At 40.5% G+C, this 53,667-nt stretch overlaps 4 protein-coding genes and 2 pseudogenes across 4 annotated transcripts; 3 read left to right on the forward strand and 3 right to left on the reverse strand.

Moving 5' to 3' along the window:
- Positions 1 to 6,582: 6,582 nt before the first annotated feature.
- On the reverse strand, positions 6,583 to 8,154 carry LOC122646387 (probable inorganic phosphate transporter 1-8). Its single transcript, XM_043839935.1, has one exon. The coding sequence runs from the start codon at positions 8,152 to 8,154 to the stop codon at positions 6,583 to 6,585; it is 1,572 nt and encodes a 523-aa protein (XP_043695870.1).
- A 6,276-nt stretch (positions 8,155 to 14,430) lies between these two features.
- On the reverse strand, positions 14,431 to 15,997 carry LOC122645374 (annotated as a pseudogene).
- Positions 15,998 to 17,631: 1,634 nt separating this feature from the next.
- Positions 17,632 to 18,419, forward strand: LOC122645375. The gene is made up of 2 exons (XM_043838683.1): positions 17,632 to 18,027; positions 18,117 to 18,419. The coding sequence occupies exons 1-2, from the start codon at positions 17,632 to 17,634 to the stop codon at positions 18,417 to 18,419; spliced, it is 699 nt and encodes a 232-aa protein (XP_043694618.1).
- A 9,482-nt stretch (positions 18,420 to 27,901) lies between these two features.
- LOC122645376 (inorganic phosphate transporter 1-4-like) lies at positions 27,902 to 29,473 on the reverse strand. The gene has a single exon (XM_043838685.1). The coding sequence runs from the start codon at positions 29,468 to 29,470 to the stop codon at positions 27,902 to 27,904; it is 1,569 nt and encodes a 522-aa protein (XP_043694620.1). The 5' UTR covers positions 29,471 to 29,473.
- Positions 29,474 to 37,551: 8,078 nt separating this feature from the next.
- LOC122646409 lies at positions 37,552 to 39,122 on the forward strand (annotated as a pseudogene).
- A 6,266-nt stretch (positions 39,123 to 45,388) lies between these two features.
- LOC122645663 (low affinity inorganic phosphate transporter 3-like) lies at positions 45,389 to 46,957 on the forward strand. Its single transcript, XM_043838982.1, has one exon. It carries the CDS (start codon positions 45,392 to 45,394, stop codon positions 46,955 to 46,957), a length of 1,566 nt encoding a protein of 521 aa, XP_043694917.1. The 5' UTR covers positions 45,389 to 45,391.
- Positions 46,958 to 53,667: the final 6,710 nt, after the last annotated feature.

Raw genomic sequence — 53,667 nt, forward strand, 5'->3', positions numbered from 1 at the left:
TTTTTCAATATTATATCTTATTTCTTATTTCTTCTAGTTATTATTTTCCAAATGAACATATCTATACTATAAGTTGTAAGATTATGATTTCTATATGTATATTCCCCTTCATTTTTTATTAACCTAGATTGCGGGTTTGACTTATTTCAAATTAAGGTTTCTATCATGGGTAGAACTTTCCGGCTCTTATATAATGTAATAATCAGAGGCAATTTATTGGGCTGGGCTGGGCCAGGCTTAGCGTGGGTTGTAAGGACCATGTATTGGTATGGGCTTAGGACCTGACCCATGGATCATGAACAGAGATTGCCATATTAGTTGGCGTTTCTTCAAATGGGGTGTGCCGGGGAAGAGGGCGCGGTGGGAAGAGCTGTGCCGTGGGCGCACAAAACTTGGCATATGAGTAGTTTTTATTCCAAGAGGGGAGAGAGAGGGGTTTCTAATATATAACCCGTCATTTATACAGAACAAATGATACAATTTGGGCTTAAGCAATTTGTGTGCTTGATCGTTGCAAATTTAAATCTTAATGTAAACCAAATTTAAGAACGTATAAACCCGATCAAAGAACTAATCTTAATTGAATTATTTAATCCAAAAGCTTAAGCTATTAGGCAGAGGCTCAATTGGTATATGAAGTTGTTGTGTCAAGAAATCGTCAGATGGATCCCCCAGGATGAAACCTACAAAGAACAAATAAGCAAGGGAGAGTTAGTCTTCTCTGGTGGGGTACTTTTTGATGCTTAAGTCAGGTCTTTTTAGCAACAGACAATGCAAGGGAATTCAAGGGAATAGGTTAGATGATTTTACCTGACCCTTAGGCCTCCTATTTATATGCCAGACTAGATAAAAGTTGAGCCTCCCTAGGAGACGATGAGTCTTGCGCTCCATGCTGAGCTTGTTATGATAAGTTGATCAATCTTATTAGAAGCGTATTGATTGGAGAGTCCACCTCTAATGGGAGCTTTTATTTTTTAGATGGGTGGGAGATCTTGTTTCTTTTTAGGATACGTTTGTTGCTTTCTCTGTGGGGATTGTATCCTCACAAGTTTCTTGATCCAGGCCAGTCGGGTGCCGTGCGGTCATAACCCAACGTGATAACTTGGACATGTCCAATTTTTCTAAAACCCCAGATTACCGTTAATCTAATTTAATTCTATTTTTACCCTCGTCAATCCCAAAACACCTTTTTCATCTTTTTTTCCCCAAAAACCCCTTTTTGGTTTCTGTATCTGCTTCTTCTTCCTCGCATGCCTCACACCTGCAACATCAAAAAGATCTCATTGAACTCTTTCGCATAAACGACGAACACCACCGCAAGATTTTCTTGCCTCTTATTCCTCTTCGCGTGTCTTTTTATTCCTCTTCTTCCTATCCGTGTTTCTCCTTCTTCGTCTCCTTCCGCCAGCACCACCGTCATGGTCAAGCCTTTCTTTTTAAATTGAAGTCAAAGCAGAGAACTTATTCTGTCGGTGCCTACCAAGAAACTTAAACAGATGATGTAATCATATGAAACAATGAATGACGATGATCATCTCTAATGGAATGATACAATTTCAGATTTCTTTTTTTTCAATTTTACTCCTACTGAAAAATCTATTCTTGATTCTAATTGAAAAGAACAAAATTATTGTAAGGGTATTTATGTAATATCCCTTCATATGTTCTAATATAATCCTACTTGTATTAATGCCCAGGCTGTGAGGGACAATCTAGTAATTAGCCCATCTAACCTAAACCCTAGTTTCCCTATATATACTAGCTGGAGGCAGCAGTCTGGGTATTTCAAACTAGATATTCAGGGTGTAATGCTTTAAGCAATCCATTCAAATTATAAGCACATCCAAAATAAAAGGAGTTAACAGACAATGTAGGTTAGGACATGTGAACTATAGGAAAATGCTCAAACTAGCTAAAACTCATAATTTACCATTAGACACTTCAATTAGATTTAACAGATGTGAAGTGTGTGCTCAAACCAAAATAACTAAAAAATCGTTCAGACCAGTTTCTAGGAGCACTCAACTTCTTGAACTTATACATTCTGACATTTGTGACTTTACACAACTAAAGGAGGTCGGAAGTATTTGATAACATTTATAGACGATTTTTCTAGATATTATCATTTATACCTGTTAAAATCTAAAGATGAAGTATTTAAAATTTTTAAAATTTTCAAGAATAGGGTAGAAAATCAGTTAAACTTGAAAATTAAAAGATTGAGAAGTGATAGGGGAGGAGAATACAAATTGACAGAGTTCAAGGAATTCTGTGCCTCTGCAGGCATAATCCTTGAAACTACTGCTCCTTACTCACCTCAATCAAATGGCATAGCTGAAAGAAAGAACAGGACGTTAACAGAGATGTTAAACTCCATGTTATTGACAGCCGGCATGCCCTCTTGCTATTGGGGAGAAGCAGTGTTGACTGCAAATCACATTCTAAATAGACTACCACATTCAAAACTGACTTCTACACCTTATGAACTATGGCATAATCATCACTGTAGATATGACACTCTTAAGGTTTGGGGCTGTATAGCTTATGTTAGGATACAAGACCCTAGGAGACCTAAGGTGGGAACTAGAACAAACACTTGTGTATATCTAGGTTGTGCAGAAGACAGTGTTGCAGACCGGTTTTTGGATCTATCAATCAATGTGGTGATAGAATCTAGGGATGTTATATTCTTTGAGGATAAACTCCTTAGAGATAAAGGCCTGACCATGCCTGGTCTGACTGAAGTGGTTACAGAATCACCTTTGGAATCTGAATCAATTATTTCTGACACTACTCCCACAATGCTCCTTGAATCAGAATCTAGAAGAGTATCTACTAGAGATCGAGTACCCAAGAATTTTGGTGAGGATTTTGTGACCTCTCATTTAAAGGCTGATCCATCCACCTATAAGGAAGCGATGAGATCTAGGGACTCACTGTTATGGAAAGATGCCATTGATGAGGAAATGAGCTCTTTAATGCAGAATGAGACCTGTCACCTTGTTGATCTGCCTAGAGGGGCCAAGACAATAGGGTGTAAGTGGGTACTGAAGAAGAAACTTAATCCGGATGGGTCTATGGCCAGGTATAAAGCACGATTAGTAGTTAAGGGCTATAAACAGGTGAGAGGGATAGATTATTTTGACATCTACTCCCCGGTTTGCCATTTGGCAACAATAAGGATTCTTCTTGCCATAGTATCTATTAAGCACTATGTTGTGCATCAAATGGATGTAAAAATGACTTTCCTTAATGGAGACCTAACAGAAGAAATCTACATGAACCAATCTAAAGAGTTTGTCATGGAAGGTTCTGAAAAAAGAGTTTGTAAATTAAGCAAATCTCTCTATGGTCTTAAACAAGCACCTAAATTGTGGCATGAGAAGTTTGACAAGACAGTAAAGAGCCTTGGTTTTCAAACCAGCAACTCGGATAAGTGCCTTTATTTTTTGTCTGAGTAAAACAAGGTCGCGATTATTTACTTGTATGTAGATGACATGTTGATTCTAGGTTCTGATCTCTTTGTAGTGAGTGACATGAAAAAAATCTTGTCCAAAGAATTCGACATGAAAGATCTTGGTGTGGTAGACACCATTCTTGGGATGAGAGTAAGCTTCAGTGAGCAAGGGATCACCCTTAGTCAGACTCATTACATTGAGAAGCTACTTTCTAGTTGGGGATACAGTGATTATAAACCGATTGAGACACCCTATGACTATAATAAACAGTTGAAACCTAACACAGGTGACACCGTGAATCAGTTAGATTATTCTAAACTGATTGGTAGTCTCATGTATGCAATGAGTTGCACTAGGCCAGACATAGCCTTTACGGTAGGCATGCTGAGTCGTTTCACTAGTAATCCTGAAAAAGAGCATTGGGATGCCCTATCGAGGCTGATGAGATACCTTAAGGGTACTCAAGGTTATGCTTTATGTTATACTGGACATCCTCCAACTTTGGAAGGATATTCTGATGCATCTTGGTGCTCAGATTTGGGAGACAGCAGATCCACCAGTGATTATGTATTTACACTAGGAGGAGCAGCTGTAGCATGGAAATCCAAGAGACAAACTAGTATTGCTCTGTCATCTATGGAATCGAAACTTTATGCTTTAGCTTCTGCGGGAGATGAAGCAGAGTGGATAAAGGATCTGATCATAGATATTCCATTGAGGAGTTTTAAGTTAAACTCTATACCTATATTCTGTGATAATCAAGCAACAAAGACGATTGTGAATAACTCACTCTTTAATGGTAAAAGGAGACACATCAGGCTGAAACAGGCCATGCTGAATTATAGAACAGAACAAGGGATTATCACTTTGATTGATGTGAGATCGAAGGATAATACGACAGATGCCCTTACAAAGGGATTGAACAAAGATCGAACATTCAAAACTACAGGGGAGATGGGGTTAAAGACCATTTAGTCAGGTCTTAACCTAACCCAGTATTATTTTGAATTATTCGAATCTCATCTAGCCTTGGTAAGCATTCGGGATAGTTTACATGTTTTAGATAACTTAATTAGGTTACTGAGTATGGGAGTTTGTGAAACCATTCCAAACTTGATGGTGTAGCAAATTTTTATGTGAAGTCTGCTTACTTTGTTATTCCACAAAGGAATATGAAAAATGTCTAATATGTTTCAATGATATTGTGCTAGTCTTTATGTCATTCCAAATTTGATGACATGTCTTTTATAGTATGGTGTACCATTCCAAATTTGATGATACAACATAAATCTATGACTGATATGACGAACACAGTATTCCAAATGGAAACATGGTATGGTCCTTATGATAGAGACTATATAGGATCGAGTTCTTGTAAAGAAACTTGATGATGATGCTTATTATTTTTTGATTTACCTTCAACCATATATGAAATGTACTAAGTTCTTAATGTTGAACTAGATACTATTGTGCAAATGATTGAATTCATAATATCTTATGAAATTCATATTTGACAAATTACAGAGAATGACGAAGATGGAGGAGAACGGTTGAATCTGGATCTCGATGAGGATGACTTACTTGATGAGTAAAGTCACATGGATTGCAAGAACTTTTCCTTTTGATTATTTCTTTTGGTTTAGCCACTTGCATGTGGAACGTCGGATTTATTATTGGGTTTAGTTTTGATCTAAAACCCTAGTTTTATTTCTTGAAGTTTACTTATTTCTTATTTGATTGATTGGATTATTGATATTCAATTTATATTGATTCAATTACTGATTGAACAATGGTTCCTATACATGTGTAATGGATATATGTAGAACATAGGAGGAGATTGTAAGGGTATTTATGTAATATCCCTTCATATGTTCTAATATAATCCTACTTGTATTAATGCCCAGGCTGTGAGGGGCAATCTAGTAACTAGCCCATCTGACCTAAACCCTAGTTTCCCTATATATACTAGCTGGAGGCAACAGTCTGGGTATTCCAAACTAGATACTCAGGGTGTAATGCTTTAAGCAACCTTGTGCTTAAAACCCTAACCCTAACAATTCTTACATACAGAATCTAAAAAATATATACAAGATGTTCTGTTTGTCACTTTGTCTATTTACTAATAATCTGAAACTCAATTTCTCTTTCTCATCCCTTCGTTTTGCTTTCTGGGTAGACCTTCATTTTGGTTGGGCATGAATCATTCAACCAAACAGGATGAGAACGTAGAGAAAGAATTTCAAGAGAAAAAAACAAAAAAAAAGAAAGAAGAATCTCAAAAGAGAACAACATCAGTGCCACCAAAATCGTCAGAATTGGCAATGAAATGATCGGACCATAACTCTTTAAGAAGCTTAAGCAGCAACTGTGCCTTGAGCTTGGCTCGCTTCGTACAATCGCTCTGCACCAGCAAAGCAAGAGCTGCACCACCCCGCACGCCACTGCATCCCTCTGCAACTGCTCCGACACAGAGCACAGTGACAACAGAGCACCCACTGCGTACTCTATTGCCCTATCTGATATCTTCAATATGATCTTCACAAGAATCAGAACCATCAGCGTGTGGGAAGCGAAGGCCGTGCAACTCACCGGCACCCGGTAGAGCAGCTCTACCATCACCAGAGCTCGCTCCGTGTCGGACTTCTGACGAAGGAAGCTTGTAGGTAGTCAATGGCGGAAGATGCTTGCTGGCGCCTTCTTCTTTCTCCCTCTTCTTCTTCTCTCTCGATTTCCCCTGTTGTAAGGGAGAAAGGCTTTTGACTTTTAACTCTAATTAAAAAGGGTAATATCGTCTTTTTTTATATGCTATTTTAATAGAGTTAGTCACTTAAGATACGGTAGATAGAATCCTTAAAATATAGTGGGGACATTATCATTTTTCAAAACTTGGGTACTGAATTGATATTAAGGAAACTTAGAAGGGAAGGGATGATATTTTCCCAATTAAAAATTCAGGTTTGATAAACACATAACTAAGAATACATACGACATATATTATACAACAAATGAGGCTCATAAGATATTGAAATCTCTTATGAAAGAGAACAATGTAGTTCACATAGAAAACAAAGAAGAAACATTACAACCATATAGCATAAAAAATATCCACAGATTTAGTGAAGGATTAAGCAGAAACAATCTCCTCCATCCCATTTCCTTCTTCAGACTCGGCGGCATCACCGGATATTTCCTCAAGAGATTTTCCCTTGGCATCGGGCACCAAGAACGTAAACATCAGTCCCAAGAAGTCGGTTGCAGCAAGCATGTAAAATGTGTTTTGTAAACCGATGCCAGGTGATGTCCCTGAGGCATACACGAAGCCAAATGCTCCGACAATTGCCCCAGCTTTACCAGATGCTGCTGATATGCCGTGGCAAGTTGACCTAAATCTTGCCGGGAATATTTCCGCTGGCACCACAAAAGTTGTGGCATTAGGCCCGAAATTGGAAAAGAAGAAGGTGAACGCATACAGGACTAAGAAGCCAGCCTGGTTCCCAGAAGTCTTCCAGTGAGGGTAAGGAATGGCGAGTCCAAGCATGAAGACCATCATGAAGAAGAAACCCATCAACTGAATTACAAATCTACCAATGTAATCAATGAAGGCCACCGAAAACCAGTACCCAGGAATGGTACCACAAAGAGCAATGATGGTTTGTGCCCTTGCTATCATGTACATCTCTTTAATTGCACTCATGGTGTTTGCAGCAGGGAGCCAATTCACTGCGGTGAAGACATCCTTTTGGAATAGACTCTGACTGTAAAACGCAATGTCAAAGAAGAACCATGTTGTACAGGTTCCAAGTAAGTGAAGTCCATGTCGACGAAGGAATTCTTTAGAGAAAAACCCATATGAGTTGGAGGACGACATTGCCATTCTCTCCACTTTGTCTGGTTCTGCTTCCAACTCCACTTGCAACACCGTCGCCATATCTGCAGCTGCTTTTTTTGCATTATGGGCGACGAGGGCTGTGTAACGAGCGGTCTCAGGCATCTTCATACGCCAATAATAAGTAAGTGCTGCTGGAAGGGCACCCACCATCAATATTATTCGCCAGGCATAGTCGGCCTGTGGCACAGTGGAGGCGGCTGCGTTAACTTTGTAAGCCGGAGCAGGGTAAGAGGCGTTGAACGCTGAAGAAACGATGAGAGCAACGATTCCACTGGCTAAGTATCCAAAGCCTTGCATGGCGAAGACTGCAGCGATGAAGGCACCTCGGGTCTTCTTGTTAGCATACTCGGACATAATGGTAGCTGACAATGGGTAGTCACCTCCAATACCAAAACCTAACCAAAACCTGAAGAAACATAAGGTAGCCACCACTCCTTTGGCGCTGGAACCAAAGGAAAGGCCAGAGGCAATAGAGGAGACAATCATGAGCATAAGTGTGACACCATAAACACGCTTTCGACCCATCTTGTCTCCCAGCCACCCAAAGAAGAGCTGGCCAGTGAGGGTGCCTATGAGTGCGACACCAGTGATGGCTGAGTTTGGGCCATTGGGTAATGTACCAGGGGTGGATGATCCAGGTTTGTAGTAATAAATGCGGCCAATCAATTTGGTGATGAGGCCAATACAGAAGAGGTCATAGGCATCGGTGAAGAAACCCATACCAGCAACCACAATTGCAGTGAAGTGGTATAACTGGATCTTAGCCACATCAAGTGCTTTAAGCACCTGTAGCTGATCACTAGCCATGGCTTGCTACCTAGGACCAAGCTAGCTCTCTCTCTCTCTCCCCTTTTCCTTCCTTCCAAACAAGACAAGAAGACTCTAACAGTTATTGTTTTCTCTCTCGTTTGAATGGTATGTTTTTATAGTGTTTCTTCAGAGTTCAAAGTCTCTATAATTTATCGAGAGAATCTGGATCTCCATGTACGGAATATGCTTCTTCATAAGTCAACTTAAAAGAACATAAACCGTGTGTTGTGTATGGCATTCTACGGTCTTCAAAGTCGGTTAGACTTTTGGGATTTACGCTTCCATAAAAATAAAAAAAATTTATCTTTTGCCAATTTTTTATTTTATTTTTTTCATTTTTGGGTTCTATCTATCTTCAGAAAATTCTTAGAATTTAACCTAATCTAATTAATCGCCACATAAAAATACTTGGGCCTTATGTGGTGGAAAGTTTTGGCCTTGAACAAGTTATGTGGTAGCTCTAGCCATTGGATGACCGAGTTATATGTGTAGGATTTGCTATTTGTCAAATTTCAACGTGTTAAATTAACCCTTGGTCATAACCCTTTAATTCAATAATCCACGCCCCTTATGTCTTATTGTATTGATATCTTGTAATTTGAACCATCCATTTTCAAAAACTTATTTTTATTGGATTTTGAAATTTGTAGTTGACTATGTGGCCAGATTTGTTAGGGCCAAAAATTACATGTGAGATGAACTGTTAGAGAACCTATGCTCTAGTATCCAATAGAAAAAATGGGGAGGGGGAGGAGGTACCTTTTAATATAATAAGAGAACTTGGGAACTATTCCTTTATGTGAATCATGCCATACTAAGCTATTGATTTACATCACTCAAAAGTTTTCTTATACATTTAAAATAAAAAAATAAAAAAAAAAAAAAAAAAAAATAGAAAGAAAGGATTTAATCTTAGGTTGATGTTTATAGTGAACGTTATGCATGAACAAAAACAATTCAGTCTTATCATAACAAAATAGTCAGCTACATGGATCCTTTCCTTCAATCAATTCTATTCAAAGTCATACTTGATAGAAGATTATGCGTGTAACTTAATCAATTCCTGACGGAAGGATTATATTGTATATAGCACGTAATAGACGATAGCACACACCAAAATGTTATGGATGATTCTTTTAGTTATTCCCCCTACCTTTGGGTATAGCACCTATGAACAGGTGACATGTCATGCAATGATTCCATCTATAGACTCTTTCTTTGTGTGCTTCAATCCAACTTGGATGGGTTGAAAAACCCTCAATGGTGCAACTAAGACAAATGCGTATGTGTTTCCCAGATAAAACAATTTTTTTTTGTTTTTCAAGTAGTAGTGGACTTTCCTACGTTACGTCTCTTTGAGTTCTACAAAGTTACACTTAAACTTGAAAGGAAAACTTTCAAAGGAGAATTGGTAAAAGACACATGCACTCAAAAGATGAGAGAACTAGAAAAGGTATAATATAGTCAATAATAATGAAAAATAATGAAGAAAGAGAAGAATAAGAAAATGAAAGTATTGTCGTTATCGGAAATAGAGGATTGGAGATGGTAGTGCAAATCAATGTTTGGTTGTTGGTTATAGGAACCAAATTAGTCCATTTATTCAGTAATAATAGGAGTGTTGTTCTCTGTGCTGCAGCGCAGGCTGCGCCTAGGAATATGGGGGTGGGCGCAATGGCCACTCTGCCTCCCTGAGTGGCAAACCCATGTGCCTAGGCGCAGCCTGCACTGCGGCATAGAGAACATTCTCCCTTAATAATATTATATCTTATTTCTTCTACTTATTATTTTCCAAATGAACATATCCATACTATAAGTTATAAGATTATGGTTTCTATATGTATATTTCCTTTCATTTTTAATTAATCTAGATTGCGGGTTTGACTTATTTCAAATTAATGTTTCTATCATGGGTAGAACTTTCCGGCTCTTATATAATGTAATAATCAGAGGCAATTTATTGGGCTGGGCTGGGCTGGGCCAGGCTTAGCGTGGGTTGTAAGGACCATGTATTGGTATGGGCCTAGGACCTGACCCATGGATCATGAAAAGAGATTGCCATATTAGGTGACGTTTCTTCAAAGGGGGTGTACCGGGGAAGGAGGCGTGGTGGGGAAGAGTTGTGCCGCGGGCAGAACTTGGCACATGAGTAGTAGTTTTTATTCCAATAGGGGAGAGAGAGGGGTTTCTAATATATAAACCTTCATTTATACAGAACAAATGATACAACTCGGGGTTAAGCAATTCGTGTGCTTGATCCTTGCAAATTTAAATCTTAACGTAAACCAAATCTAAGAACGTGTAAACCCAATCTAAGAACTGATGTTACTTGAATTATTTAATCCAAAAGCTTAAGCTATTAGGCAGAGGCTCAACTGGTATATGAAGTTGTTGCGTCAAGAAACCGTCAGATGGATCCCCAAGGATGAAACCTGCAGAGAAGAACAAATAAGCAAGGGAGAGTCAGTCTTCTCCGGCAAGGTATTCTCTAATGCCTAAGTCTGATCTCTTTAGCAGCAGATAATTCAAGGGAATTCAAGGGAATAGGTTAAATGATTTTACCTGACCCTTAGGCCTCTTATTAATATGCCAGACTAGGCAAAAGTTGAGCCTCACTTCAAGACGATGAGTCTTGCAATCCACGCTGAGCTTGTTATGATAAGTTGAATCTTATTAGAAGAGTATTAGTTGGAAAGTCCAGTTCTAATGGGAGTTTCTATTTTGTTGATTGGTGGGAGATCTTGTTTTGTTATAGGATACGTTTGTTGCTTTCTCTATGAGGATAGTAACCTCACATGACTAAGTTTCTTGATCTGGGCCAACCAGGTGGCATGTGGGCATAACCCGACATATCGGATGTCGCTCCACATGGTTGTGGCCTTACCACATGTCACGCTAGTATTGGTGAGCCTTTTTAGGTAAATCAGAAGTCATCCACCTGAACTGTTAGGAGAAGATGCCCGACTGTCATATATGAAGTCATTTATGGTCCCAAGCTTCAACAATGAGGGTTAAATTACTCCCTAACACCCCCTTATGTGTGGCTAGCTCCTCATAGTTGGCCATATGCATAGCACTTGTGGTCCCTCATAATTGGACATTTTGTGGGTATTTTTTGGTAGAAACTGTTTGTGGCAAGCAAGCGAAGTATAAGTATAATCTGTCGGCATGCCCAGGCAAGTCAGGTCAGAGACTCGATCAGAGCAATTTCATCATATATGTAGAACGATTGCTGCATCTTAGTGCTTAGGAGGAGGCTGTGGCAACCTTTCACACCGACCAAGGGCTTCCTCGATCATCCTCTTCTGATTGCTCGCAGCCATTACTTTGAGGATTGTGAGTTTCATGAGGTTGAAGGATCTCATCTAAGATAGCACATATGAAACATTGTAGTTGCAGATGTGCTGACATGATTTTGGAGAAGGTCGTTGAGATAGAGGAGGAAGAGAAAAGAGTCGGGTTGACTTTAACAATTGCAAACCAGAAGTTACTTAACTAAAACCTGATTCCTACTTTTGTCATTTACAATGGGAGGAAGGGTTTTTATGAAAATAAAATTAAAACGTGATTGACTTTGAGATGTACGTTCACGTACAGATGATCCATTCTCCTCAAGAGAGAGATATTGTACTTTGTTATGGGCAAGGGTATAAAAAAATGGTTACAAAATCTATTGTAACTGACTTAGTTACAAAGAGCTTTACCCTTGGCTTAAAGATATGGTAAATACGTACCTCTCCAAAAAAAAAAAAAAAAAAAAAACTTATTGGAATTGTTTGAATGACAGCTCTATGGTCAAATGTCTTTAGAATGATGTAATGTTCTTTTGATTGCTCTCTATCTATTTTCTAAAAATTAAGTCGGGATAAAATGGAATTTAAAAAATGATTGAAAGAAATTAATCATAATGTCATTTTCAAGATTTGTCCATGTTACACATTTTTTTTTTATTTTTTTATTTTAATTACATATGTGAAATGATAAGTTTTTCCTTCACTCAAAAGAAGAAGTGTGTTTTCTACCAAAAAAAAGAAGTGTTAAATTAAGAGAGAAAAAAAATATAATTATAGAAAATTCCATACTTAAAAAGATAAAAAGTTTTAAAGTGCCAAAGTAAGGGAAAAGGATGAGCTAGATTTTTATTTTTTTCCCTTCTTTTTGGGTGGGAATCATCTTGAGGCGAGGAAGAGAGTGAAGTAGTCATGATTTTACTTATGGGCATAGGGATTGGTTGACACCGATATGATTATGATCCGAATCAGCCCATATCGGACGGTTTTACCTCTATATTTAAATAAAACCAGTTTTATTTAAATTTTAACCTTTTTGTCAGTGACCTTGGATCAGCATTGTATTGGTTTCCAACGATACTGATCTGATACCAAGTCCTCAAACCATGCATGGATGTAGTTGATTAATTGGTACCTGTAATCCCTGTAATCCATGTGAATGAGACTCTTTTTCAGATCTATTCCTGTCTAGTCTTCAGTTACAGGGGGAAGACACACTTACCGTCATTTGAGTTGCTACTTGATAAAGCTCACTCTATCTTAGAGATCTAGGGGCAAATACTCCATAAAATGGAGGTGTGAAAGCTGCAAGTTGGTCCGGCTTGGTTTGCAATGCATTCAACTGCTTTTAACTCAAACTTTTCAAATGTTTAAAAAATGGCCGTTGGATTGTTCACTTTACACGTGTCATGTGCAGAGTCCAGGACCAGAAGATGGCTACTATTGTGGAGGCTGTAGAAGATCTGAATCTGTTTCTTCACCGACTCCTATGACCTCTTCTGGTTTCCCTCGTCACCAAATTGCTTGGCCGCATTTATTACTACACACTTGGATCACCCAACCCTGGTTCCTTACCCGCCAACGCTAACGCAGCCATCAGTGGTGCCACCCTCGTTAGCCACCTCTTTTGTTGGGGTTGGGTGTGTCTTGTATTTCTGCGGGTTCACATAATTTTAATTGGTTTGTATTTGTAATTGGGATAGGATTTAGGTCAATTACATGGACACAACTAAAGTTGTAATTATGTGGGGATTAGGGTTTTGGGTCCTATATATTGCCTCTGTGTGGAAGACCCAGGTCATAAACAAAGGAGAATACTTTGTGAGATGAAGAGTGGTGTAGAGATTTTTTCAGGAAATAGTAAAAACTCCCTGGTTTTTTCGAGTAGATGTAGGCAATCTTCCCGAACCACCGTAAATTCCTTGTGTTTTATGATTGTTTGCTTGAGTTTTTCCTCATGGTTGTGCATTCGTCCCCAACAAGTGGTATCAAAATAGATTTGGCACATTGTTACAGAGTGTGCACAGAGATCTGAAAAACGAATGGTGTGCAAGGAGAAGAAGAAGGTACGAGTCCAAATTTTAATTTCAGATACGTGAAGGGAAAGAAAAATCGGATTGTTGAAAGGAGAGTTCTTACCCGATTGAAGAGTGGTCATAGAAGGTGATTTTACCAAAAAAAAAAAAAATAGTGAAAGAGGCTTGTACAAAGTGATATGAAGTGCTTAAACATTTAAGGTGAGTTTTTTTGGGGAAAAAATTAGAGAAAATTCCATACTTTAAAAGACAAAAAATTGAAAGTGCATGCCTTGAGTGAGGGTAAAAGATGGCCTAGATTATGGGTTTTTTTATTTTATTTTATTTTATTTTATCTTTTGGATGGGTGTCATCTTGAGAGGAGGAAACTAGAGAGTGATGCAGTTGATTAATTGGTATCTGCCATCCTTGTGGATGAGACTCTTTTTAAGATTTACTAGACACAATTGCCATCATCTAAGTTGGTATTTAATAAAGCTCGCTCTATCTTAGAGATCAAGGGGAAAATACGTTACAAAATGGAGGTGCGTAAGCAACATGTGGAGGGTGGCTTGAGGGAGGGGGGAGGGGTTGGGAGGGTTTTGTAAAAATCTAGTTGAAAACAATTTTAAGTAAATACCTAAGGATATAGTGTAATGACCATATGAATAGGTTGCCCAGTCCTATACCTAGTCGAGAATGATTTTAAGTGAAAAGCTAAGGACATCCATAGCCCATCAATAATTACACATAATATATAAACTAAAAATTAAATTAAAAAATTCAGGTTTGATGAACACATAACTAAGAATACATACGACATATATTATGCCACAAATGAAGCTCATAAGATATTGAAATATCTTACGAAAGAGAACAATGTAGTTCACATAGAAAAACAAAGAAAAAACATTACAACCATATAGGTATAGCATAAAAAAAAAAAAATTCCACGGATTTATGAAGGATTAAGCAGCAACAGTCTCCTCCATCCCATTTCCTTCTTCAGACTCGGCGGCATCACCGGATATTTCCTCAAGAGATTTTCCCCTAGCATCGGGCACCAAGAACGTAAAAATCAATCCCAAGAAGTCGGTCGCAGCAAGCAAGTAAAATGTGTTTTGTATACCGATACCAGCAGGTGCGTTCCCTGCGGCATACACGAAGCCGAATGCCCCGACGATTGCCCAGACCTTACCGGATCTTGCCGATATACCATGGCAAGTTGACCTAAATCTCGCTGGGAATATTTCCGCCGGCACCACAAAAGTTGTGGCATTAGGCCCAAAATTGGAAAAGAAGAAAGTGAACGCATACATGACCACGAAGCCAGCTTGGTGCCCAGTCTTCCAATAAGTATAAGGAATGGCAAGTCCAAGCATGAAGGCCATCATGAAGAAGAAACCCATCAATTGAATTACAAACCTACCAATGTAATCAATGAAAGCGACCGTAAACCAGTACCCAGGAATGGTACCACAAAGAGCAATGATGGTTTGTGCCCTCGCAATCATGTACATCTCTTGAATTGCACTCATGGTCCGTGGAGCAGGGAGCCAATTCACTGCGGTGAAGATGTCCTTCCGGAGCAGACTACGATCGTAAACGCAATGTCTAGGAAGAACCATGTTGTGGAGGTTCCAAGTAAGTGAAGCCCATGTCGACGAAGGAATTCTTTAGAGAAAAACCCATATGAGTTGGAGGCCGACATTGCCATCCTCTCCACTTTGTCCGCTCGCTTCCAACTCCACTTGCAACACGATCACCATATCCGCTGCGGCCTTTTTGGCATTCCCGGCGAGGCGGTGTAACGAGCGGTCTCGGCATCTTCATACGCCAATAGTAAGTAAGTGCTGCAGGAAGGGCACCCACCATCAATATTATTCTCCAGGCGTAGTCGGCCTGTGGCACAGTGGAGGCGGCTGCATTAATGTCGTAAGCCGGAGCAGGGTAAGAGGCATTGAATGCTGAAGAAACGATGAGAGCAATGATTCCACTGAATAAGTATCCAAAGCCTTGCATGGCGAAGACTGCAGCAATGAAAGCACCTCGGGTCTTCTTGTTAGCATACTCGGACATTATGGTAGCTGACAATGGGTAGTCACCTCCAATGCCGAAACCTAACCAGAACCTGAAGAAACACAAGGTAGCCACCACTCCATTGGCTGTGGAACCAAAGGAAAGGCCAGAGGCAATAGAGCAGACGACCATGAGCATAAGTGTGACACCATAGACACGCTTTCGACCCATCTTGTCACCGAGCCAGCCAAAGAAGAGCTGGCCGGCTAGGGTGCCAATGAGGGCCACACCAGTGACGGCTGAGTTAGCGCTGTTGGATAATACACCAGGGGTAGTTGATCCAGGTGTGTAGTAATAAATGCGACCAATCAATTTGGTGATGAGTGAAACACAGAAGAGGTCATAGGAGTCGGTGAAGAAACCCATACCAGCAACCACAATTGCAGTGAAGTGGTATAACTGGGTCTTCGCCACATCAAGTGCTTTAAGCACTTGTAGCTCTTCCCTAGCCATGCTTGCTACCTTGCTACCTTGCTACCTCTCTTCTCAGACGATGGATCAGTTATTGTTTTGTTGATAGCCTTCTTCTTGCAACAATCACTTAGAATGGTATGCTTTTATAGTAATTGTTGCTTCAGAGTCGAGTCCAGAGTCTCTCTGTTACTCAAGAGGATCTGGACCTCCATGTACGGAATATGCTTCTTCACAAGTCAACTTAAAGTTGCAAGTGCAAGTGCATGATGCACCAATCTATCTTTTTTTTTTTGTTTGTTTCATTTTTGGGTTCTATTTATCTTCAGAATTTAGCCTAATCTGATCGCTTCATACAGATACTTGGGCCTTACGTGGTGGAAAGTTTTGCCCTTAATGAAAACCTTTATTTGTATCAAAGTCAAACCCTAATCTCGGTTAAACAAAACAGAAGAGGAATATTTTTCTTTAGATTTTAGTGTTTTCTTGTTTTTCTTTATTATTATTATTAACAAATATTATTGAAAATATCATCATCATCATTATTATTATTATTATTTCTTAAAAATATTAATTAAGATAATGGTTCTTTTCATTGCTCATGAAGGAAGCCTTTTCTCAACAGCTCTAGTGCTTTAATCCAAAATAGAATTCATCAATGAAAGAGAAAATATCAGGTACGTACCTAGTTGTGCTACATTGAATCATGATGTGGTAGCTCTAGCCATTGGATGAAAAAGTTATGTGTAGGATTTGCTTTTTGTCAAATTCCAAAGTTTTAAATTAACTCTTTAATTCAATAATCCATCCCCCCTTTTGTCTTATTGTATTGGTATCTTGTAATCTTAACCATCCATTTGTTTTCATCCATTTTCAAAAGTTTGATTTTTATTGCATTTTGAAAAAAAAAAAAGGAGGGGGGGGGTGAAGGAGGTACCTCTTAATATATAATCTCATAAATATTAGCATCATATAAAATGCCATCATAATAAGAGAACTTGGGAACTATTCCTTCATGTGAATCATGCCATACTAAGCTATTGATCTACTTCACGCCAAAGTTAGTTTATACATTTAAAAAAAAAAAGAAAAGAAAAAGGATTTAATCTTAAGTTGATGTTTATAGTGAAGGTTATGCTTGAACAATAACAATTCAGCCTTATTGTAACTAAATAGGGTCAGCTACATAGATCCTTGCCCTCCAATCAACTCTATTATAAGTCATACTTGATAGAAAGTTATGCGTGTAACTTAAATCAATTCCTGACGGAAGGGTTATATTGTATATCACGTAACAGGCCATGGCACACACCAAAGTGTTATGAATAATTATTTTACTTATTCCCCCTACCTTTGGGTGTAGCACCTATGTAGGAATGGCATGTCCATCCATAGACTCTTTCTTTGTGTACTTCAATCCAACTTGGATGGGTTGAAAAACCCTGGATGGTGCAGCTAGGACAAATGCATATTTGTCTCCTAGATAAAACGATTTTTCGGTTTCACAATTTGTAGTGGACTATCCTACTGTATGCGTCTTCGAGTTCTACAAAGTTATGCTTAAACTTGAAAGAAAAACTTTCAAAGGAGAATTGGTAAAAGAAAGAACATTCAAATGAATGAAGTGCAATAATGTGTTTATTGTGTACACTTAGACTGATGATGATTCATGTGTAACTATGCAACAGAGTTACATAGACTTGGGAGGCTTCCTGGGCTTCCCGGCGATCCAACAGAGTTCTAATGAAGTTGTTGACCAGCCTAAAACCTATGCAGCAATGGTTAAGCCTCGTCTGCCGGAGATTGACAGCCTGCCGTCGCCAGTTAGGGATGGCACTTTGACGAGAATTAAAATTCCTCAAGCTGCTTATGAAGCGCAGTTGGAGAAATTACAATACTCACTGTTGGGAAGGCTAAATTTCAGGTTCACGACTATGGAAAAGCTACAGGAGGCGGCACAGTCTTGGTCGTTACGAGAAGGAGTTTCACTGAAGTCCATTGGTAGAGGGTTTGTTATTTTCAGCTTCAACAATGTAGAGGACATGACGTCAATCTGGAAGAGAAGCCCTGTTCGAGTAGACAACCAACTCCTACGATTTCAACAATGGCGTAAAGATTTTAGGGTTCATGAACAAGCCATTACCCATAGGCTGACATGGATCAGATTTCCAAATCTACCACTGAAATACTGGCACGAATCAATTCTTTATCGATTGCCAAAGCCGTGGGGAGACCTATCGCCATTGATAAGCGAACTAGAAGCTCGCATTATGGCCATTATGCACGTGTTTGCATTGACATTGACAACGCTGCTTCCCGAGTGGAAGAGGTGTATGTTGAGAGAGAGCAGGCCGGTTCATCTGAGGTTTTTGTGTTTAAACAAGTAGTAGTTTTTGAAGAACCCACTTTGCGGTGCCCAGGTTGCAAGGGCTATGGTCACAGGCCGGAGGTCTGCCCTAAATGGTGAGAGGAGGAACCACCAGCATTGGTTGGAGGCGCGGAGACGATGAAAGCTGCAAGGCAAGAGTGGCGACCAAGGGTTACGCCGGCGACGGAGTTTCATTTGCAGATGCGCAACGAGGGCCAGGAAAGAGTAAACGTATCCAACTTGGATACATCACAGCACGTGGAACCAACTTTGGTTCCTCCTTTTTTGGCTCTCTACCACGAGAATATTGGAGCAGCTGGAGATTTGAATCAGGGAGAAGAGTCATCTTTAAACTCAATCTCTAGAGTAAGTGATTCACTTACACATCGCACTATGGCCCTGCCATGTGTCAATACCGATGTGGATCAGGATGGTTTGCATGGAAAGAGGTGGCACCGTTTTCTTTTGCGGAAGTTTATGTGCAGAAGGAACCCATTCAGGAGCTGTTACTTGAGAGTCCAAACACGATTCACACTGTTCAGATAAGGGACTCTTCAGGGGGTTCGTTGGAGGGCTCTTTATAGGGGGTTAATGTGGAGCATGGGTTGGACTCTCAAGCGTGGGTTGAGCCAGCAGAGCCCGCTTTCTCTGGTTCGATGGGTGGACCATTTCAGGCCAACCAGGTCTTCGAGGAGGGTCGTCTTGAAGTTGTACTCTCCCCTGTCCCTGTAACCAGCCAAGACAATGGCCGCATGGCCATCGTCACGCACCCCTCGACGGTGGAAGAAGCTGCTGTGGATGAATCATCATTTACCTTGGCAACGAAACGTCGGCAGACACGTGATCGGAACGTTGAGAAAGCTAATATTCTGTCCGGTACATGTCGCAGGCGTCGTGAAACGGAGGCTTCAAAGGTGGCTGCTTCTCTTCGCAGTTCACGAAATCAGGGAGCTGGCGAACAGTGCCAACATGCACCCAACTCGCACCAAGCATGAAGTGTCTTTATTAGAATATACGGGGAGTTGGAAACATTAGAGCAAGAGCTCATCTTAGGCTACTGGTACAGGAGCATAGGCCGGACTTTTTATGTCTGGCTGAACCAAAAATTGGGGCTGGAAATTGTCCATTCCTTTTTTCCCAACAGTTGGGGATGAATGCTGATCTACTACACAATCAAAGGGAGGAGGGGCACCCAAATATATGGGTATTATGGAGGGCTGGGTTACAGCGCCCCAGTGTGATTTTCTTTGCAAATCAACACTAAACAATCCAAGTTGAAGCGAGTGGAATAAAGAGCTTTATTTCAGTCATCCATGCAAGCAGCCTTCGGGCAGGGAGGCGACATCTCTGGAGTGATCTGGTGTCAATTGCAGGTGTCTCAATTCCGTGGCTGGTGATTGGAGATTTCAATGCATGTCTATATTCTTATGAGAAAATTGGCCCAGGTAGATTTGGACTAGGGTCGGCTGAGGACTTTGCTGCAATGGTGGATACAGCTTCATTGACACTGGTGCCGTCTGTAGGAAGCAAATACACATGGTGCAACAATAGGAGGGTTGGCAATGTACGTGCAGTTCTCGATAGAGGCTTTTGCAACGATCATTGGTGGCAACATTTTGGAGGGAGCGTGCAGCGTGTGCTGGTTCGGGGCTCATCGGATCACTCTCCACTTCTTATTTGTAGAGAGTCGGTGGCTAGGCAGCCCAATGCGCCATTCCGTATGCAAAGATTTTGGTTGGACCACCTGGACTTCAGTGAAGTGGTAAAACACTCTTGGGCTGAACCAATAAGCGATACTCCATTATTTGTGGTGGCAAGAAAGCTGAAGAGGTTAAAAGGGCCTTTGCAGGAGTGGGCAGGACGGGCTTTTCCTCATATTGACCGTGAGGTAGTCAGGGCAAGGAGCTGTTTGGAGTCCATTCAGGCCTCAATCGCAGCAGAGGGATTCTCAGAGGACTTATTTGACAACGAGATGCTGGCTAGGAAGGAGTTGGATGATGCAAGGTTGCTACAAGAGAAGCTCTGGTGCGAGAAAGCAAGAGTAAAGCGGGTTAGAAGCGGTGATAGGTGTACTAAATTTTTCCACCTTTCTGCCCAACTTAGGCAGGCCCACAATACAATTCGAGAAATAAAGAAGGAAGATGGTACGGTGCTTACTGACCCCATCAAGATTGGGGAATGCTTGGTGTCCCACTTTGAACAACTTTTTAAGAAAGGCCATTCTACTAAGAATACTAATATTTTGGCAGTAATACCCAAGATCTTAACTAATACAGACAATGAAGCATTAGTCAAGATTCCATCTCCTGAGGAGATCAAAGCTGTTGTTTTTGACCTGGACCCCTTAAGTGCGCCAGGTCCTGACGGTTTCCCTGGCACGTTCTATAGAGCCTGTTGGGACACTGTAGGTAGTGATGTATGTCGTGGTGTTCAAAACTTCTTTAGAGAGGGTGTGGTCACCAAAGGAATAAATTGCACTTTTATGAGCCTTATCCCCAAGACTGATAATGCAAAAAAAGTTGGGCTTTTTTGCCCAATTAGCTTGGGGAATTTTTTCTTCAAATTAATTCCAAAGATTTTAGCGACAAGGCTATCCATGGTGCTTCACAAGCTTATTTCAGCTGAGCAGGGAGCTTTCCAGAAAGGAAAGGTAATTTTTGAAAACATTGGTGTGGCGTCTGAACTGGCAAATATTATGTCTGCAAGGTGCCGAGGGGGAGGAGTAGGGTTGAAGCTTGATATTCAAAAGGCGTTTGACACTCTGGAATGGGACTTTCTTTTTTATGTTCTTTCGACATTTGGCTTCTCACAGGTGTGGATTGAGTGGGTGCATCAGATTCTTCGTTCTACTAAAGTCTCAGTGTTAGTGAACGGAGGGCTTGTGGGTTTCTTTGGTGTGGAAAGAGGGCTGAGGTAGGGAGATCCTCTCTCCCCCCTTCTGTTCATTTTGTCAGAAGAGGTCCTTTGCAGAGGTTTGCGAGCGATGCGAGAACAGGGCTGGATCAGTGCATTGCCGGGTCCAAGGCAAGTTTCTACCCCATCCCATTTGCTTTATGCTGACGATCTTTTTATTTTTATGAAGGCAAGCATAAGAGGGGTGAGAAGGGTCAAGCGATTCCTTGATGAGTATGGTGACTACTCAGGCCAAGTGGTTAATCTTAGCAAAAGTAAGGTTTTCGTTGGCAGAATTTCTGGAAGCAGAAGGCAGCGGCTCCTTGAGGAGTTACAAATACCAGCCTGCAATTTTCCAACTAGATATTTGGGAGTGCAGCTCGTGAAAGGCAGAGTTAAAAATGCAGTGATCATGCCACTAGTGGATCAGTTCAAGAAAAGGCTGGCTTCCTAGAAAGGAAGACTTCTCTCTATGGCAGGCTGAGTAGAACTGGTGCAATCGGTCATGGGAAGCATACCTATACATAATTTCTCAATTTACTTATGGCTGAAGGTAGCCATTAAAGTAATGGAAAGGTGGACTCAAAATTTTATCTGGTCTGGGGAGGCAGACAAGGTTAAAGCAATAACCGTAAAATGGGACACTCTATGTAAGCTAAGAAGAGAAGGAGGCCTAGGAATCAGAAGACTAAAAGATGTGAACATGGCTTTGTTACCAAAATTTTCCTGGAATATCAAGACGGGCTCCTCAGATCTTGCGGCGTTTCTTAGAGGAAGACTGATAAAGGCAGATGGCACATTAAAAAATTTAGGTGGAACATCTACGATCCTGCTAGGCCTGCGCAAGGTGTGGAGTTTTGTTAATGCTACAGAAAGATGGGTGGTTGGAAATGGTGAATCAATCAATTTCTGGTACGACAAGTGGATAGGGGATCAGAGTGTAGCGGATCTGCTTCAGCCTTTAGCGATTCCTAGCAATCTCACAGCTGTGGTGGCAGATTTTTTGGAGGAAGGAGGGTGGAGTTTTCCTACGGCAACAGACCCAGCTCTTACAACAGTGTTTTCTACTATACAAGAGAGAAATATTATGAGATCTAGTAGAAAGGATTGTCGGCTGTGGGGCCTCTCTACTTTGGGTCAGTTCTCGGTGGCTTCGGTCTGGGAAGCTTTGAGGGTGAAGGCTGCTGAACCATGGTGGGGTTGGGCGGTATGGCATTGCTGTTTGCAACCTCGTGCTGCAGTCTTTGGTTGGAGATTGGTACAAGGAGGACTACCAACTGATGACAAGGTAACTCGTAGAACCATTCCTTTGGTGTCCAGATGTGATCTATGCCAAGCTGATGTTGAAACAGCCAAACACATCTTTCTTGAATGTAACTTCTCAATTCAGATTTGGAGGGAAGTGTTGTTCTGCTTTAATGCAAGCTGGGAAGGATTCCCATCTATCGAGCTGCTGTTCTCGTGGTGGACGAAAAAGATTAGAGTGATGCCGTTACCAAAAATATGGGGTGCACTACTCATTTTAATCTGTCAACAGATTTGGATGGAAAGAAACAGACATAGGTATGACAATAGAAGAAATGGCCCTGTACAAGTAGCTAAGATGATTCACAATGAGGTTTTGATATGGACAAACATCAAGGGAGTCAAGGCCAAAAGGGTTCAGGATTTGGTGTTGGCAAGAAAGTTGAACCTCCCCCTTGTTAAGACTTCCACAAAGCACATTATTGAGGTAACGTGGAGAAGGCCCTTGAATGAGTGTTATAAGCTCAATGTTGATGGCTCATCGCTAGGGAACCCAGGCACCATTGGTGCAGGTGGACTCATCAGGAATCACCTTGGTGCAGCAATTCGGTGCTTTTCCTCATACCAAGGGGTGAGAACCAATTTCATGGTAGAGATGGAAGCCTTTCTGGTTGGTGTGAATGAAGCTCGAGCCTTAGGCATCAAGAACCTTTGGATTGAAACCGATTCAGCAGCTTTGGTACTTGCAGTTCTATCTCCCAAAATCCCTTGGATCTACTTACAGAGATGGTGGGCAGTCAAGTCCTACCTGGATGACATACAATGGTGAATCACCCACTGTTATAGGGAAGCAAATGCGGCTGCAGACGCCTTAGCAAATCATGCGGCAAAGCAAAAGTATTTGAGTTTTTGGGACACTCCTCCTCCCTTCATTGCTGCGATAATTTCTTATGATATGCAGGGCAGACCTTATTATAGATTTCCCTAATTTGTTTAGGAAATTAATTGTACTTGGAGATCTTTGGGCTGGGGTATCCCTAGATTCCTAGAGATGGGCGGAATTCTTTGAAACACTATGTACCATATTTTCATTTCTTAGTAATACATACATTGCTGATCTTTAGCAAAAAAAAAAAGTGTTTATTGTGTACACATACACTCAAAAGAGGAGAGAATTAGGAAACGTATAATATAGTCAATAATAATAAAAAATAATGAAGAATGAGAAGAATAAGAAAACTCTAAAAAACTCAACAAAAGTATTGTCCTTATCGGAAACAGAGGATTGGAGATGGGATTGCAATGTATGGTTGATGATTTTAGGAACCAAGTTAGTCCCTTTATTCATTAATAATTTTATGGGAAAAAGATCTCTATCCGGGAGTGTGGCTTACACCAGCACTCCTATGAGTCTATCTCTCTCATCCCCATATGAAAAGACACTACTGCCCCCTTGTTTTGAGGAGGAGAGAGATAGACACACGGGAGTGCTGGTGTAGGACATACATTCTCCCGGACAGAAAACTGCTTCCCTTATTTTATATCTTATTTCTTCTACTTATTATTTACCAAATGAACATATCTATACTATAAGTTGTAAGATTATGATTTATATATGTATATTCCCTTTCATTTTTGAATAACCTAGATTGCGGCTTTGACTTTTGTTTCAAATTAAGGTTTCTATCATGGGTAGAACTTTCTGGCTCTGAATAGCCCTGTTTTCTACCAAAAAAAAACTTTCTGACTCTTATATAATGTAATAATCAGAGGCAATTTATTGGGCTGGGCTAGGCCTATCGTGGGTTTTAAAGATCATGTATCGTTATGGGCCTAGGACCTGACCCATGGCTTGATATGAATTAGCGGAAGGAATTAAGAGAATCTAAAGTTGCAGAAAAGGAATGCTACTTCGAGGCGTAGCAACCTCCTAGAGAAGAAGAAGAAGAAGAACAAGAACAAGAGAGTTGATTATATTTTTCATACCCCTTACATGGACTACTCGTCCCTATTTAATCATAACCCTCTTGCTACCCAACTTGCTTAACAATCTAACAGATTTTCGCCATTTACCCATCTTCCCTAATAGAATACCATAGGTTCTAACCACTTTCTGTTATACCACGCACAAGGTTTGCCACATCAGCCTGTTATCGTATCATGGATCATGAATACAGATTGTCCTATTAGGTGGCATTTCTTCAAAGGGGGTGGGCCGGGGAAGGAGGCGCCATGGGGAAGAGTTGCGCCGCGGGCAGAACTTGGCACATGAGTAGTTTTTTCGGAAAATTATCACCTCCAGTTTGCTGACCGGCCCAGTTCCCCAGTTCCTCTAATAGGGGGATGGTGGACCCCACCCGGGCAGGGTGTTTGGGCATGGGTAGAGAGGTCATTTCAATCCCCCTTTGTTAGAGGAACTGGGGAACTGGGCCGGTCAGCAAACTGGAGGTGATAAAGATCCAGTTTTTTCTGATATATAAACCGTCGTTTATACAGAACAAATGGTACAATTCGGGCTTAAGCAATTCGTGTGCTTTATCCTTGCAAATTTAAATCATGATGTAAACCAAATCTAAGAACGTGTAAACCCAATCTTTTTTTTTGGTAAACGTGTAAACCCAATCTAAGAACTAATCTCAATTGAATTATTTAATCCAAAAGCTTAAGCTACTACGCAGAAAAGATCAATTGGTATATGAAGTCATCCACCTAAGCTGTTAGGAGAAGATGCCCAACTGGTATATATGAAGTCATTTAAGGTCCCAAGCTTCATCAATGAGGGATTACTCCCTAAAACCCCACCTTACGTGTGGCTCCTCATAGTTGTCCATATGCATAGCACATGTGCTCCCTCATAATTGGATTTTTTGTGGATTTTTTTTTGGGTAGAAACTGATTGTGGATCTTTCATCAAGATATTGTTGGTGGTATCATGTTGAATTATCGAGCACAAAAGCTTTAATTATTAGTGGAAAAGCCCAACTATAAGATATGTAATATATGTTCTATATGGTAATCTTTCTGTATTTTTTGAGTGTTTTGGGTTTGGCATAGTTTTATGTGTTTTTGTATTTTATGAGCGTTTTTGGGTCCTGAAATGTCGTATGGTAATAATGGAATTAAAAAAAAAAAAAAAAAGCTTTTGTAAATAAGAAGAAACAGAAATTTGTATGGGTCACACTTAACAGAATCATTTCTGTTGTTTATCAAAAATTATGTAAAATGTCATCTACACCATAATTTTTAGGGTAAATTACACGTCATCCCATGATTTTCAAACGAATCTCAGATCACCCCCTGGTTTTTGAAAAAACTCAAATCACCCCCTAGTTTAGACCCCAATATGACAAATTAGTCCTTACCGTTAGTTTTATGCTGTTAAGTGATGATGTCAGCCAGTTAAATAAATTTAAATCCCTAAACTACCCTTGACATCCAAACATAGATTTTGAAGGGTAGTATTGTAAATTTAATTCTAATGTTTTGGTACAAGGGTAAAATAGTCCTTTCACACCAATAACTAACAGCAGACTAACACCATTACTGTAGAGGGGGTGATTTGAGTTTTTTCAAAAACCAGGGGATGATGTGTAATTTACCCTAATTTTAATACTCAAGATTTTTTAAAAAAAAAAAAAATACAAAACATTACAATTAAAAACTACTTAAATTATTTAGGTAGTACATCCATGAGTTTAAACTAGTTATTATAACTATATCTAGAGTTGAAATAGAACATAAACCAGAGCAATTGATATTATTCTAACCATGAGAATCCAGCACAACTTGTCCAGCCATCCAAAGATTAAAATCACTATCAAAAAATGAAAATATACTACTTTAAGCTTGAAGCTACCTAATAATTTAATGGGGTGATGTTCTCTATGCCGTAGCGCACCCTACGCCTAGACACGGGTCTGTCATTCAAAGGGGGCAGGATGGTCATTTTGTCCACCCCCATATGTCTGACCGCAACCTACGCCACCAGCACTGAAAACATTCTCCCTAATTTAATATTGTAGATCATAGGAAATAGTAGAACTCCAACATTGAACCTTGTCAAATCATTGTGAATTTAATATATGTATTAATTAAAAAATCAAAACCATGGATGAGATTCTTTATTGTGGAATCGAAGTATGCCTCTGCAATCTCACGCTCAGTGTCAGTGATGGTAACATAAGACGGAGTAGTACGGTTTCTTTGATCGTTGGCTATAATCTCAACACGATCTTGTTGCCAAACTCCGACACAAGAATATGTTGTCTCGAGATCAATTCCAATAGCCGGACCCCCACCCTTGCCGGCCATTGTTCTTGTTTTGGAAAGTACAACACAGAAAAGGGCATGAAAAATCTGAATCAAAATTTGTATAATAGAGAAGTTATCGCAGAAAGGAATTCTAAGTTTCTAACGATTGATAGAATAAAAAGCTCTGCGTTTCCATCATTGGGAGGGATGAATCTGAAACCTTTTTGGGTATTGAGCCACTTCACCGCTTGGGTAGAGGTTGAAGGAGTAGGGTGGAGGTGGAATTGCAGGAAAAAGGGGTGCAGAAAGAAGAAGAAGAAGGGATAAAGGGTCATGTTACATGGATCCAGGGTAAATTTGGGGATTAAACAAATTACTATGGTAGGGGTATGTTTGTAAGGGTATTATGAGCATTTAGATTATATTTGGGTGATGACATCATCACTTAACTGTTTTTATCTAACGGTAAAGGGTAAGTTTGAAAGAATCTCTCAAAATACAGGGGAGGTTTATGAAATAGATGAAATTCCTGAGGTGGTAGATATAATTGTTTGAAACCACATGGGTGATAAACGTAAATTTCCCTATTATTAATGAATAAGAGAACTAACATAGGATTTAGATCTTCTACTGCCGAGCTGCCCGGCAGGACAGTGCTGCCAAGACTCACCGTGCAATGTCCACCTTACCCCTATCGAGCGCCTTGCCCAAGTGGGGATAAGGCGGACATTGCATGCCTCACAGCGTCTTGTCAGCACGATCCTGTCGGGCAACTCGGCAGTAGAGGATCCAAATTGACTAACATGTTTTATAAAGCCATCAGCCATAAATAGCATTTCTATCTTCATCGCCAACAAAACAACAAAAAGTGACTACAACGACAACAACAACCATAACTTTATCCCAAAAAGTGAATATACTATGAATCAAAAAAAAAAAAAAAAAAAAAAATTAAAGTTATATCACTGATATTTCATTATAATCAAAAGAGTTCGTCCAATCAATACGAAATTATAGAACAAAGAATGAACATAATGAAAATCAACAACAGTTGAAGGAGAACTCAAACACAAACAAATCAAGGGTGCCCCTCTTCACATAAGAAAAAGAAGGGCATGGACATTACAGCCGTATGTATTACATGAAAAATATCCACCGGCCAATTAAAGAAAAGAAAAGAAATTAGTTAAGAATTAAGCATTCTCCTCCATCCCATTTCCTTCTTCAGACTCGGCGGCATCACCGGATATTTCCTCAAGAGATTTTCCCCTTGCATCGGGCACCAAGAACGTAAAAATCAATCCCAAGAAGTCGGTCGCAGCAAGCAAGTAAAATGTGTTTTGTATACCGATACCAGCAGGCGCGTTCCCTGCGGCATACACGAAGCCGAATGCCCCGACGATTGCCCCAGCCTTACCAGATGCTGCCGATATACCATGGCAAGTTGACCTAAACCTTGCTGGGAATATTTCCGCCGGCACCACAAAAGTTGTGGCATTAGGCCCAAAATTGGAAAAGAAGAAAGTGAACGCATACATGACCACGAAGCCAGCTTGGTGCCCAGGAACCTTCCAGTAAGTGTAAGGAATGGCAAGTCCAAGCATGAAGGCCATCATGAAGAAGAAACCCATCAATTGAATTACAAACCTACCAATGTAATCAATGAAAGCCACCGTAAACCAATACCCAGGAATGGTACCACAAAGAGCAATGATGGTTTGTGCCCTCGCAATCATGTACATCTCTTGAATTGCACTCATGGTCTGTGGAGCAGGGAGCCAATTCACTGCGGTGAAGATGTCCTTCTGGAACAGACTCTGACTGTAAAACGCAATGTCTAGGAAGAACCATGTTGTGGAGGTTCCAAGTAAGTGAAGCCCATGTCGACGAAGGAATTCTTTAGAGAAAAACCCATATGAGTTGGAGGCCGACATTGCCATCCTCTCCACTTTGTCTGGCTCTGCTTCCAACTCCACTTGCAACACAGTCACCATATCCGCTGCGGCCTTTTTGGCATTCCGGGCGACGAGGGCGGTGTAACGAGCGGTCTCAGGCATCTTCATACGCCAATAGTAAGTAAGTGCTGCAGGAAGGGCACCCACCATCAATATTATTCTCCAGGCGTAGTCGGCCTGTGGCACAGTGGAGGCGGTTGCGTTAATGTCGTAAGCCGGAGCAGGGTAAGAGGCGTTGAATGCTGAAGAAACGATGAGAGCAATGATTCCACTGAATAAGTATCCAAAGCCTTGCATGGCGAAGACTGCAGCAATGAAAGCACCTCGGGTCTTCTTGTTAGCATACTCGGACATTATGGTAGCTGACAATGGGTAGTCACCTCCAATGCCGAAACCTAACCAGAATCTGAAAAAACATAAGGTAGCCACCACTCCTTTGGCGCTGGAGCCAAAGGAAAGGCCAGAGGCAATAGAGCAGACGACCATGAGCATAAGTGTGACACCATAGACACGCTTTCGACCCATCTTGTCACCGAGCCAGCCAAAGAAGAGCTGGCCGGCTAGGGTGCCAACGAGGGCCACACCAGTGACGGCTGAGTTAGCACTGTTGGATAATACACCAGGGGTAGTTGATCCAGGTGTGTAGTAATAAATGCGACCAATCAATTTGGTGATGAGGGAAACACAGAAGAGGTCATAGGAGTCGGTGAAGAAACCCATACCAGCAACCACAATTGCAGTGAAGTGGTATAACTGGGTCTTCGCCACATCAAGTGCTTTAAGCACTTGTAGCTCTTCCCTAGCCATGCTTGCTACCTTGCTACCTTGTTACCTTGCTACCTCTCTTCTCAGACGATGGATCAGTTATTGTTTTGTTGATAGCCTTCTTCTTGCAACAATCACTTAGAATGGTATGCTTTTATAGTAATTGTTGCAGAGTTCTAATTGATTGGATGTGCGCCTCCATGTACGGAATATGCTGCTTCATAAGTCAACTTATAGGATCATCATCAACAGTCGGTGCAACTGCATGATACACCCGTTTCTTTATAATTTAGCGAGTTTAGTTTTTTCGTACGTACATGAAAGAGGCAACCAATTGGTGCCCTTCACATGGTGCTTATTTAAGAATTTACTTGCACCTGTACATTCCGTGCAGAGGAATAGAGGATCCATTCTTAAATTCAGACCAATCTGTCGCATACAAATTCTTGGGTCGTATGTACTGGAAAGTTTTCTCTTTCAGAGTCAAACCCCAACCCCTCCAATCTTGGTCAAACAAATAAAAAAACAAAAACAGTCGAAATATAAAAATCATATTAACTTTTGGTATGTAGATATTCATTTAGGCTGTCTTCTTTACCATAAAAAACATTTAGGCTCTGTTTGTTTCAGTGTAAATTTCTACGAATCACTAACAATTCGCTACGAATCCATTTGGTCCATCCATCAATTCCTCTCAATGTGTACCAATCAAGTATTAATTTCATGTTTTCCAAGAAATGTGTGGTCCTCTTGGGCCCCATTCTAGCTCTAGTATACCCCTAAGTGGGCCCCTTGCAATTAAAAAAAATAAGAGTTGGATTGAAGCACAAAAACAAAAAGTGGGGGAAAATTACTCTCTCCAATTCCCTAAAGCCCGGCAGTGCTACGTGTAGATGCTGATATGTGGTAGCTCGGACATCCAACGGTGTGCTATGTCAAGCTCGGACCATTGGATGTCTGAGCTGCCATGCGTCAGCATCTCTACCTAACACTACCGAACTGCCAAGCTTTAAGAATTGGAGAGGATAATAATCCAAAAGTAGGGTGAAAAACGAGCTATCCATGACACTTTGGCATGTGCCATGGTATGTGACATGACATACAATGATAGCCCTTTGGTGAAGAACTGATTAAATTAAATGTATAAGTTGTAACCATCAAACATTCTAACATTGAATCTATCATCTTTCTTTCATTTATTTGTTTATTTAGTTAATTTTTTTTGGATTATAAACTGTAACTAGTCATGTGGTTTCTATGCCTAGACATAGGATCGTATGAAATTATCGTTCAATCCCCAATGAACTAAAAAATCTCATTCAGTTAAATTTTCATGTACTCGCTCTTATTGGTCCCCACACTGGTGCAGGCGCTACACGACTAGACAAATTTTTTACTTGAAAAAAAGATTGCTACACTAGCTTGTACAGATTCCTTTATACCCTTATCGCATAATGAACACTAATCCATAATGCACATTTCTCTCTCTCCTATTGTGACTATCTAGGCCCATATGGATGATATCATTTTTCAACCGCTCATTAATTGTAGTGTGTAAATTTCTTCTTTCACTTCCTTTCTAGAAAATCTTCTCCCTTTTTTTATAGGAAAATTTTGGCGTGAAGTAGATCAATAGCTTAGTGACATGATTCACTTGAAGCAACTGGAAGTCTTTTATGTTTAGTTTTGTGTATATCTATCAAGGGAAATAGAATAAAAGTAGTTGAAGGCATAATTCCCCTGCATTCTTATGATGGTATTTTATATGATCCACGTCGTTATGAGATAAACCTTCACAAGTCACAACTCTCCCTCCCCCCATGGAACAAAAACTCGATCGAAACCTGTCGAAACCACCGAGTTAACTCGGTTTCCGAGGTTTCCGAGACGAGTTGAAGGGGGATTTTATAAAATCCCTGAATTCGACAGGGTCTCAATGGTTTCGACTGGTTTTGACCATATTTCAGTGGTTTCGACACATATGCCCATCGAAACTAGGGGAAACTTGGGTCGAAACTAGGACAGACAGGTATTTATGCCAAAAACCAGGACAAACACTTAGTTATGTCTAATATCATTTATGTATTTGTATTGATTTTGTATTTGTATTTCATTTATTGTATTTGTATTGCTTTCGTATTTGTATTTCATTTACTTATGATATTATTCATAAATAAGCAAATACCCCTTATTTAAATCCAATAAAAATAGTTAAAAAATCAAATTCCAAAAAGAAAAAAAGTCAAACCCCCAATTCAAGAACAAAAACTGGATTTTCGACGGTAGGTGCAATTTTTAACTTTCTAATGCTGGGGTTTTTCTCAAATCTAAAAATTTCATAAATCTTAATATGGTAAAACATTGCTACAAACAAAAAGTGCGGTAAAATATTCATTTGTTTTGATGTCCAAAAAAATATTTTCATTTAGAGCGATTTTGACAGCATTTGTGCACACCAAATTAAGTTTGACGGGTACATAACTCCTTCAATATAAATCAGATTTAAGAAATCTTGGACTTATTGGAAAGCTATCAAGACAAAGCTTTCTAACAAATCCATGATTGCTTAAATCTAATTTATATTAAAAGAATTATGTTCCGGTCAAACTTTATTTGATACCATGTCCAAGAATAATATACAGTATCAAACTTGGATCAAAACCACAAGCAATATTTTTAGTGTTCTCTATGTTAAACTAATGCATAGATTGAGTTTAAAATGTCAAAAATAGGCAACACAACCAGAATCAGGGCAAAAAAAACTTCTGGGCCTCGAAACCAAGATTCGAGTTAGCCTGGAGAAAGTCCCAAGTTTCGACCGAGATATGGTCGAAACCGAGACGAACTCGTTTTCTGGCTAATCGAAACCTATTCGAAACCCGAGTTTTAAAACCTTGCCTCCCCCTTCCCCTGTTTCTTTTTTACCCTAACACATCTGATCACATAATCAAATAGAACTCTCAAAATCAAATAAAAAATCAAAATTTTAAGGCAAAATAATCCGTTCCAATTCCTACAAGTGTGCAGTACGATAGTGCTAGGTGGAGATGTCGACACCTGGCAGCTTGGACATTCAACGATCTTAGCTTATTGATATCCACCGTTGGATGTCTGAACGGTCAGATGTCGACATCTCCACCTAGCACTGCCGTACTTTTAGGAATTGAAGAGGATTAAAATCCACTTTTGAGATATGGATTGAAACATATGGATGGTTGAGACTACAAGATGCCAATTATACAACAATACATAAGGGGATTAAAGTCCACTTTTGTCTATACTGTTCATCCAATGACCAGAACTACCACATCATGATTCAATGTGCCAAAAAACCAGTGATTGTTTCTCTTTCACCGATGGATTTTGTTTGAGCTTCGTAGAAATTCTGTTTATTTTTTTTTTCTTTTCTTTTAATGATTTTTCTTGTTACCAAAAAAAAAACCTAGATGGGCTTTTGAGGAAAGGATTCATCCACGAGCAATGAAAAGAATGATTAGGTTAATTTTTTTTTGCGTCAAATAATAATGATATGATGATAATGTAGTCAATAATAATTGTAAGGGAAAAAGATCTATACTTGGTGGTGTTTCCTACGCTCTCCAATGGGTGAGCATGACTGGGTATCTACCTAAGGGGGTATAGGCATCATCTCACGGTGCATTGTGAGAGGGCACAGGAAACACCACCAAGTAGAGATCTCTTGCGCTAATCATAAATAATGAAGAAAGAGAAGAACAAGAAAACTGTTGTCCACGACGGAAATAGAGGACTGGAGATGGGATTGGTATGTGTGGCTTATGGTTTTAGGAACCAAGTTATTATTTCTTCTATTTAACATGCTTTCTAAATGAACATCCAAAATATATAAGTTGTAGGAATATAATTATATATGTATATTTCCTTTCATTTTTATTTAACCTAGTGCAGGTTTGACTATTTCGAATAAAAGTTTCTATCATGGGTAGAAGTCTATTGGATTTGGACCTTCTACGGCTGACCGTCCTACCTATGCTGCACAAACATAGGGTCACACACAAAGATCACCTTACCCCTACCTGAGTGGGAGTAAGGCGGCCTTTGCACGCGATCTTGTGTCTATGGCGTAGGCCAGACGGGCAGCCGTGCCGTAGAGGATCTGGAACCAAGTTTATCAAAAGAGAAAAAAATTCTAACATGGGTAGAACTTTCCGGCCCAAATATATTATGTGGCAGATTTCCTAAATTTTCCACAGCTAATAGACTCCAAACATTATTAAAAAAAAGGCAATTGGTGCATCATGCACTTGGAGTCATTATCGTCTACGGTTCCCTAGTTCCTCTCATAAGAGGGGGGTGGGACCCACCTGGAGCTCTTGACCGAACAGTCTGCCCAGGTGAGGTCCACCCTGTTAGGGTTTAGGGTTTAAGCACAAGGTTGCTTAAAGCATTACACCCTGAGTATCTAGTTTGGAATACCCAGACTGCTTCCTCCAGCTAGTATTTATAGAAAAACTAAGGTTTAGGTTAGATGGACTAATTACTAGATTGCCCCTCACAGCCTGGGTATTAATATAAGTAGGATTATATTAGAATATATAAAGGGATATTACATAAATACCCTTACAATCTCCTCCTATGTTCTACATATATCCACCACACATGTATAGAAAATCATTGTTCAATCAGTAATTGAATCAATATAAATTGAATATCAATAATCCAATAAATCAAATAAGTAATAAGTAAACTTCAAGAAATAAAACTAGGGTTTTAGGTCAAAACTAAACCCAATAATAAATCCGAAGTTCCACATGCAGGTGACTAAACCAAAAGAAATAGACAAAAGGTAAAGTCCTTGCAATCCATGTGACTTTACTCATCAAGTAAGTCATCCTCATCGAGATCCAGATTCAACCGGTCTCCTCCATCTTCGCCATTCTCTGTAATTTGTCAAATATGAATTTCATAAGATAATATGAATTCAATCATTTGTACAATAGTATTTAGTTCAACAATAAGAACTTAGTACATTCCTTATATGGTTGAAGGTAAATCAAAAATAATAAGCATCATCATCAAGATTCTTTACAAGAACTTGATCCTATATAGTCTCTATCATAAGGACCATACCACGTTTCTATTTGGAATACTGTGGTCGTCATATCAGTCATAGATTTATGTTGTATCATCAAATTTGGAATGGTACACCATACTATGAAAGACATGTCATCAAATTTGGAATGACATAAAGACTAACACAATATCATTGAAACATATCAGACATTTTCCATATTCCTTTATGGAATAACAAAGTGAGGAAAACATGAAAATTTGCTACACCATCAAGTTTGGAATGGTTTCACAAACCCCCATACTTAGTAATCTAACTAAGTTATCTGAAACATATAAACTGTCCCGAATGCTTACCAAGGCTAGATGAGATTCGAATAATTCAAAACAATACTAGGTTAGATTAAGACCTGACTAAATGGTCTTTAACCCCATCTCCCCCATAGTTTTGAATGTTCGATCTTTGTTCAATCCCTTTGTAAGGGCATCTGCCATATTATCCTTCGATCTCACATTAATCAAAGTGATAATCCCTTGTTCTGTTCGATAATTTAGCATGGCATGTTTCAGCCTGATGTGTCTTCTCTTACCATTAAAGAGTGAGTTATTCACTATCGTCTTTATTGCTTGATTATCACAGAATATAGATATAGGGTTTAATTTGAAACTCCTCAATGGAATATTCATGATCAGATCCTTTATCCACTCTGTTTCATCTCCTGCAGAAGCTAGAGCATAAAGTTTTGATTCCATAGGTGACAGAGCAATACCAGTCTGTCTCTTGGATTTCTATGCTACAACTGCTCCTCCTAGTGTAAATACATAATCACTAGTGGATCTGCTGTCTCCCAAATCTGAGCACCAAGATGCATCAGAATATCCTTTCAAAGTTGGAGGATGTCCAGTGTAACATAGAACATAACCTAGAGTACCCTTAAGGTATCTCATCAGCCTCGTCAGGGCATCCCAATGCTCTTTTCCAGGATTACTAGTGAAACGACTCAGCATGCCTACCGTAAAGGCTATGTCTGGCCTAGTGCAACTCATTGCATACATGAGACTACCAATCAATTTAGAATATTCTAACTAATTCAAAATGTCACCTGTGTTAGGTTTCAACTGTTTGTTATAGTCATAGGGTGTCTTAATCGATTTACAATCACCGTATCCCCAACTAGAAAGTAGCCTCTCAATATAATGAGACTGACTAAGGGTGATCCCTTGCTCATCGAAGCTTACTCTCATTCTAATAATGGTGTCTACCACACCAAGATCTTTCATGTCAAATTCTTTATACAAGGTTTCTTTAATATCACTCACTACAGAGAGATCAGAACCTAGAATTAACATGTCGTCTACATACAAACAAATAATCGCGACCTTATTTGACTCAGACCAAAAGTAAAGACACTTATCCGAGTTGCTGGTCTAAAAACCAAGGCTCTTTACTATCTTGTCAAACTTCTCATGCCATAATTTAGGTGCTTGTTTAAGACCATAGAGAGATTTGTTTAATTTACAAACTCTTTTTTCAGAACCTTCCATGACAAACCCTTCAAGTTGGTTTATGTAGATTTCTTCTGTTAGGTCTCCATTAAGGAAAGCCGTTTTTACATCCATTTGATGCCCAACATAATGCTCAATAGATGCTTAGGCAAGAAGAATCCTTATCGTGGGCAAATGACAGACCGGGGAGTAGATGTCAAAATAATCTATCCCTCTCACCTGGGTATAGCCCTTAGCTACTAACTGTGCTTTATACCTGGCTATAGACCCATCCGGATTAAGTTTCTTCTTCAGTACCTACTTACACCCTATTGTCTTGGCCCCTCTAGGCAGATCAACAAGGTGTTAGGTCTCATTCTACATTAAAGAGCTCATTTCCTCATCAATGGCTTCTTTCCATAACAGTGAGTCCCTAGATCTCATCGATTCCTTATAGGTGGATGGATCGGCCTCTAGATGGTAGGTCACAAAATCCTCACCAAAATCTTTGGGTACTCTATCTCTAGTAGATACTCTTCTAGATTCTGATTCAGGGAGCATTGTGGGAGTAGTGTCAGAAATAATTGGTTCAGACTCCAAAGGTGATTCTATAGCCATTTCAGTCAGACCAGGCAAGGTCAGACCTTTATCTCTGAGGAATTTATCTTCAAAGAATATAGCATCCCTAGATTCTATCACCAAATTGGTGGATAGATCCAAAAACCGGTCTGCAGCACTGTCTTCTGCACAACCTAGATACACGCAAGTGTTTGTTCTAGTCCTCACCTTAGGTCTCCTAGGGTCTTGTATCCTAACAAAAGCTATACAGCCCCAAATCTTAAGAGTGTCATATCTACATGGATGGTTATGCCATAGTTCATAAGGTGTAGAAGTCAGTTTTGAATGTGGTAGTCTATTTAGAATGTGATTTGCAGTCAACACTGCTTCTCCCCAATAGCAAGAGGGCATGTCAGCTGTCAATAACATGGAGTTTAACATCTCTATTCACGTCCTGTTCTTTCTTTCAGCTATGCCATTTGATTGAGATGAATAAGGAGTAGTAGTTTCAAGGATTATGGGTTTTAAGATTGTTAGGGTTTAGGGTTTAAGCACAAGGTTGCTTAAAGCATTACACCCTGAGTATCTAGTTTGGAATACCCAGACTGCTGCCTCCAGCTAGTATTTATAGGAAAACTAGGGTTTAGGTCAAATGGGTTAATTACTAGATTGCCCCTCACAGCCTGAGTATTAATACAAGTAGGATTATATTAGAACATATGAAGGGATATTACATAAATACCCTTACACACCCTCCTCTTGTGAGAGGAACTAGGGAACCGTACCGGTCAGGGAACCGTACACGAAAAAAATTCCATTCACTTGCAGTCTTATACAGAAGGTTGCTTTCCTTTAAGTTGACATATGAAGAAGCATATTCCATACATGGAGGTGCAGATCCAATCAATTAGAACTCTACAACAATTACTATAAAAGCATACCATTCTTAGTAATTTTTGCAAGAAGAAGAAGAAGGCGGCTATCAACAAAATAATAACTGATCGTCTGAGAAGAGAGCTAGCTAGGTAGCAAGCATGGCTAGGGAAGAGCTACAAGTGCTTAAAGCACTTGATGTGGCGAAGATCCAGTTATACCACTTCACTACAATTGTGGTTGCTGGTATAGGTTTCTTCACCGATTCCTATGACCTCTTCTATGTTTCCCTCATCACCAAATTGATTGGTCGCATTTATTACTACACACCTGGATCAACTACCCCTGGTGCATTATCCAACAACGCAAACTCAGCCATCACTGGTGTCGCCCTCGTTGGTACCCTAGCCAGCCAGCTCTTCTTTGGCTGGCTCGGTGACAAGATGGGTCAAAAGCGTGTCTATGGTGTCACACTTATGCTTATGGTCGTCTGCTCTATTGTCGCTGGCCTTTCCTTTGGCTCCACATCGAAAGGAATGGTGGCTACCTTGTGTTTCTTCAGGTTCTAGTTAGGTTTAGGCATTGGAGGTGACTACCCATTGTTAGCTACCATAATGTCCGAGTATGCTAACAAGAAGACCGAGGTGCTTTCATCGCTGCAGTCTTCGCCATGCAAGGTTTTGGATACTTAGCCAGTGGAATCAGTGCTCTCATCGTTTCTTCAGCATTCAACGCCTCTTACCCTGCTCCAGCTTACAACATTAACGCAGCCGCCTCCACTGTGCCACAAGCCGACTACGCCTGGAGAATAATATTGATGGTGGGTGCCCTTCCTGCAGCACTTACTTACTATTGGCGTATGAAGATGCCTGAGACCGCTCGTTACACAGCCCTCGTCGCCCGAAATGCCAAAAAGGCCGCTGCAGATATGGTGACTGTGTTGCTAGTGGAGTTGGAAGCAGAGCCAAACAAAGTGGAGAGGATGGCAATGTCGTCCTCCAACTCATATGGGTTTTTCTCTAAAGAATTCCTTCATTGACATGGGCTTCACTTACTTGGAACCTCCACAACATGGTTCTTCCTAGACATTGCGTTTTATAGTCTGAGTCTGTTCCAGAAGGACATCTTCACCGCAGTAAATTGGCTCCCTCCTCCACAGACCATGAGTGCAATTCAAGAGATGTACATGATTGCGAGGGCACAAACCATCATTGCTCTTTGTGGTACCATTCCTGGGTACTGGTTTACGGTGGCTTTCATTGATTACATTGGTAGGTTTGTAATTTAGCTAATGGGTTTCTTCTTCATGATGGCCTTCATGCTTGGACTTGCCATTCCTTACACTTACTGGAAGGTTCCTGGGCACCAAGCTGGTTTCGTGGTCATGTATGTGTTCACCTTCTTCTTTTCCAATTTCGGGCCTAATGCGACAACTTTTGTGGTGCCAGCGGAAATATTCCGGGCGAGATTTAGGTCAACTTGCCATGGTATATCGACAGCATGTGGTAAGGCTCGGGCAATCGTCGGGGCATTCAGCTTCGTGTATGCCGCAGGGAACGCACCTGCTGTTATCGGTATACAAAACACATTTTACTTGCTTGCTGCGACCGACTTCTTGGGATTGATTTTTACGTTCTTGGTGCCAGGTGCCAAGGGAAAATCTCTTGAAGAAATATCCGGTGATGCCGCCGAGTCTGAAGAAGGAAACGGGATGGAGGAGAATGCTTAATCGTTAACTAATTTATTTTCTTTTCTTTAATTTGTCTGGTGGATATTTTTCATGTAATACATATAGTTGTAATGTCTTATGTGAAGAAGGGCACCCTTGATTTGTGTGTGTTTGAGTTCTCCTTCAACTGTTGTTGATTTTCATCATGTTCTTTCTTTGTTCTATAATTTCATGTTGGTTGGACGAGCTCTTTTGATCATAACGAAATATAATAATGATGATATATGACTTGAATTGATTTTTTCATTCAATAATTAACCTTTTTTTGTTTTTTGCTTATGGTTTAGTTAGTTTTTAAGTGCTCTTTCTTTTTAAATTAAATATTTAAACTCATCTATTAGGTTTGTCGCATTTTACTTCTGTATCCATCTAATGGCCAGTCAAATAAGACTCAAATTTTATGGATGTCACTGTTGTCAACACAGTACATGTGTGTTGTTCTTGTCAATACAATGCATATTGGTGCATCACAATGTCAGATACAGTGTATAGTGGCTATCTAAGGCAATTACAGTGGTCAGTAATACATAGGAAGACTTTTGGTTGAGTTGGCAAGGTTGACAATGCAGGCAATGACTAGACAGTGTCCCAGCATCCCCAGTAGTTCTTACAGTGTTCACAATGGTAGTAACTTCATTACAGGGGTTTGGCAGCACACATAGAGGTCCCACAAAGATTGGGAGTTATCCAGGAGCATTTTTGTCATTTACAGACATAGACAGTATTGCATGATATTTTTGTAATTTACAGAGCGCAGATGGCCTAGAAAATTTGCAATCTTCAGCATACATGATTTTTTAGTGAATATGTCAGTCATAGAGGCTAGTGGAGTGTTGATACAACTTATAGTGAATTTTAGTCATTTGGCAATGATTTGTCATGTTGGTTGTGATTCAGGAGTATCTCGGCCTATGTGGCAACATAGGGAACCTCATGTCAGTGTTATACAGTGTTTGGCAGCCTTGGATAGCCTCGGGTGAAGGCTAGATGCATCGAGAATTTTGATTTCATAAGGGTTCCACATTGGCAACAGCTTCGTTGGCATTTTCAGAGGGCCTATGAGCTGATCTGAGATTTGGACTGTACATAAGAATTGTAGTTGGTCGAGTCCTCTTCGAAACACAACTGGAGATGTACAACTCCAAATTCGGAGGCAAAGTTATAACGATTCCCGTTTGGCACCTAAAAATAAAGGGCATTTTAGTCAATCCGAATTATTTTTTTGTTTCCCTGTGAAAAAAGTAAGTTATTTGCTGGAGTGGTCAATTTATATTGGTAGTGCTCATCATCAAGGACATGTGGTCGTAAACGGTGCTCAAATCGGAGCTAAAACCAACAAGTTATAGCCCAGATATCCTTTCAAGTGTTCTGGTAGGCTAAGGTGCATGAAGAGAGTTTATGCCGGCATGTACTGAATTAGAAATTATGTGGCCAAGATTTTGCCATGTAGGCAGATTCAATTTAAGCAACTGGGATTAAGGAGCACAAAGATACATTGGCGCATGCTGACAGTAGGCAGAAAAGATTCCTATACATGCCCTGTTGTTAGTTGGTACATTAGAATATTATACACCGCGTCACACCAAGATAGCCCCTAAGTTCTTGATTTAGTGAAACGCCAGTGCATTGAGTACATCAAGAAGATTTCGATCTCTTGAATAGAAGTATTTCAACTTGTAAATTTGAAATGTATGGTCAAATTTGATCCATATCGGTAGACCCTATATTTTGTGATTTGATGCAGCGCCTATGTAGAGAAGCGCCAAGAAATGATTCTCTTTGGGATGATTGCATGAACCCTACCAGTTCAAGATGGAATGGAAGACAATCCGATGGTTGAGAAGTTTCCTCGCATTCACCGACAGATCTGATGGCTCGCTGGCCACCGTAAGATACAGCCAATGAGAGAACAAAACATGTCAGACGCCGATCTAATGGCATGTAAAAAGCTATGCCACTTTAGTCCCATCTAATGGTTCTGATTGGTCTGATGATTATGCACCCTATACTCCCAATGATTCTGTGTATGCTCGGGCACGCTTGCACCATCATCCGAGATTTTATTGTGAGCACTATGAATCGCTTTACTTAAAATCGTGATATCTCCCTCATCCTAACTCTATTTGGGGTGAACCAAATTGGGGTTTTTCTCATCTCTCTCAGATCTATCCATTGGAATGACTATAAGATTGAGGCAGTAGCCTCTGTGGAGCGAAAAAAAGGCAGAAACTCCATTCCCCTTTGATTATGTGCTTTGAGTCCATGACCTTTTGGTGCCCTTGCATTCATGGTGCTCGTGAAAGATGGAATGAGGGCAGGGATGGTTGCATTGTAATGTTTATATGATTCTTTGTATAAAAAGGTGAAGAAAAAGAGAGGGGAAGAAGAAAGAAAGAGAAAAGGTAAGGGAAAGAAGACGAAGGAGAAGGAAGAATAAAAGAAGGGGGAGAAAATATTTTAAAAAAAAAAAAACACTCAAAGAAAAAGAAAGGGGCTGAAAGAAGAAAGAAGAAAGAAGAAAGAAAGAAAAAGGAAAGGAAAAGAAAGGAAAGGAGACGGGAGGAAGACACTGCCAGGAACCACCCCAGGACTTCAGTTATAGTGCATACTTGAAGATTTCAGTTCTTCATCAAATTGGGAGGAGTTGAAGATTCAAGTGAGCAGTTGGTGATCCCAATTTCATCTCCAGACATCAGTGATCAGAGATAGTGCATAGTTGTGAGATTTTCTACATTGTCATAGACCTATGCTATATGTATTTCATTGTAGGGCATCTGTATAAGCCTAAACCTGATTTTGTATTGGGTGTTCAGTGGGTGCTAGACATAGGGACAATTGTTCCTTGGTAGTCATTACTACCTAAACTCTGCCATGGGTGTGGTCTCTTAGTTTTATGCCGGAGAGTTTTTCGTAATTGCGGCCTCTCAGTTCCATGCTGGGAAAATTAGTATTGAGTAGATGTTGAGGTCAGAGTGAATATTACTCCGTGCACCTAGACAAACTGTCGAAGCACCTATTTCTCTGTGTATTGGATGCTTGCTTTCTTGCTTTTATTAGAAACGCTTTTCTGCAAGATGGGTGTACACACCTGGAAGAACCTTTGACAGTTAGGCTGAGGTGTGTACATGATTGTGTGTATATGTATATCTATCAGTGAGGAGTCTCCAGCAGTGATTGAGAGTGTGTGCTTGAGTATAGTGCTAGTACAGTGTCAGTATCAGCTCCAAGCCACATTTAAGATCTCCAGTAGTTGACATAGCAGCTCTTGGCAACATTGTGATCATCAACTCTTTGTTGCAAGGGTTGTGAGTGTAGTTGTGTGAGCCTGAGTCAGGGTTGTCAAACTGCATATGGTAGTATGAGAATGCACTTGAGAGGATTACATCAGTGACTGTGCAGAGTGCTTGGAACATAAATAGGTGAATTGTGAAGTAAACCTATTGAGGGAAAACTTTTAGAATTCACTAATCCATCCCCCCCCCCCTCTCAATGGTCATCACTATTCAACAAAAAAGAACTTGTATCCCTTTCTCCATTGCTAGTGAAACTTCTCTCATCTTTCCGTAGACATAGAAATTTTGCCGAACCACGTATACTCTTGCATTGCTGTTGTTTCAACATTTTTATTTTTTTTATGTAGTTTTATGAATCGTGTATAAGTTCCATTTCTATACATTTAAATTTTTTTTTTTTTCTTTTTTAAATTCCATTCTTCTTCGTATAAAATTTTAGAATCATTTGGTGTAAAACATGGCTCACTTAACGATGACAATTAGCCTTCATCCATTGCCTATTATTTCTACTTTACACAATCTTCTGTATTAAATGTGCTCAAGGCTGCTCATTGTGTGGCTGCATGATATATTTTTTGATTATATTTGAATTTAAAATTTAAGGCATATCAATCAAAGAATTTTTCAAATATTTTAACTGTCATAATTATCACATTATCCTTTCATAAGGAAAATTGATCAAGCGTGAAGCAAGCAAAGGAATAGAATGACAAAGCATGGAAATTAAGATGCTCGATTTGGGAGGAATTACACGGGAATTTTTTTAGCATTTCGTGACATTTTTTTTTTTTTTTGTAACCGCCGTTATATATACATGTCTAGGGTTCAATCCACCACGGTAAGAAAATATTATTGCCAAATGATGCTATTTAGTGACGATATTCATAAAATTGCCTCTAATTAAAAAACCCAGAGTGTCAAAATTGTTGCCTTTTTTTTGTAGTGAACTTCCTTTTCCTTCCGGATCTTTATCGTCTCCATTCATCTGCCCCTCTATTTCAGCTTATAGGGGAGGTAGAAATGACCACCCTACCCCCTGCTCGAAAACACTGCCTGGGATGAAATGGAGTAAATGGAGGGGCAGATAAATGGAGACGATAGGCCAAGCGAGCATGATATGTAATGTGGGATCAGGATCGTCTAGCAGCGGTAGCAACCTCCTAATGAGGCGCAGAGCAATGACCGCCTTATCCCTGTTAGGGCAAGGCGCTCGGGCAGGGGTAAGGCAGTCATTGCACTGCGCCTCATTAGGAGGCTGCTACGGCTGCTACGGGCAGCAGGCCATAGACGATCCAAATTGTGTAATGTGTGATACAATGATGGCCCTTCTTACAAAACTGATTAAACTAGACACATAACCAAATCACTATTTACATCGTAACATTAAACCCTTACCAAGTACTCTTCCTACTTAAGAATTCCTTTTATACGGGAATCTTTCCATCCCCAAATACTACCTATGCTGAAATGCTCTTGAAAATATTGATCAATTATTTTTTAGTTGCCCCCTTCTCAATGGCTATCTGGGTTGGAGTTATTAGAAAATGTTATCCTGCTCACTCCCCCCTGCCATCTCTTGAAAGAGAGTGAAGAAGGATCAATCAGGATTACAAAGGAAAGTTTATCTGCAATTGGGCTGTTAAGATGATTTTTTGAACTTCGATCTACCACATATGGTGGGAAAGGAATAAACGTAGATAGACTCTCATCTCCCGTTTTCATAATCAAATTTGACGTGTAATTGAGTTTGATGTCAGACCTAAGGTTAACCATCTTCATGCCTCAGATTCCGATTGTCCCAAGAATCGGCATACTATTTCTTCTGGGGTTTTCAGATTAGGTTTTGTTAGCCTCCTTGGATATATTTGAATTCTTGTTCACCTTTCATTTTCGTTTTTATTTATAAGAAAACTCTTGCGTGAAGTAAACCAACAGCTTAGTATGGCATGAATCACATAAAACAGCTGGGATTGTTTTTGCCGTAAGAGAAATAAACACCCTCTCCCCCAAAAAAAATATTGGAAGGCATGGTTCCAACATTTTTTTTTGGGATACTAGTAAGGCTGTAAATGGATAATCGAAAATCTAAATTCGATCTCATCCGTATCCGTGTTAAAGATATCAGGAAAAAAAAACGGAATACTCCGATAAAAATCTATCCGGAAAAAAATCCGAATACTTAATAATAAAGAAATAAGTAAATAATGATCTTGAGGGGTTTTGAAGATTCAATAGGTTCTAGAATATGAGGAAAAGAGAATCATGATCTAAGAAATGTAGATTGAGAGTGAATTATATCCGCTAGGGGGAGGAAAGTCCGAGTTACACAAGACAGAGATGTAAATGGATGATTGAAAATCCGAATTCGATCCGCATCCGAATCTGTATTTGAGGGGATTGTATGATTGGACTAAAGGCTTCTTCCAGGGAAAATGAAAAGAACCATTAGCTTAATTGAATTATTTTTGTGAAACAATAATAATGATGATGATGTTGGTGAAGATTTGATTATGAAGAAAGGAGAAGATAATTTAAAAAAAAAAAAAAACAAAAATCTAAAAAGGGATTGTTCATTAACGAAGATAGAGTATTGGAGATGGCAGGATATGATTGTTATTTATATGGCTGATGGCTTTAGGAACCAAATTAATCCCTTTATTCATAAAAAAATATTGTTGATGAAGTATGGCAAATGGCATTGCTATGTATGGATGAATCATGCATTTGCACAGAATGTTGATGATGTACCTTTAAATTGACTTATGAAGAAGCAAATTCGGTACATGGAGGTCCAGATCCGGCCTCTTGATTAACAAAGATCGAGAGACTTTGACCTCTAAAGCAACAATTACTATAAAAGCATACCATTCTTAGTAATTGTTGCAAGAAGAAGAAGAAGAAGAAGAAGGCTATCAACAAAACAATAACTGATCCATCGTCTGAGAAGAGAGGTAGCAAGGTCGCAAGGTAGCAAGCATGGCTAGGGAAGAGCTACAAGTGCTTAAAGCACTTGATGTGGCGAAGACCCAGTTATACCACTTCACTGCAATTGTGGTTGCTGGTATGGGTTTCTTCACCGACTCCTATGACCTCTTCTGTGTTTCCCTCATCACCAAATTGATTGGTCGCATTTATTACTACACACCTGGATCAACTACCCCTGGTGTATTATCCAACAGTGCTAACTCAGCCGTCACTGGTGTGGCCCTCGTTGGCACCCTAGCCGGCCAGCTCTTCTTTGGCTGGCTCGGTGACAAGATGGGTCGAAAGCGTGTCTATGGTGTCACACTTATGCTCATGGTCGTCTGCTCTATTGCCTCTGGCCTTTCCTTTGGTTCCACAGCCAATGGAGTGGTGGCTACCTTGTGTTTCTTCAGGTTCTGGTTAGGTTTCGGCATTGGAGGTGACTACCCATTGTCAGCTACCATAATGTCCGAGTATGCTAACAAGAAGACCCGAGGTGCTTTCATTGCTGCAGTCTTCGCCATGCAAGGCTTTGGATACTTATTCAGTGGAATCATTGCTCTCATCGTTTCTTCAGCATTCAACGCCTCTTACCCTGCTCCGGCTTACGACATTAACGCAGCCGCCTCCACTGTGCCACAGGCCGACTACGCCTGGAGAATAATATTGATGGTGGGTGCCCTTCCTGCAGCACTTACTTACTATTGGCGTATGAAGATGCCTGAGACCGCTCGTTACACCGCCCTTGTCGCCCGGAATGCTAAAAAGGCAGCTGCGGATATGGTGACGGTGTTGCAAGTGGAGTTGGAAGCAGAGCCAGACAAAGTGGAGAGGATGGCAATGTCGGCCTCCAACTCATATGGGTTTTTCTCTAAAGAATTCCTTCGTCGACATGGGCTTCACTTACTTGGAACCTCCACAACATGGTTCTTCCTAGACATTGCGTTTTACAGTCAGAGTCTGTTCCAGAAGGACATCTTCACCGCAGTGAATTGGCTCCCTGCTCCACAGACCATGAGTGCAATTCAAGAGATGTACATGATTGCGAGGGCACAAACCATCATTGCTCTTTGTGGTACCATTCCTGGGTATTGGTTTACGGTCGCTTTCATTGATTACATTGGTAGGTTTGTAATTCAATTGATGGGTTTCTTCTTCATGATGGCCTTCATGCTTGGACTTGCCATTCCTTACACTTACTGGAAGACTGGGCACCAAGCTGGCTTCGTGGTCATGTATGCGTTCACTTTCTTCTTTTCCAATTTCGGGCCTAATGCAACAACTTTTGTGGTGCCTGCGGAAATATTCCCGGCGAGATTTAGGTCAACTTGCCATGGTATATCGGCAGCATCTGGTAAGGCTGGGGCAATCGTCGGGGCATTCGGCTTCGTGTATGCCGCAGGGAATGCGCCTGCTGGTATCGGTATACAAAACACATTTTACTTGCTTGCTGCAACCGACTTCTTGGGATTGATTTTTACGTTTTTGGTGCCCGATGCCAAGGGAAAATCTCTTGAGGAAATATCCGGTGATGCCGCCGAGTCTGAAGAAGGAACTGGGATAGAGGAGAATGCTTAATCCTTAACTAATTTCTTTTCTTTTCTTTAATTGGTCCGGTGGATATTTTTCATGTAATACATACGGTTGTAATGTCCATGCCCTTCTTATTCCTATGTGAAGAAGGGCACCCTTGATTTGTGTGTGTTTGAGTTCTCCTACTCTTTTGATTATAATGAAATATCAGTGATATGACTTGAATTGAAAAAAAAAAATTTCATTCAATCATCAGTTTTTGTTGTTTTGCTTGCGGTTTAGTTAGTTTTTAAGAGTTATTTCTTTCTTCTTACCAAAAAAAAAAAAGAGTTATTTCTTTCTTTGTGAAGTAAATATTTAAACTGTTCCATTAGATTTGTTGCACTTAAATTCTCTATCTACCCGGTGGTGAGTAGAAGCCCCAAACTGGAGCACCCACTTAGAAAGTTGTTTTTTTTAAAAAAAAAAATCGAATACATATCAAGAGGACTCCCTCCTTTGTGTAGGAGGGACTATATTTTAAGAGGACATAATGTCCCAGTTCCTATGCTAAGGAGTCCATGACCAATCTTTGCTTTGATTTCAAAGATGATCGCATCCCAAATTTGGTTCCAGTTCTGGATTTGGACGTCCAACGTTTAAGATTGTGCTGTCTCAATCTGGCCCTAGCTGACTTGTGTCAACCCGGGTTCTATTTTAAGAAAAAAAATTATTTTAAATAAAAGATTTCATTTTAAGGGCTTACGTTCAAACTTTACAATCTTCCAATCAGTGAGGCCGATTTTGACGCACCACATATATATCTTCATGAAAGTATCGATACATACTTTCCATCTGTAAGGTTGATGTGGCTGGATTTTGTCGAATAATGCATAAAAATCGAGAAAAGTGTAAAAAATATGTTTCACACTGATCGACGTCCAAATGAAACCAAAATTGCATGAAAGTTTACGTGCAGGCTTAATATAGCCATAAAAGGCTAGATGGAGAGTCTTGGCTCAAACCAAGGTGGTTCGAAAATCAAGGAGAGTACGGGGCAAAATGATCATATATATTTTAAAAAGTACCGGAATTTGGTGAAATTTCACGCAACATCCTAAAATGGTTAAATAAGGTTATCCTAAGGGTCTTGGATCTATTTGAGAAATTCAATGTGCTCTGGGTGCATAAACTAGGGTGGGGGTAATTTGATAATTTTTGCCATTATCACTACAGCAGAAAGCTGGATCTGAATCATCATCGCCAAAACGATTTCCCAAGGTGTCAAAATGCAGTGTCTACAACTAGAAAACTGCTTACTCTTAGAATCTAGATTGGTGAGAATAGATGTGGGAAGTTAGAAGAAGGACATGAAGTACTGAGGCATGACTGCAAGAGTTGATTGGATAAGGACTTATTTACTAGCACAAATCAGAAACTTTATTTTCCAACCCTTCAACCTTGAATTGACTCGAGAAAGAAGACCGTTGCTATGGTGATTTTTAGGACAATCATTGGGGTAACACCCTTGTCTCTACATTTAGGGATTGAAGCAAGTTAAATGTCCTAAGTCATAGGTGTGACTGAAACATCATTTGCTGTGGATATGGCCTCTCAGTTTCATGCTGGGAAATTCAGTATTGAATAGATGCTGAAGTCGATTCTCTTCCATTGAAAACTGGGTGAGTAGAGAGATGAGTGTGGTTCGTGAAGTTTGTGACTTGGTGGGTGAGGCGGCGCCGCCGGATCCGGGGGGAGGAAAGCCGCCAGATAGTGGGAAACAATTGAGAATTCTTGATTTCTTCAAGCCGATGTCCAAAGAGGTAGTCGGGACACAGCAGGAGAAGGGGGCGCCTGGTGGGGAGGAAAGTGGTGCTCTGGTCAGGCCCCCTTTGGTGAAATCGTTTGCGCGAGCAGTGAGAGGCCCTCTGCCTGTACTGGCTGATCTGTCGGATCCGATAAAAGCTGGAAATTGCACCAAGGTGGTTATACCCCAAGAGGCTTATGAGGAAGAGTTGAAGGGTTTTGAGAAAGCCCTTATCGGCAGAACAAACTTTCGTTTTATTTCAATGGATGATATAAGAGCTGCTGCTAGATCTTCTTGGCAGTTGAAAGGGAGGGTGTCCTTTTCGCCATTGGGTAAAGGGTACTTTCTGGCTAGGTTTGAACTGGAGGGAGATATGGTTAAACTATGGAGAAGGGGCTTGTTGTGAGTGGGGTCGCAGACTATCTCTTTCCAACGATGGAGGCCTCGGTTCAACTTTCAAGACAAGGCTGCTCCGAGGAAATTGGTCTGGATCAGATTTCTAGCCCTACCACTCGAATACTGGCATGAAAAATCCTGATATTGTTTGTATTGTTGAACCAATGGTGGATGCTTCAAGTTTTCCTTTGCTATTCTTTAATAGGCTGGGCTTTGAGGTGAATTTTTTGGTGAACAAGCGCGTTAATAAAGTTCCTAACCTTTGGGTTGTGTGGAAACGGGGTCTTGTGAAGCCCTCAGTGGTGATGGAGTCGGAACAGCAATTAACAGTGACAGTTTATTGGATTCATAGGACAGTTCAAGTGAGCTTTATTCATGCGAAATGCTTGAGAGCGTTGAGAAGGGACTTGTGGGTGGAAATGGGAATGTTGGCTCCAATGGATTCGATGCCTTGGCTTGTTGTTGGGGACTTCAATGCTACTTTGGAATCGCATGAAAAAAAAGGTTCGGGGGCTTTTAGCTTGGGGTCTGCGGTAGAGTTTGGTGCTATGGTGGATGCATGTTCGCTCTTGCCAGTTCCCTCCCAAGGGCGTAAATTCACTTGGACGAATAATAGAAGGAGTGGTCATGTGTCTGCGGTCTTGGATAGAAGCTTTTGTAATGATTCGTGGCTTGCGGCTTTTGGGGATTGTTCACAACAGGTGCTTACTGGGGCTGTCTCTAACCATGCTCCATTGTTTGTGGTGTCTGAATCAATTGCTAGGCCTGTTAACTCCCCCTTCATTTTTCAGAGATTTTGGTTAGAGCATCAGTCCTTCATGGGCGTGGTGGAAGCTTCGTGGAAGGAGTGGATCAGTGGCTCTTCTCCTTTTATCCTGTCTCAGAAGTTAAAAAGGCTAAAGCCTACTTTGAGGGCATGGGCAAGAGAGACCTTTCCAAACTTTGAGGTGCAGATGAGAACAACTAAGAATGCCTTGGAATCGGTGCAAGCTGAAATAGATAGAGTTGGGATGACTGACCAACTGTTTGCAAGTGAGTGCGATGCAAAAATGGCTTACTCTAGGGTTATGGAGGGGTATGAGAAGCTTTGGGCAGAGAAATCCAGGGTAAAAAGGAGGAATCTGGGTGATAGATGCAGTAAGTTCTTCCACCTCTCTACGAAATTGAGGCGTGCGAGAAATACCATTCGAACCTTGAAGAAGGATGATGGGGAGGTGCTGATTGATCAGGATCGGATTAAGCATCATGTGGTGGAGTTTTTTGAGAATTTTCATAAGGCGATGGATGTGACAGAGCATGCGGATCTTCTGGATTGTGTTCCCAAGGTGCTGGAGGATGTAGATATTTTTTGGTTGGACTCAGTCCCATGTGAATCAGAGATTCGGGCGACTGTGTGGGATTTGGATGCGGACAGTGCTCTAGGGCCTGATGGCTACCCAGGTGCTTTTTTTAGAGCGTGTTGGGAGGTGATTGGTTCGGATATGTGTAGAGATGTGAGCTTCTTTTTTTACCTGTAGCCTTATCCCTGCGGGGATTAATAACTGCTTTCTAGCTTTGATTCCCAAGGTTGATGGTGTTGCGTCTCTAGATAAGTTTAGGCCTCTATGTATGGGGAATTTCTTCTGTAAAATTTTGTCCAAAATTATGGGGCGTAGGTTGGAAGGAGTCCTCCCTAGGCTGATCTCGGAGGAGCAAGGGGCTTTTCAGAAGGGGAAGATTATCCATGAGAACATTGCTTTAGGGTCAGAGCTTGCCAACTTGATGCCTACGGCTGTCAGAGGAGGGGGTTTGGGGTTGAAGATCGATATCCAAAAGGCCTATGACACGATCTAGTGGGATTTTATTTTTAAGGTGCTGCAAAATTTTGGTTTTTCAGAAAGATGGATTAACTGGCTGCGGATTCTTCTCTCCTCCACGAGAATTTTGGTTCTTGTGAATGGAGGACCGATAGGCTTCTTCGGTGTTGAACGGGGATTGCGTCAAGGGGATCCTATTTCTCCCATGATCTTCATTATTGCGGAGGAGGTTCTCTATAGGGGGTTATCTGCCTTGCTGGAGAATAAAAGTATTAAATCTCTTCATGGCCCTAAGGGGGTGCGAACGTCGGGACATTGCTTGTTCGCAGATGATATTTTTATTTTCACTAATGCTTCTATCAGTTATGTAAGGAACCTTAAGGATTTTCTCTGGGCAGCGCATTAATTTTGAAAAGACCAAACTTTTCTTAGGTTCCATCCCTACTCAGAGACGCCAGGCAATCGTGGAGGTGCTGTAGATGCCAATCTGTAACTTCCCAACTAAATACCTTAGGGTGGAAATTTTGAAAGGGTGTGTAAGAAAAAATATGCTGCTGTCGGTGCTTGACAGAGTGCGCAGTAGACTGGCTAGGTGGAAAGGTAAACTCCTCTCGATAGCGGGGCGAGTTGAGTTTGTGAAATCTGTGGTGTCATGCATGCCTATTCATAGCTTCTCAGTGTACTGATGGTGGCCATCGTCTATGATTGTAACCTTGGAGCGATGGATGAGGAATTTTATCTGGACTGGCGATGCGGAGACTACTAAGACCATTACTATAGGGTGGGATAAAATTTGCAAACCTAAGGATGAAGGGGGTCTTGGGATCAGGCGCCTCAGGGATGTTAATATGGCCATGCTTAGTAAGCTAACCTGGAAAATCAGAAATGATGCTTCTATTTCTAGCACCTTTTTACGCCACCGCTTTGTTAATAAGTGGGGTAATATTCGGCCAAGGTATAGGGCTTCTTCTATATGGCCAGGTGTTAGAAGGATGTGGAGCTTTGTGGCTGCTAATGAACGCTGGATCTTGGGGAACGGCAAGAAGATTAAATTTTGATCGGATATTTGATTGGGGCAGAAATCTCTTAAAGAAGTGACCAGGCTCGACGATGAGTTTTTCAGGAACGAGGGGACCAGAGTAGGTGATTTTATTGAGGCGGGTAGATGGAGGCTTCCTACGGTCAGATCAGCTGCCTTGATCGAACTGTTCAAAGAGATTAAGTGCACTGAAATCCCTAGTTATGACGTGGAGGATTCGGTTTGTTGGGGCCTTTCGCAGTCGGGTGCTTTCTCGATTGCGTCGGCTTGGGAAGAGTTGAGATCGAAGGGTTCGGAAGCTCCTTGGAGTTAGCTTGTGTGGCATAAAAATCTGTAGCCTCGCCTTGCAATTTTTGGGTGGAGATTAGCGCATGAGAAGCTCCCCACAGGGGAAGAATATCAGAGACGGGGTGTTAGTTTAGCTTTCAGATGCATGCTGTGCAAGAAGCAGTGCGATTCAGCCCTCCACTTGATCTTCATTTGTGAATTTAGTAATGCTGTGTGGGGTGAATTTTGTTGTTGGTTTGGCATTGTTTGGAACCAGCCAGATTCCATTGCTAATTTTTGGGTCTGGTGGAAAAGAAAGCAGCGTTGTACGAATGTGAAGGAACCTTGGGCTGTTGGTGCTGTTGTGACCTGCGCTTTTCTTTGGGAGGAGAGGAACAGAAGGTGCTTTGAGAACTGTTTTCGCAGCCAAAGGCAGATTCTTGAGTCCATTAAGGGAGAATTAAAGGAATGTAAGATGGTGATTAAGGGAGTCAAGACAGTTCAAGACCTGAGATGCGTCAGAGCTTTAGGTCTGGATACTTCTACCTCGGCTTCTAATGAAATATCTGAGGTATTCTGGTGTAAGCCTTCACCTACTTGGATCAAAATAAATATTGATGGTAGCTTTATAGGGAACCCTGGTAGGGCGGGTGTGAGAGGTGTTTTCCGTAATCACCAAGCGCAAGTGGTCTTTTCTTTTAGCAGATACATGGGGATCTCTAGTAGTTATGTGGCAGAGTATGACGCCCTTCTTGAAGGTCTCTTCAGTGCCAGGGAGATGGGGTTTAGAGAGCTATGGATTGAATCCGACTCGGCTTCAGTGGTTTTGTCTATACAGTCCTTGAACAACCCGTGGTTTGCTCGCCAGAGATGGATGGTTCTCAAACCATATTTGGACTCTTGTAATTGGAAAATAACTCATTGTTTCAGGGAGGCAAATCCAATTGCAGACTGCTTGGCCAAACAGACAGCGAAATTAGGTTCTTCAGTGACCAACTGTGTTCTTCCTAGACACATTGAGGAACATTTGGCTCAGGACGCCATGGGGCGGTCAAGATATCGGTTCTGGTAATTGTATGTAGCTCCCCTGTGTGTTTGGGGTAGCAGCTGTTTCTTGTGGTTGTGCTGTTTATTTTTCTCTTTTCTCTTTGATACAATGATCTTTTAGCAAAAAAAAAAAGAGTAAATGCTGAAGTCTGAGTGACCATTTGTTAGCGAAATCAGTGTTCCAGATAAAGCAGAAAATCTGGTTAATAAGGATAGTTATGATCCTGAGAATATTGTTGATAAGGATTATCATGATTCTAAAAGATGTAACCATGATCCTATTGATCCTGCTAGCTGTTCGTTCTTATCCTATCACTTGTATCAATCTTTATTTAAGGAAGAAGAACACCCTCCCTCTAATTCAATGAGAGAGTGAGGGATTTGAACTGTGGACGTAGGCTTCTATCTCAAGGAAGACCGAACC

The sequence above is a fragment of the Telopea speciosissima genome, chromosome 11 (assembly GCF_018873765.1).
Source record: "Telopea speciosissima isolate NSW1024214 ecotype Mountain lineage chromosome 11, Tspe_v1, whole genome shotgun sequence".
Taxonomy (NCBI): domain Eukaryota; kingdom Viridiplantae; phylum Streptophyta; class Magnoliopsida; order Proteales; family Proteaceae; genus Telopea; species Telopea speciosissima.

Excerpts from the sequence above, each read along its gene's own strand:
- LOC122645375 (XM_043838683.1), top strand. The coding sequence starts at position 17,632 with ATGCAACAGAGTTACATAGACTTGGGAGGCTTCCTGGGCTTCCCGGCG. Across the intron at positions 18,028-18,116 it reads GGAAGAGAAGCCCTGTTCGA|ATTTCCAAATCTACCACTGA; the intron begins GTAGACAACCAA and ends GACATGGATCAG.
- LOC122645663 (XM_043838982.1), top strand. The coding sequence starts at position 45,392 with ATGGCTAGGGAAGAGCTACAAGTGCTTAAAGCACTTGATGTGGCGAAG.
- LOC122645376 (XM_043838685.1), bottom strand. The coding sequence starts at position 29,470 with ATGGCTAGGGAAGAGCTACAAGTGCTTAAAGCACTTGATGTGGCGAAG.
- LOC122646387 (XM_043839935.1), bottom strand. The coding sequence starts at position 8,154 with ATGGCTAGTGATCAGCTACAGGTGCTTAAAGCACTTGATGTGGCTAAG.